Source organism: Lepidochelys kempii, chromosome 5, assembly GCF_965140265.1.
Source record: "Lepidochelys kempii isolate rLepKem1 chromosome 5, rLepKem1.hap2, whole genome shotgun sequence".
Lineage (NCBI taxonomy): Eukaryota > Metazoa > Chordata > Testudines > Cheloniidae > Lepidochelys > Lepidochelys kempii.
This window is the reverse complement of record NC_133260.1, coordinates 44,473,288-44,533,226: the sequence shown is the minus strand read 5'-3', so window position 1 is coordinate 44,533,226 and position 59,939 is coordinate 44,473,288. Positions and strand designations below refer to the sequence as shown.

At 41.0% G+C, this 59,939-nt stretch overlaps 1 protein-coding gene and 1 long non-coding RNA gene across 2 annotated transcripts; both read right to left on the bottom strand.

Moving 5' to 3' along the window:
- Window positions 1-4,918: 4,918 nt before the first annotated feature.
- Window positions 4,919-6,307, bottom strand: LOC140912040 (uncharacterized). Its single transcript, XR_012159210.1, has 2 exons — window positions 6,051-6,307; window positions 4,919-5,463 (listed from the first exon to the last, which is right to left on the bottom strand). It is a non-coding gene; the product is annotated as an uncharacterized lncRNA (long non-coding RNA).
- A 2,981-nt stretch (window positions 6,308-9,288) lies between these two features.
- SLC30A5 (solute carrier family 30 member 5) lies at window positions 9,289-36,698 on the bottom strand. Its single transcript, XM_073344113.1, has 16 exons — window positions 36,398-36,698; window positions 36,063-36,185; window positions 33,995-34,061; window positions 32,370-32,455; window positions 31,015-31,102; window positions 30,048-30,135; window positions 27,185-27,261; window positions 25,964-26,134; window positions 24,962-25,250; window positions 24,359-24,567; window positions 21,626-21,783; window positions 20,681-20,810; window positions 16,848-17,079; window positions 13,775-14,001; window positions 12,072-12,200; window positions 9,289-9,717 (listed from the first exon to the last, which is right to left on the bottom strand). Exons 1-16 carry the CDS (start codon window positions 36,469-36,471, stop codon window positions 9,547-9,549), a joined length of 2,319 nt encoding a protein of 772 aa, XP_073200214.1. The 5' UTR covers window positions 36,472-36,698; the 3' UTR covers window positions 9,289-9,546.
- Window positions 36,699-59,939: the final 23,241 nt, after the last annotated feature.

The following is a 59,939-nucleotide window of genomic DNA, read 5'->3' as shown; positions in this document are numbered from 1 at the left end:
AAGTGTGGTTTCCAATTGTTGGCCTAAAACAATTGAGGAGCCCTCTTAATGCTTATTAAGATGCAGGGTAATATGTTTGAAAGTATGAAAGGTTGTAGGCTAGAGTAAGCCTAGGCTACACCACCACCACAGAACATGCTTTTAAATGTGCTAGCCTGGGTCTTAGGCCTTATCTAGGCTACAATTTAAGGTGTGATGTTAGCATGTCTAGACAAGACCTTAATATGCATTAAGAGGTCTTTTCAATTGCTGAGAACTTGAAGTATCACACCTTTTTGCCTATCAGGACATGCCATTGGCTTCCTACTCAGGTTGGTCAGTTTACAGCCACCTCAACTACCAATACTGCAACTCAAACTTGACCATGATGTGTGAAGGTGGTCCCAAACATTGTTTGAAAGACTTGTTCAACAGTTTGTCAACACATTATTCTCCTCCTCTGATAATCAGGTTTAAGTTGCCTGATAGCTGTGATCACATAAGTCTACTAGTTCCGTAGTTGGCCAGAGCCCGCCCAGAAAAAAAATGGACAATAAAAAACTCAAAGCAGAAAAAAAATCCCCTTTGCATGTTGAATTTGCAGTAGCATCTGCAAGTTAGTGGTTTTCTTTCTAGCTCACACAACCATCAATAAAATAAACGCAATCAGAACATTAGCAATTCTGTTGATGTAGTCAGATGATCATCCTGATCACACTTCCAGGGCTGTATTGGTTCTGTAGCGCTTACAGAAGTAAAAACTTATTTAAGTTGCAAACAACTGAATCCACACATGTAAGATTTGTTGAGTAAGGAAGATGCCATTTTTACAGACGGTTTTTCTGGCCACAGCTACATTTAAAAAAAAAAAAAAATCAGGCCAGTTGCTGTAGAAATTATTCTAATTCAGCACTATTGGAAGAGAAGAGAATGGCATGGAACTTCCTTGTTTAACACAGACATACTGGAAATTAATACAGAAGGCAAGAAAAATTCTTATCACAAAATAAGTTGGTTTGCTAAATGATATTTTAAATATTATTGTTCAGTTTGATATGATACAGTAGTTACTATGTCATTGTATGCTAAATTCCACAAACACTAGTTCACGTCTTTCATAATTAAGATCAAAATATAAGAATTCAGGTACCTTCTCCAAACTGTATAAACAGGACAAGCTTTCTGGTGGCACCTTAAAGACTAAGGGTATGTCTACACTACGGAATAAGGTCGAATTTATAGATGTCGGTTTTTTAGAAATCGGTTTTATATATTCGAGTGTGTGTGTCCCCACAGAAAATGCTCTAAGTGCATTAAGTGCATTAACTCGGCGGAGCGCTTCCACAGTACCGAGGCTAGAGTCGACTTCCGGAGCGTTGCACTGTGGGTAGCTATCCCACAGTTCCCGCAGTCTCCGCTGCCCATTGGAATTCTGGGTTGAGATCCCAATGCCTGATGGGGCTAAAACATTGTCGCGGGTGGTTCTGGGTACATATCGTCAGGCCCCCGTTCCCTCCCTCCCTCCGTGAAAGCAAGGGCAGACAATCGTTTTGCGCCTTTTTTCCTGAGTTACCTGTGCAGACGCCATACCACGGCAAGCATGGAGCCCGCTCAGGTAACCGTCACCCTATGTCTCCTGGGTGCTGGCAGACGCAGTACGGCATTGCTACACAGTAGCAGCAACCCCTTGCCTTGTGGTAGCAGACGGTACAGTACGACTGGTAGCCGTCATCGTCATGTCCGAGGTGCTCCTGGCCACGTCAGCTGGGAGCGCCTGGGCAGACATGGGTGCAGGGACTAAATTTGGAGTGACTTGACCAGGTCATTCTCTTTAGTCCTGCAGTCAGTCCTATTGAACCGTCTTATGGTGAGCGGGCAGGCGATACGGACTGCTAGCAGTCATACTGTACCATCTTCTGCCGAGCAGCCATGAGATGTGGATGGCATGCAGTCCTTCTGCACCGTCTGCTGCCAGCCAAAGATGTAAAAGATAGATGGAGTGGATCAAAACAAGAAATAGACCAGATTTGTTTTGTACTCATTTGCTTACCCCCCTCCCCGTCTAGGGGACTCATTCTTCTAGGTCACACTGCAGTCACTCACAGAGAAGGTGCAGCGAGGTAAATCTAGCCATGTATCAATCAGAGGCCAGGCTAACCTTCTTGTTCCAATAAGAACGATAACTTAGGTGCACCATTTCTTATTGGAACCCTCCGTGAAGTCCTGCCTGAAATACTCCTTGATGTAGAGACACCCCCTTTGTTGATTTTAGCTCCCTGAAGCCAACCCTGTAAGCCGTGTCCTCAGTCACCCCTCCCTCCGTCAGAGCAACGGCAAACAATCGGGCATCTGAGAGTGCTGTCCAGAGCAGTCACAATGGAGCACTCTGATGGGGCTAAAACATTGTCGCGGTTGGTTCTGGGTACGTATCGTCAGGCCCCCGTTCCCTCCCTCCCTCCGTGAAAGCAAGGGCAGACAATCATTTCGTGCCTTTTTTCGTGAGTTACCTGTGCAGACGCCATACCACGGCAAGCATGGAGCCCGCTCAGGTAACCGTCACCCTATGTCTCCTGGGTGCTGGCAGACGCGGTACGGCTTTGCTACACAGAAGCAGCAACCCATTGCCTTCTGGCAGCAGACGGTGCAATACGACTGGTAGTCGTCCTCGTCGTGTCCGAGGTGCTCCTGGCCACGTCGGCTGGGAGCGCCTGGGCAGACATGGGCGCAGGGACTAAATTTGGAGTGACTTGACCAGGTCATTCTCTTTAGTCCTGCAGTCAGCCCTATTGAACCGTCTTATGGTGAGCGGGCAGGCGATACGGACTGCTAGCAGTCATACTGTACCATCTTCTGCCAGGCAGGCAAGAGATGAGGATTGCTAGTAGTCGTATTGTACCATCTTCTGCCAGGCAGGCAAGAGATGAGGATGGCTAGCAGTCGTCCTGTACCATCTTCTGCTGAGCAGCCATGAGATGTGGATGGCATGCAGTCCTTCTGCACCGTCTGCTGCCAGCCAAAGATGTAAAAGATAGATGGAGTGGGTCAAAACAAGAAATAGACCAGATTTGTTTTGTACTCATTTGCCTCCTCCCCTGTCTAGGGGACTCATTCCTCTAGGTCACACTGCAGTCACTCACAGAGAAGGTGCAGCGAGGTAAATCTAGCCATGTATCAATCAGAGGCCAGGCTAACCTCCTTGTTCCAATAAGAACGATAACTTAGGTGCACCATTTCTTATTGGAACCCTCCGTGAAGTCCTGCCTGAAATACTCCTTGATGTAAAGACACCCCCTTTGTTGATTTTAGCTCCCTGAAGCCAACCCTGTAAGCCGTGTCGTCAGTCGCCCCTCCCTCCGTCAGAGCAACGGCAGACAATCGTTCCGCGCCTTTTTTCTGTGCGGACGCCATACCAAGGCAAGCATGGAGGCCGCTCAGCTCACTTTGGCAATTAGGAGCACATTAACCACCACACGCATTATCCAGCAGTATATGCAGCACCAGAACCTGGCAAAGCGATACCGGGCGAGGAGGCGACGTCAGCGCGGTCCCGTGAGTGATCAGGACATGGACACAGATTTCTCTGAAAGCATGGGCCCTGCCAATGCATGCATCATGGTGCTAATGGGGCAGGTTCATGCTGTGGAACGCCGATTCTGGGCTCGGGAAACAAGCACAGACTGGTGGGACCGCATAGTGTTGCAGGTCTGGGACGATTCCCAGTGGCTGCGAAACTTTCGCATGCGTAAGGGCACTTTCATGGAACTTTGTGACTTGCTTTCCCCTGCCCTGAGGCGCATGAATACCAAGATGAGAGCAGCCCTCACAGTTGAGAAGCGAGTGGCGATAGCCCTGTGGAAGCTTGCAAAGCCAGACAGCTACCGGTCAGTTGGGAATCAATTTGGAGTGGGCAAATCTACTGTGGGGGCTGCTGTGATGCAAGTAGCCCACGCAATCAAAGATCTGCTGATATCAAGGGTAGTGACCCTGGGAAATGTGCAGGTCATAGTGGATGGCTTTGCTGCAATGAGATTCCCTAACTGTGGTGGGGCCATAGACGGAACCCATATCCCTATCTTGGCACCGGAGCACCAAGCCGCCGAGTACATAAACCACAAGGGGTACTTTTCGATAGTGCTGCAAGCTCTGGTGGATCACAAGGGACGTTTCACCAACATCAACGTGGGATGGCCGGGAAAGGTGCATGATGCTCGCATCTTCAGGAACTCTGGTCTGTTTCAAAAGCTGCAGGAAGGGACTTTATTCCCAGACCAGAAAATAACTGTTGGGGATGTTGAAATGCCTATATGTATCCTTGGGGACGTAGCCTACCCCTTAATGCCATGGCTCATGAAGCCGTACACAGGCAGCCTGGACAGTAGTCAGGAGCTGTTCAACTACAGGCTGAGCAAGTGCAGAATGGTGGTAGAATGTGCATTTGGACGTTTAAAGCCGCGCTGGCGCAGTTTACTGACTCGCTTAGACCTCAGCGAAACCAATATTCCCACTGTTATTACTGCTTGCTGTGTGCTCCACAATATCTGTGAGAGTAAGGGGGAGACGTTTATGGCGGGGTGGGAGGTTGAGGCAAATCGCCTGGCTGCTGGTTACGCGCAGCCAGACACCAGGGCGGTTAGAAGAGCACAGGAGGGCGCGGTACGCATCAGAGAAGCTTTGAAAACCAGTTTCATGACTGGCCAGGCTACGGTGTGAAAGTTGTTTGTTTCTCCTTGATGAAACCCCCCGCCCCTTGGTTCACTCTACTTCCCTGTAAGCTAACCACCCGCTCCTCCTCCCTTCAATCACCGCTTGCAGAGGCAATAAAGTCATTGTTGCTTCACATTCATGCATTCTTTATTCATTCATCACACAAATAGGGGGATGACTACCAAGGTAGCCTAGGAGGGGTGGTGGAGGAGGGAAGGAAAATGCCACACAGCACTTTAAGCATAGCACTTTAAAAGTTTACAACTTTAAAATTTATTGAATGACAGCCTTCTTTTTTTTGGGCAATCCTCTGTGGTGGAGTGGCTGGTTGGCCGGAGGCCCCCCCACCGCGTTCTTGGGCGTCTGGGTGTGGAGGCTATGGAACTTGGGGAGGAGGGCGGTTGGTTACAGAGGGGCAGCAGTGGCAGTCTGTGCTCCAGCTGCCTTTGCTGCAGCTCAACCATACACTAGAGCATACTGGTTTGGTCCTGCAGCAGCCTCAGCATTGAATCCTGCCTCCTCTCATCACGCTGCCGCCACATTTGAGCTTCAGCCCGCCACTTACTCTCTTCAGCCCGCCACCTCTCCTCCCGGTCATTTTGTGCTTTCCTGCACTCTGACATTATTTGCCTCCACGCATTCGTCTGTGCTCTGTCAGTGTGGGAGGACAGCATGAGCTCGGAGAACATTTCATCGCGAGTGCGTTTTTTTTTTTTTTCTTTCTAAGCTTCACTAGCCTCTGGGAAGGAGAAGATCCTGTGATCATTGAAACACATGCAGCTGGTGGAGAAAAAAAAAGGGACAGCGGTATTTAAAAAGACACATTTTATAAAACAGTCGCTACACTCTTTCAGGGTAAACCTTGCTGTTAACATTACATACATAGCACATGTGCTTTCGTTACAAGGTCGCATTTTGCCTCCTCCCACCGCGTGACTACCCCCTCAACCTTCCCCCCTCCCTGTGGCTAACAGCGGGGAACATTTCTGTTTAGCCACAGGCAAACAGCCCAGCAGGAATGGGCTATAGTGAGTGTCCCTGAAGAAAAGCACTCTATTTCAACCAGGTGACCATGAATTATATCTCACTCTCCTGAGGATAACACAGAGAGATAAAGAACGGATGTTGATTGAATGCCAGCAAACATACACTGCAATGCTTTGTTCTACAATGATTCCCGAGTATGTGTTACTGGCCTGGAGTGGTAAAGTGTCCTACCATGAAAGACGCAATAAGGCTGCCCTCCCCAGAAACCTTTTGCAAAGGCTTTAGGACTACATCTAGGAGAACCGCAAATGCCAGGGCAAAGTAATCCTTTCACATGCTTGCTTTTAAACCATGTATAGTATTTTAAAAGGTACACTCACCAGAGGTCCCTTCTCCGCCTGCTGGGTCCAGGAGGCAGCCTTGGGTGTGTTCGGGGGATACTCGCTCCAGGTCTAGGGTGAGAAACAGTTCCTGGCTGTCGGGAAAACTGGTTTCTCCGCTTGCTTGCTGTGAGCTATCTACAACCTCCTCCTCCTCCTCATCTTCTTCGTCCCCAAAACCTGCTTCCGTATTGCCTCCATCTCCATTGAAGGAGTCAAACAACACGGCTGGGGTAGTGGTGGCTGAACCCCCTAAAATGGCATGCAGCTCATCATAGAAGCGGCATGTTTGGGGCTCTGACCCAGAGCGGCTGTTCGCCTCTCTGGTTTTCTGGTAGGCTTGCCTCAGCTCCTTCAGTTTCACGCGGCACTGCTTCGGGTCCCTGTTATGGCCTCTGTCCTTCATGCCCTGGGAGATTTTGACAAAGGTTTTGGCATTTCGAAAACTGGAACGGAGTTCTGATAGCACGGATTCCTCTCCCCAAACAGCGATCAGATCCCGTACCTCCCGTTCAGTCCATGCTGGAGCTCTTTTGCGATTCTGGGACTCCATCATGGTCACCTGTGCTGATGAGCTCTGCATGGTCACCTGCAGCTTGCCACGCTGGCCAAACAGGAAATGAGATTCAAAAGTTCGCGGTTCTTTTCCTGTCTACCTGGCCAGTGCATCTGAGTTGAGAGTGCTGTCCAGAGTGGTCATAATGGAGCATTCTGGGATAGCTCCCGGAGGCCAATACCATCGAATTGTGTCCACAGTACCCCAAATTCGAGCCGGCAACGTCGATTTAAGCGCTAATCCACTTGTCAGGGGTGGAGTAAGGAAATCGATTTTAAGAGCCCTTTAAGTCGAAATAAAGGGCTTCATTGCGTGGACCGGTGCAGGTTTACATCGATTTAACGCTGCTAAATTCGACCTAAAGTCCTAGTGTAGACCAGGGCTAACAGATTTAATTGGGCATAAGATTTCGTGAGTAAAACGTCACTTCTTCAGATGCATGGAGTGAAAATTACAGATGCAGGCATTATATGATGACACATGAAGGGAAGGGAGTTACCTCACAAGTGGAAAACCAGTGTTGGCAGGGCCAATTCCATCAGGGTGGATGTAGTCCACTCCAATAATAGATGAGGCGGTGTCAATTCCAGGAGAGGCAAAGCTGCTTTTGTAATGAGCCAGCCACTCCCAGTCCCTATTCAAGCCCAAATTAATGGTGTTAAATTTGCAAATGAATTTTAGTTCTGTTGTTTCTTTGAAATCTTTTTTTGTCCAAGTATAGCTACTTTTAAATCTTCTATAGAATGACCAGGAAGATTGAAGTGTTCTCCTACTGGCTTTTGTATGTTACCATTCCTGATGTCCGATTTGTGTCCTCACTAACAGACAGCCCCCCAAGCTGAAGCAAATACTCACCAGCAACTACACACCACACCACAGACACACTAACCCAGGAACCAATCCCTGTAGCAAACCTCGTTGCCTACTCTGTCCCCATATCTACTCTAGTGATACTATCAGAGGACCCAACCACATCAGCCACGCCATCAGAGGCTCATTCACCTGCATGTCTACCAATGTTATATATGCCATCATGTGCCAGCAATGCCCCTCTGCCGTGTACATTGGCCAAACCAGACAGTCCCTACAGAAAAGAATAAATGGACACACATTGGACATCAGGAATGTTTCTGTGGATATAGACTAACATGGCTACCCCCTGATACAGAACAAGCTTTGTGTCACAATAAAAATATTGAGCAAATATGTGGACTAAATGATGAAAGAACTACTCAGTTACATTAAGTTAACCATTGCATTATGTGATTGCTGATTTTGAAGGACACATGTAAGTGTTTTTAATAAAGGAAAAGGAAAAGCATGGCACAGGGAAATAAATTAATAACTTTAAGGAAGTCTGTCTCCAACACACACAGTAAGAAACAGATGCCCTCTTAACTACTGTGGATTATTTTATTACCAGGCTTCTGCTAAGAGAACAGTGAGTAAGGCTTTTCTTCTGTTATGTATATATTGGCTAAAGTAAATATTTTTCACTTAAATGTACACATTTTGCCTTATCTTGCAAAGCCCCAGACTGTTAATATGGATTACAGGGACATTTTCCTTAGTACTGTGCTGCACAATGGTAAATCCGTTATGACAAGAGACATAATATACTACATCTAGTCTATGGGTAAGTTTTTTGAACTAGATGACAGATTTAGGGTAGGCTCCATTACCTAGCCACAATAGAAAGCCATGCTTTTTTGTCTAGACATGTTACGTTTTAAGTTGATGGAAAGATACTGTTCAGCTGCTCCTGAACAACATTGTGAGCTTCTTCACACCTAATCCAAAGAGTCTTCATGATAAACAAGGCACTGAAGAGTTCATTACCAGCTCATTCAGCTGCTCCTCCTCCCGCCTTTTCAATTGACTATGAAATGGCTCTTTGCACAATGCTGAGATATTCCACAATTTTCTATTCAATGCCACAGAACTTACATATATCAATTGCATGAAATTCCATAATTAGTTACCCTGCTAAGGAGAAAGGAATCTAGGCATCTAAAAATGACTGGATTATACCGTTTTAACAGGAAGAGAATGGCTAGAGAAGAGAGCTGGTTAAGATGTTCAGGGATGAAACTTCAAACAATAATATTTCACTTGCAATTATTATAAAAAAGTACAAAATGTTTATTTTACAAAGTGGTTCAAATTGATTTTTCAGCCTCCCCAGTAAACACCACCACAAAATAGTGCAAGGGCAAAACTTGCAATTCTGTTCTTCCCTACATCCACACTGCTAGCATGAGTACTGGTTGTGTGGTGTTTTTTTTTTTTTTTTTTTTTTTTCACAAAAAAAGTTCTCTTGATATAAATGTAAAATGATAGCATCTATCTGCCTTGGTGTAGTAAAATTATGGTTAGAAATCAGTTTTATACAGAGTGAATAAATATAAAACTGTATATTCCTTTTTTTATCTAATGAACTCTGCAAAAAGCCTTTACTTCATATGCAATTTAAGTTTTATTCTTCATAATAAATATGTAAAAACACACACTCACACTCTTCAAAATCATTTTGAAGGAAATAAAAGTATTTTTGGAGGCAATTTTGTTTCTCTTGCAAAGTGTTTTCCTTTCCCCTTAATTTTGACATGAACATGATTCTTGATTTGACATTTCATACTTTAGGGAAGGTATGGAATATATTTGTGCTCATCCACACACATGTAGCAAGATTTCTGTTTAATAAACATCAAGTACAGTATTTCAGATTTACATTATTTCCACATATACAGCAAATGTTCTAGTCCATCTTATTTCCTTTATAAAAAGCACCCTGATCCAGTCTTAACACATTACGCTTTTTTAAAAAATTCAAATATATACTATATTTGTTTCTGTACATTTATGTGCAAGTTCTCCTGACAAAATAATACAAATATTGAATACTACAGCTTATATCCCAGTGGCGAATGTATCTTCACATCACATGATGTAAGTGCCATCTTTGTAGTATTTCATGGATTCCATTTGTTGTGTCATAGAAATGACTTCATGGAATCCTGTACTGAGGCCAGACATATGTTGAAAATAGGCTTCTTTCTCCACCTGGACAGTTAAATTGTTCACTCCAACATCTTTCAGAACTGCTGTTACCTGAGCATAACAGAAATTCAATATTAAATCTCTGTAATTTGTGATTATACTCAGACACGAGAACGGTAGTTACAAACACGAGCAAAAGGTCACTTCAATTTCTAGATACAACATTTATTATGGCCCTGAGAAGAGCCAGTCAGAAAATTAAAATGACTTAATTTTTAGCTAGAATTTCTGGGGAGAAAAAGTCAAGCACTCAAAAGTTAGGAATCGCACAAGCAACCTTAATGCTTAATTGAGGGGGCTGGATTATGATATATCCTAATATGACTCCATATTTATTCCCTCAGGAATTCTGCATCATTCAGTGCAAGAATGGACATTATGTTTTATCCTCACAGTTCAATGTGTGTCCTCAAGCCTTATTTATTGCACCCTATTCAAATCCTGCTCTGAATAAAGAATTATTAATTTCCTCACAGGTTTTATTATGGTACCCATCGCTATGGTATCCGAGCGTTTCACAAACAAACAAACTATCTTTATAACACCCCTATTTTACAGATGGGGATCTCAGGCACAGAGATTAAGGTAAAAAGTATCCAATAATTTTGGGTGCCCAATTTAAGATGCCTAGGATCGGATTTTTTTTCAGGGTACTTAGCATTGTATAGGACTTTATATGCACCCATTGACTTCCATTGCACCGTGAGTGCTCAGGACTTCTGCAAATCAGACCCCAGGGTCTCAATGCAAGTGGCACCCAGAAAATGAGGAACACACAATTAATAGTGACTATGAAAGTTTGGTTTAAATCAGTGGTTTTCAACCTTTTTTCATTTGTGGACCCCTAACAAAATTTCAAATGGCGGTTTGGACCCCTTTGGAAATCTAAGCCATAGCATGTGGACCTCAAGCCCAGCCTCAAACCCCAGCTCCTGCTCACTTTCAGTCTTGCTCCCATGTCCTTCCCACACACCATTTTTTTCCTGGCTCCCAGTTTCCTTGCACGGTTTATCCAGTCAAAAGCCCCACACCCAAGATCACTCCCAGTCCTCCTCCCGGCCCTCTAATCTACTTCCATTATCCACACTTGTCCCTCCTGAATTAGGCTGCTCCCTCTTCCATGCTGCCTGGGTGCCAGAAAAGGAAGCATCAAGAACACCCCTGCTCTCAATTCCTAAGCCTAGTGCAACAGCAACTCCTGGCAGCTACGGGCACGAGTTGCAGGGAAAGTACAGGGAAGGGGATGGAGCATGCTCAGGACAGACAGAATCTTTGGAGAATTTACTTGCCAAATTAAGAAGTCTCTACTTAGCATGTATGAACTAGATTTTATTTCCCAAAGGCTTATGAACTGGGTATTTTTTCATAGCAACAATAAGCAGCATATCCCTGATAAAAGACCACCTCTCTACCAAATCTAAAGCCCTTGCTTTAAACCTGGAAGTGCTAAAACTTCAATAAAACAGATGTAAGATGTTTTGTTTTTAAAACAAGGGCAAACCACGGTAAATCATTTTTGCTGAAACTTAATTTTTATTGAAGTTGGAGGAAAACATCTAGCCTGGAAAGTTTCAGCCCTAATCGTTAAAGTTTGGTAAAGTGACTAAAAACAGGGTCTTTATAATGAGAAGTGTCTGACAACCTTAACTATAGGCAGAGCTGGTAGCAATGCCTAGAACATAAAGAGGGCCTGAAAAGGTTCTCTCATTTTTTAAAAAACATTATTAATTCAGGTCTCATCTAACTTGGAACAGTTTACAATGAGAAGAGAACCAGTGAAACTATTTACAAGAGTAAAAAACTGAGTTGTTGAAGTAAGGGATTTTTATTCAGACTGTTTAAAACCTTTGTTAGTACTTATTTAACTGGACTGATTAATGAACATTTTGGAGAGAATGTCGTAAAAAACACATCACTCTTGCCTCTTCATTTAAGGTGAGAGTTCCTAAAATACATCTCTGATCCCCAGGAAGTCCTCCAGCAAAACAAAGGAAAAATAGGCTTAACGCTTCTGATATTTTTAAGATTAAAAACAAGCAGAAACCCCGCCCCCCCTTTTTTTTTGAGGAATTCATTTAGGCTTTTGTTATACCATGAAAAAAAAATACAAAACTAGTTCCCCCCCCCCCCCCCAAATCCTTTTGCAGGTCACCTTTAAAGCAAGACAAAAGAAACTGGCTGATCTGTTTTCAAATGTCAAAAGCCTCCAAACTTTTTATAGGATAACAGCAGGAGGAGGAGCAGAGCAATACTGACAAGGCCTGTCCTGGAACATCAGCTACTAGCTAGAGAAATCATTAAAACAGCAGCTTCAAACTTAAGCCTATGATTGAAATATTCAGGGTTAATCTACAGGGGGTAAAATATGAAGAGCCAAAAGATTTCTGAAAGTGTTATACAGTTACCTGCTGTATAATTCTCTGTTCCATGACATCTGACATCACCTGTACATGTATAGTACCTGCCACAACACTAGCAGAGTGACACCAAAAATGAGGATCTCTGTAGGATATTAAACCATCTATTTTCTGGATCTGTAAAAAATTGCATTAACAGTAAGAATTACTTTTGCACTATTCTACTTTATGCCTTCCTGCATACTTAGATAGCTACCAATGGCAATTATTTCATGCAGTAGATACTATTATACAGCAAAATAAACTGCCATCATTTAATATTATATATAGAAATTTTGTTATATAGAGAAATCTGTGGAATTGGGACAGTTTCCATCATTGCCAAAAATAGAAGGCAAAATGAAAAATTAGAGGGTAGGGGCTAAAAAGGAGGGACAAAGACACTGGAGTCCCCAACTGGTGGCCAGACTATAGTAGCATCAAAGGAGAGACTGGCTTTGGGCACCCAAGCATTTCTAAGGACCGATCCCCATGATAACCAAGATAAACAGGTACTTCAATATTCTAGTTGGACTTAATATGTAACCTTATTAAGTTATTTATTGTAATATTTCTTTATGAAGTTTCATACTGGTTATTTTTTTTTCTCCCCACTCCTAGCATTTTGATTATTTTCTGGTTTTGTTTCTTGTTTTTATTTATCCCACCTCAAGGTCACTCACACTTCAATTCCCTCTTCTGCATCTCCCTTTCACTAAATCATGTAAGTCCACAATCCTCACCTTCCTCCCTCTTCTTCCTCTCCATGGATCTCCCTCACCCAATTTAATTCCATCCTCTCATTCCCTGGTGGCTAGAATCTATTATCCCCGTTCCCTGGTGATAGGCAGTGTTGAATATCCTTGTTGCTGGAGTCCCCCTTCTACTCTTGTTGCTGGAGTCCTGAAAGTTCCCACACCAGTTTCCCGATTTACAAAGCTCTCCATATACTTCAGGACTATGCCCATGGGGGTTCTGAGCAGGGCACTCAGAAGAGTCAACACTGGGAGCAACAGTTAGTGGATAAGAGTTAATAATGGGAGTAGAGTGCTGCCACAGACTACAGGCCTTGACTGATTTAGTAGGAGTAGAAAGCAGTCTAGACTGAAGGGGAAGAAAAAAAAAATCAGCAATAGAGACTGCAAATGGGAAGAAGAGAACTAGCTTCAGTTTTGCAGCCCCATTTGCTATAAGCCAACCTGTCCCACAGTAGACTGGAAAACTGTCAAAACTGCAACTGCATGCCCAGGAAAGAATACTGCAGTCAAATGAAATCTGGTCATGCTAGGGTTAAAAAAGACCTCTCCAGCTTTTATGAAAGTTATTGGGTTTAATAATTAAAACTAAGTATTAAATAGTTTTCCCTCATTCTGCTGGATAGATTTACAGAGTTACCAAGTTAGTCTAGGGTTATGAACTGCCCATAAAAGCAAAAGCAACATATGGCTGCCACTGTTATTTAAACAGTTGATTCCACAAAATTCATGGATTTTTAAAATTGCAAATGATAAACTAATAAAACCAAAAAAGACTCAAGTATCTCTATAAAACTGATGAACTTAGACAAGAAATTTGGGACGCCCAAGAGTCTTAGACAAAGATAATGGCACAATGAGGAATGACTGCATGTAAAAGTTAATAAATGCAGTTCTCAAACTCACTATAAATCTAGACTGTATATAAACAAACAAAATACAAGTTTAAGTTCCGACCTTTTCTAGCGCAATGTGCAGATCTTTCTCACATTCTGGTGGTAGCCTCAGCAAAAGTACTTGACAGGCATCTTTTATCAGTGGGATAACACTGAGAAAAATTAATGTAGCAATAAAGAGAGAGCACAGGGGATCAGCTATCAGCCATCCAAACTGTTGGATAAATATCGTAGATATGATCACACCAACACTACCCAGGGTGTCTGCCAACACATGTAAAAACACACCTGAAACAAAATAAGACTTTGAATGATTGAGTACCTGCATTTAGTTGCCATCAGCACATGGACTATATAGCATGAGTATTAAAATAAAATTTCTCAGTACAGGGATCAAAATTCTCTCTTGGATCCCTGGTCTTGGACCTATGGTAGAAAACTTTACTGATATGCTAAATAGTTTCTAATGCTGGCAAGTATTAAGTTAGAATAAAAACACAAAATGATAATGTTCTAATTCTGCTGTGATTTACATCTCTCAAACTGCTGCTGCTGCTAGGATTAAAGTTTTATATCATTTGAACTCTAGTACTCTGTTTGCATTTAGAAGGTACAAAACAATCTTTAACACTAATAGTTCGTGAGATTAATCCTGGTACTTCATCTCCCACTAAAGAATATGCAAGTAGTGAGAAGCTGAGCACACTTTACAAAAAATAAAAAAATTCAGATGGGTAGAATAGTCATCTCAGCTATTTGGTTGCATTCAGCGCCTCAATTAAAATAATATAGCATTGTGATAGTTAAATGCTTGAAACAATACATCTTACGCACTAAAATTTCTTATAGTAGACAATGTGACAAATATTTGGTAGATGTGCTATATATTGTATTTTTTCCATACTATCAGGAAGATTCCAGCAAGTAACCACACTTATAATATACTTGCTGATAGTATGTGTATATGTATGTGTATCATATATTATATATAGATATAAAATAATGCTGCCAGCTTTGTGTTTTAGGTTAGTCTGGTCTTTAACAGAACTGACGAGAAGTATTATTTTATATTATGAATCAGTGACAAACACGGTTTACAAAAATAAAGTTTTGTAGAAATTGTGTTGCATGTTGGCTCGTAAAGGCAAACTATGAAAACTATGTCAGCCTCAATGTCCCATTGGTCTACTTCGCTCACAACCATCTCTATGACTTTGTTCAGACTACTACCAGTGTTACCAACAAAGAGAATGACTTCCTAGTCCTGGTCCACCCAGTTACTACTCTCTTCCCTCAAATCCTCTCAAAATTCGCTTCTTCCTCATGGATCATAAGTAGCAAGTTAATTATTTTTAAAAATCCAACACTTTAGCTGAACCAGAAGTTCAAGCCTATAGATGCTACCCCAGTGTGACAATCCATACTATTATGGTAACCACTTTTCATACAATTATGATAACACTTGTACAAAGTATGCCTTGTGAGGTGCAATTTTAAAATTTATAATCTGCTGAACAGCATTGTCCTGTTGGTGTGTATAGCAACAGCGTGTATGAAGTTATAAGATTCTATTGTATGATTGTGACTAATATGCTATACTTCTGGGTAATGTCCACAAATCAGTTTTTCAGAGTAAAAGGCACTCTGGCTCCAGCCAGGTGTGAAGAGCAATCATCGGCTTAAGCAGCTGTTCTTCAGCAACAGGAATTGTAAAGAAGAAATTTACAATTCACCTGAGGGACAGCTGGCAGAGCATGTATGCAATAGAACTTCTGACCCCAGGACCCAGGAAGGACTTTTCCAGTAAAAAGGGTCAGGATATAAGAAGGGGGCAAAAAGGCCTCTGACCACCTCTCCTCCCCCATCTCTACTCACTGCAGCAAGAGTGTTTGAAAGACAAAAAATCATCATTGAACTGGGGGGAGAGTGGTCCTAACTGGAACGCTTTCCAGTTAGCATGGACTGCTGAAAGTTTTGGGTGAGAAACCCTTCTGCTTTCAAATCTTATTTAGCTTGATAAAGTTTAGGATTTAGCTTGGTAAGGTTTCCGTGTTTATCTTTTATTTCCCTTGTAACCAATACTGACTTTTATGCCTTTACCACTTATAATCACTTAATCTCTCTTTAGTTAATAAACTTGTTTAATTCTTTTTGTCTAAACCAGTGTGTTTTAACGGAAGTGCTTGAGGATTGCTACTCAAGTTAACAAAGGCTGGTGCATAATCATTCCCTTTGATAGAATGATGGACTTTTAATGAGCTTACACAGTTTGGGGAGAAGGGGAGGGAGTCCAAAGCAGTGCAAGACACATTTCTGGAGTCCAGTGCTGAGATTGGGGGATTTGCGGGTGTCACCCCTATATATAGTTCATGTGTGGCTGGGAGAGCATTCATATTTTCAGCTGGTTTGATTTTGCATGCTGAAGGCTGCATGTGCAGGGCAGAAGTGGCTGTTCTGATGGCAAATCAGAGTAAAAGGCACCCCAGGCTGGAGAGTTAAGGGGACACAGTGGCTCCCCAGTCCAGACTGTACCCCAGGGGATGTCACACCATAAGTGACAAGTTAATTATTTTTAAAAAACCTAACACTTTAACTGAACCAGAAGTTCAGGCCTACAGATGCTACCCCAGTACAAATAATTAAATAGGTGAATGTGTCTAAAGAGAGTAACTGTTTAAGTGTATTGCTGTTAACCTTGGTTCTTCTACTCCCCATCCCTTTCCTAGTTATTTTAAATCAACCAGCTGTCATATACTATCTAAAATTAGATGCAGGAACTCTGGAGTTCTATTTGGTCTTTAAGATATGTAGTACACTTTGGGTACTGTAAAAATATTATGGATCAAATAATAATGAAAAGAAATCAACATTGAAGAGCCTCTAGGACCCATACCATCACAAATCTGAGAACATTAAGTGTGAGGTAAGAAGCTAGTGGAATATCTCAAATTATGTTTATTCTTTAAAACATTTTAGCTAGAAAAAGCTTTTCCAAAAAGCTCTATCTGTGCTATGTAAAAAGACTGCCAGAAAACAAGTTTTAGAGAGATTAAGAAAAGTGGACAAGGGATACTTTGATGTAAAAGGTTTCTCGAAGGCTAGGTTACTTTTAAAATTAAACAATTTGTACTTACCTCTCATGTTGGCATTCATGCCTCCTCCTGAAAACCCATGAGAGTGTCCATGACTGTGATTGTGTCCGTGGTCACTGTGGGAATGGCCATGACTGTGTCCATGTCCATGACCATGGTGTGAATGGTTGTGATCATGTGAGTGACAGCCTCCACGAGAAGCCCCATGAGAGTGGGCATGGCTAAAGGCACAGATACCAACAAGGTTTACTATCAGCCCTCCAACTGAGACTGGCTATGAGAGGGAGAAAAGAGAAAAAACAAAACAAAAAAACCCAACCTTTAAATCCAATTTGATTTCTTCCTAAACACTCAGATTAACAGAAAAAATATACTGTTCTAGCAAACAAGTTAACAGCATCTAACATACTTCCGTAGCACATCCAATTTGCTGCATTTAACAATGACAATAGCAGGAGGATTCCCTTGCCGCTGAATGCTCACAAGTGAAACTTCTCTTCATATGAAGGATTTCTCTTTTCCTCTTAAAAATCTAGTATCAGCAGGTACAGACATAAACAACTTTGCTTTAAGTGAGACTGAGTTTGTCTACTTCTCCCACAAGAAACAAAGCTCTGAGGATAGAGCGAAAGTTCTCTCTTAACTCCCCAGAATCACTTATTGAGTAGAACATACAGGAACAGTTAAAAAGGACCTGCACGCTTCATCTTAAATTGTAAATGTTTTGGGGTAGGGACCATGTCGCCTTCTGGGTTTGAGCAGTACATTGTGGGTGCTACCACAATACAAATAACTCTCCACCACTCTTGCATGAAGAGACTGGAAAACTAACAGAAAAATGCTAGCTAGGAAGGAGACAGAAAGAACCCTCACCTACTAGCAGAGGGTACAGGAATAGGAAGCTTTCCTTTGGAGAATGTGGCCACAGAACTCATCCTGAAAGCTGTATGAGAGATAGGCCTTAACTCCAGATGATTGTCTCTTTTAAATTACACTATTAAAATTTAGTATTTAAGTGTCTATATAAGCACTAAGAAAAGGAGTACTTGTGGCACCTTAGAGACTAACAAATTTGAGCATAAGCTTTCATAAGCTACAGCTCACTTCATCGGATGCATTCAGTAGCTCACGAAAGCTTATGCTCAAATACATTGGTTAGTCTCTAAGGTGCCACAAGTACTCCTTTGCGAATACAGACTAACACGGCTGCTACTCTGAAACCTGTCATTATATAAGCACTGAAGTTCAATGCCTTCAATGGGAGGAAAGAGGTAACTTCACACTTGTTCAAAAAACAAAATAAAAGTAAAATTTATTTTTGTTCAGGAAGTGAAGGCTTAAACTGAGGGGAAAAAAAAGCAAAAATTGTGAAAAGACTGGATCTACAGTTTTGATTCCATGATCCAGCTGTACCCATACATACATCAATGACGGTTTTAAGACTACTTGCAGTAATCAGAACCAGTGTTCCCTCGATTTTTTTATGTCCATATGCAGAATGAATTTTGTTATATGCCCCAATATGGGGCAGAAGGTTGGGGGGGAGGGGAAGAGAGACTCTGGCTAGGGGTGCAGGCTCTGGGGTGGGGCTGGGGATGAGGGGTTCGGGAAGGGGGCTCAGGGCTGGAGCAGAGGGTTGGCGGGGAGGGCTCTGGCTGGTGGTGCAGGCTTGGGGGTGGGGCCAGGAATGAGGAGCTTGGGGGTGCAGGCTTCCACACTGCTACAGTGGGGAGAGAGAGGACTCCCCCCAGCCCTCTCTCGCCGCAGCAGCTCAGGGGGGGATGCCTCTCCCTGCCGCAGCAGGTCCATGCTGGGGACAGTGGGGAGGGGTGCCTCTCCCCGCTGTAGCCCTGAGTCCCTGTGTGGGGCTTAATAGGCAGCTGTGTGGCCACGCAGCTTAAAGGGAACTTAGATCAGCACCTGTTTGAACAGTAAGCTAATATGAAATCTGATCTATGGCTCCTTCACATCTTTGCTGAAGCCTTGAGATTTGTTCCATCCAATTTGAGCCTTGCTTTTCTTATAGGAAAGGCACAAGGTCGAAAGATTGAAGTAATCAGTGCTACTCTTTCTGCCCAAAAGATTGTTACTGAACATACTGCACTTTTCTCTCCAGGAACTGAACTAATACTTCTTTAATCACCCCAGATCTTACTGGACTGGGGATCAAGAGGCTGGAATCTGAAATTGCGAGTTAATTCAATTTCAGTGAAGGGTAGTTAAAGTTACTGACACTAAAGGTTTTACTGACTAAAGATTCTAACACACAAATCAGAGAAACAGCCAATTACACTAACGCAATTATATGGTTTGATGTTTTTGCAAGTGACTATGAAATTACTATTTCTCCAGAGTTCAAAACCCTTATCTTGTTTTAAAAAAAATCTGGTATCCAGTAGTATAATATACTGTATGCAGTAGTAAAATAGAGCAAGGATAAGATACGTTATTATAGCAATACAATTACACATGACAGTTACCAAGTATGATATATTTAGATGCTTCTATTGACCAACTCCAATGACCTGCTTTGACTGATTTAAAATGCATGTTAACTACTTATGGCTCCATCATGGTTTTAACTAGAGGCACACCTACCATACTGTATCTTAGCTGACTTTAGAGGTAACTCCTCACTTAAAATCGTCCCAGTTAACGTTCTTTCATTGTTATGTTGCTGATCAGTTAGAGAACATGCTCGTGTAAAGTTGCGCAATGCTCCCTTATAACATTGTTTGGCAGCCGCCTGCTTTGTCCACTGCCTGCAGAAAGAGCAGCCCATTGGAGCTAGCTGGTGGGGGCTTGGAACCACGGTGGACTGGCATGTCCCCCCCCCCCCACACACACATCAGCTCCCTGCTCCCCTAAGTTCCCTGTGAGGCAGCCGCCCAGCAGGATATCAATTGCCAGGCAGTTCAGCTGTCCCTCCCCTTACTGCTCTGTGCTGCTCCTGCCCACTGCCTTATAGCTGCTCCCAGAAGCCTCCTGCTTGCTGTGCAGAAGGGGGTGGGAGGAAGAAGGGTGCTAATGTCAGGGTGCCCCCCTGCCCCCTACTCCTAAACCTTACCTCCACAGAGCGTGGGGGGTGACATGACAGGGCTCAGAATGGAGGGAGCTTGCTGGCAGCAGCTGCTGTCTCAACTTGCTGATCTACTTAAAAATGCAATGTACTTAGAGTGGGGTCAGCATACTTAAAAGGGCAATGCGTATCTCTCTCTCTCACACACACACCGTGTGTGTCTCTCTCTCTCTGCCATGCTGTCTCCCCTTCTTCCATTCCTCCATATATAAAAAAAAATAGCCTTTTGTCTGGCGAAAAAAATTTCCCTGAAATCTAACCCCTATTTACATTAATTCTTATGGGGAAATTGGATTTGCTTAAAGTAGCCTTTTTCAGGAACATAACATTAATCAAGGAGTTACTGTACTCAATAGTTTATTTTGTAGATAAATGGAACTTCCTTCCATGTAATAGGAGGATCAAATAACTAAAGCCAATGACACTATCCCCCTTTCCAACCCACAAATGCCATTCATTATAAAACTAAGATGGTAATATAAGGAATTACTTCTGTAATTTACCTATTTTTGAATAGGTTGAGATATTTTTATTTTTAAACAGGAGAAGATAACATATTTAGAAGCAGGCAATATAACAAAGTTTTTATCTTTAGACATATTGACTTTTAATTCTGTTAGTCACTATATAATAGAAAGCAAAGAAACATTTTGAAGTCACACTGAAAGCAAATGCTTGACATTATATAATTTGAGTCCTCACTACACAGATAAGTGGATCTTAATTTTAAATTAAGGAATAAATATTCAACAGGAGTAACAAACTGTTTTTAACAGAAGAAAATGACAAAACTTACAGTTAACATATTTGTGTCTATGTCTGGAGGATCTACTAGTCTGGCCACAGACTCCATGAATACAAAGAAAGCTATTACCATTAGAAAAAGGCCATTAATAAATCCAGAGAGAATTTCTACACGGCCATACCTGAAAGTGAACAAGTGTAATGTACATTTTAGAAAGATTGAGCAATAGCTAGATTTAGCATATTTGAAAATATTTTTTGGCTTATTCATGCATTTAATACAGTATTTTCTTTTCAAGTCAGTTTGATTTTTCACTATGTTAGAACAAAGTACCATAACAAATATGTTACACAATTATTTTCAGTTCTGTCCTGTGGTAGCATCACAATGTGGTAGGTGCTTTCTCAACACAGCACAATCTCTACCCCAAAAAGCTTACAATCAAAGACAAAATAAAGATATGGTAGGTAGACAAAAGGGATAAAAGATAGCCATGAGATAATTGGCCTTGTCCTCAAAATACAAAGTGTTAGTGATACAATTAAAAAAAGTTAACTATACTACACACATTACGGCTGATAGTTGTCAAGCTGGCTAGCAGAATTGTGTGGCTAAATTCCCTAATTTCATTGGGAGTTACATGGCTAAATACCCCATTAAATTCTGAATATCTCAACGTGTACACACACAATTCCAAATCCCTTCCTGCAATCATGCTGATATAACTGCTTGTATTTTTCACATGTAATATCTCATTTTCTTTTTGAAAAAGTGACTGATCTAGACTAGCACAGTGGGTTTATAACACTGGCAGACATTTTTGAGGGGCAGGGAGAAAGAGGAGGTATAATAAAGTGTTGAAATATTAAGTGCCATGAAAACATTTCATATTAGGAACATACCCCTAGTCCCCTGTGTTTAACAGGAAAAAATGAGGACCTATAACTAACTAGCAGAATCTCTTCAAAATAATTATGTAAAAGTCAGTGTACATACCCATATGAAAATATGCGGGTTGCTTTCCATCTTGTCATTAGAGCTGCTAAAAGTCCCATAACTAAAGCAGAACAATCAAAAAGCATATGAAATCCGTCTGAGATTAGACCAAGGCTATTGGTCCACACTCCATAGAAGAGTTCCACAAAAGTGAAAGCCTAAAACGAAAGAAAAATTTTGATTTTTTTCTTGTAACACGTTATGAAATTGTGCTTTTATTTTGCATATGCAGTTGGCATGAAGCTCTGCCATAAGAGCACTACTAATTTTAGAAGGTTTAAATATTTCTGCACCAGTTTTACTCTAGTCTACAAAACAATGGATTGTAATATTAAGTTTTGTATTAAAAGTCAATGTAAATGCAGACATTTTAAAATTCCCCCTCTCTTCTGCACAAACAAATGTAATTTCTATAAAGCGAGAGCATCTTATGGGAAACTAGAATTCTTTATTTACAAACACATCAATATAAACAGCACTGAGCAGGGAGTTTCATACACACTGCCATGCCAATGTAACACAACTCTGATCTGATCTCTTGGGCTGAAAGGACAATAATATCGGCAAACCAATCTAGTCTACAGAGTGCCTATCAAAGCAGTCAACATGGGAAACAGTTCTCATTAATTATGATGGTAATTAAGTGGACATCTGGAAGCCAGACAGTTTACCGATTCATTTGGTGGGTGCTTTTTTAAGATCACGACTTGTCCATCCTGGAGGATTATGAATATCTGAAAATTGGACAGCTGCTGTTCATAAATTACTTGTATCAAAGCTAGAGCACTCCTTAAGTGGTTAGCGAATACCTCAGACACCTGGTATGACCAACCAGCATATATTGGCTACATTAAACTCCTGCAGAAGAAAGTACTCCTCTTAAAAAGTCTGAACACAAGCCCTCTTACTCAGTAACAAATGTCCCGAACACTGATTTTGAATTCCTCCCAAGCAAGCATTATTTGTAACAAATCAAAAGGCTGCCTACCCAAAGACTGTCACCTAATGGATGGTTTGTTATCCACTGAGCAGGCTTCAAAAAACCATTGCATTAAGATGTAGTTTAACAGAAGTGTTTTTCAGTCACTACAAATTTTATTTATGGAGGTTGCTTTATAGAAATTATGTCAATTTTCTTTGCTAACTAATGGCTTTATGTAGTTTAGGAATTAGTCTTGAGGAGAGCAAGATGGTACTTACCTCATATATCTCCTTCTGCATGACCCATTGTTATCTTTAAATCTGTGTCTCTATAAAACCAAGCTATCTTCCTAATCCTTCTCCAGTTCCTTCTTTCTCCATTAAATTCCCCATCCTCTACATTCATACCTTTGAAGTCATCTTTGGATATGTCTACACTGCAATTAAAAACCTGCAGCTGTCCCATGACAGCAGACACAGGCTTGCAGGGCCTTTAGTTGCTGGGTTGTTTTATTGCAGTGTCCAGTTCCAGGCTTCTCCTGCCTGAGCTTTGGAACCCTCCCTCCTCGCAGGATCCAAGAGCCCATGCTGCAGCCCATGCCCAGAAGTCTACACTGCAATTAAACAGCCCCTCAGCCAGAGTCTGATGAGCCTGAGTCAGCCATGGCTGTCTAACTGCAGTATCAACATACCCTTTGACAATTTACTCCCCTCACATCCAAACTTTCACAATCCTGGAAAATTACTAGAATCTTATTTGCGAACATTTTTGTGCATTCTTTGATCTCACACCTCAATTATTATAATCTTAGTCCATGCAGCTTCCCCATTTCCCATCTCTATTCCCGTCTATTCCAAAATGACACTCTAAACTGATCTCCCTCTACTGCTGTTGTCATCCCCCTTTGAATGCCTTCAACTAACTTCCCACTTTCTATCTTATCTGCAGGCACTCAAGCTCATTGCTCATATTTCTAGGTCTTATGTGATCTCCCCTGTTTCCTCACTACATTTTTGATTTTGTTCCTACTGCCAATTACTCATTTTGTTTCTCAGTCATCTTTCATCTCCATTATCACACCATCATCCTGTCCCACACATCTGGAATTTTTTCCCAATTCTTGTCCACCAATCACCCTCTCCACTTCTTCAAGTCGATTTCAGAAATCCTTCATACCTTAATCTCTGTCTTTCAACACTCGTTCCTGAATTACTATGGAGTGTCTTATGTGTATTGGATTGTAAGGTCTTCAGGGCAGGAAACAGGAGCCAGTCTTTGTAAATGCATTCAATGCTTTGTCAGGGTATATTTATATTGCAGTAGGGCCCAGAAGAGTCAATGATGAGTGAAGCCACTTTTGCTAGTTGCTATACAAATACATACAAGGTGGCATGACTATTCATATTAACCTGACAAGTACAACTGTAAGTCAAACTATCCTGTCTTTCACAGAAGATCCAGCAAATATGTATCCTATCTCGGTTAAATTAACTATGCCAAAACTAATTAAGTTTTGGAAAAAAACTTCCCGTCAGAGTGGCTAAGCACGGGAATAAATTGCCTAGGAAGGTGGAGGAATCTCCATCATTGGGGATTTTTAAGAGCAGGTTGGACAAACACCTGTCAGGGATGGTCTAGATAATACTTAGTCCTGCCTTGAGTGCAGGAGACTGGACTGGATGACCTCTCGAGGTGCCTTCAGGTTCTATGATTCTATGTTAAAGCTCATATTAAAAGTTGCCAGTAAATTTTAAAAAGAGTGACCCTTTTTCTACAATGATTTGTCATTAGAGTTAAAAGAGTGCACTTACCAGATTTAGGCACAAGAAGTAGAAAATCTGTCTAGAGTCATACTCCTCAAGGATTTGTTTCAGTGACTCTTTAATAAACCGGGGTAACGACTGAGAACTATGCTGCAAAGCATCACCCATAAAATTATATAGAGGAATGCCTTCAGGAGAATAGCCAACAAGAGTGCCTTTCTGTCCTTTCCTGGAGGGGGAGGACAGAATATTGGCAGCTGCAAAGAGAGGTAGATGTTTTTGTTGTTGTTTCTAACCTTTATGGTGGATTGATAATGCAAGTGTTTTATCAGTGATTAAAAACTTCCACAAGCATATCAAGGTGGTGAAAGTCACCAGCTTCATTTTCAAGACTAACACTATATTTTATTGTTATACTAGATTGGATCATCATTTCCACAAGCAGACAGATTTACTGTATCCTTTTTTGTAGACAATGAATTATGAATGTAGCTATAGGTTTACAATACTGTGCTGTTCCCCCTCACCCATGGAACCCACCGAAGCAACTGTGGTGGAATTCTACAGAGAAATAGTTTTGGTGATCTTCCAGTAATATATAATTATTTTTAACTGGTTTATCATTTAAAGGGGAAAAAAAGGAATACGTACATAAAATGAAGAAAATGGCACTCACTACCACTCCTCCAGAGAGAACATGCTCTGTGATTTCATGGTGTGCTGGCTTGTTCATAGCTCGAAGTTGATCCGTTATCGGATGTGTCCAGAAGCTGCCAAAGAGCAGCGCACTAATCAAAATGAGCAGCGATCCATAACGGGCACACTTTGATGCTTCCATCTTGACAGAACATATGGACTCCACATAAAAATCCAAGATCACGACGAAAAAGATAACAGTTACGAAAGGCATGATGAGAGAGGACCAGGATTCTACTTTACTCTGTGATAAAAATGAACAAATTCTGAGTAATATTGATCACAAGTTGGTAGATGTGTCACCTATATATAGTACCAGTTTACGTATCTAGTATTTAGTCTATTGCATGTTTGCTATACATTAGACACTTTAAATAAACAGGTATTCACAGATTCATAGATTTTAAGGCCATCGTGATTATCTAGTCTGACCTCCTGTATAACACAGATCACAGAACTAATTACTGCTTCAAGCCCAATAGCTGTGGTTGAACTAGAACAAATCCTCTAGAAAAAACATCTAGTTAGGAAATTAATGAAGTTGATTTGCTATAAAAATGTTTTCTATTGATTTAATTATCCCTACATAGAAAGATAGTGGTGTAAAAGCCTCAAATTTAGAACATGTATTCCCCAAGAGAAACAGTATCTTCATCATCACTGTCTCTGTAAGGTTAGTAGAGAAACCAAACTACTGCACACAGTTCAACATATCCTCTTCTTAGGAGTCTTTAGAGAGCAACACCCCCCCTCCCCCCCCAACAAATCACACAGACGAATGTATCAAACACTGTGCATATAGAAACCAATCTATTTTTCCAAGTAAAAATCTCAAGAAAAGTAGTTTCAATAATGTAAAATAAAATTCTTGTAAAGGAAAGGTATATGTTGCAGTTTACAAATGCAGTTGTTAGAATATCAGTCACTTTTGCTGATGAACACTTGCTATGCTGTTACCTCAGTTGTCAGAGATAGGACGATGACCCATGGGCACAACAGAAGGACGGAAACAAGATGAGACAAAGCTTGAAGACGCTTGGCTCCACCTACATCTACAGAGAGCTTTCGGGAAGCCATATGAAAACCAACCTTGCAACACAATGCCAGTACCAGCAACAGCACTCCACCCTGGAACACAGATAGATCCTATTAGCAGTACTTAAGAGTCAACTACCTCACTCCAATATAAGTAGTATTTACATGACAGAATATTCTTTTCCTTATTTCCTTTTTACTGATTAACATAAGACACAGACAAGGTATTCCCCCTTTTCCCCAAAGATAAGCTTTATTTGCTAACAGTAACGTTCTATGACTTAGTTTGCAACTCCCAGTATTTCTAACTGGAACTCCATCTTCAATTTCTCTCTGGCCATTCTCCCTTCTTCCACCCACAAAGTAGCACATTGGAAATGTTTGGAAATAAAATGGAATCATCTTATATCACCCACACTCTTTGTATTTATTTATCTTCATTCAAGCCCTGTGTCATTTCTCCCCAACCTTTTCTTTAGAAATTGTTCCCTAATCTTTACAAAATATATTTATGTATACAAAATTAGCTTCTCGTATTTCTTGGATCTAATCTACCCTGTGCTGGGCTAACAAATTTCACTTAACTCATCTGTCTGATTTATTTTTAAATAAGACCATGTTTTCTAGCGGTGTCATAAATTCAGTATTTTCTTTTTGGCTTCTCATTTGCAGGGCAGCAGTTCCAGCAACAAGACTAACTAGCTGGACAGTTCCAATCAAATACAGCAATAAGCCTCATACAGCATGATTGTAATACTTTACTCAATAAAAAGCCCCACTAATTAAAATAGGACTACAGAGAAAACTGGGGTACCACCCAACTCAAGCAAGGATATCAGAATCTGGCTCTTAGGCTCCAAGTAGCATGGGAAAGAGATAGATACACAAGACAATGACTGATAACACTATGGAACAGAGGACTTGTCTATTAAGGATCATGCATATCTAAGTCACAATTGAAATAAAACTTCAAGTAAAAAAGGAACAAATTTAATAGATACGTTCAGATTATGTATTAAAGCAAAATGCTGTTAAGTAAATAGTTGATAGGACATTTTGAATTAATGCAGTTCTCTTCACAGAATTTTTATGAATACATCATTCAATAATTCAGCATCTAGATTACAAAAGAAAGCAATTTACCTTGTGATCAGCAACTCCTAGGAAAGCAATGATTGTATGAAGAACATGGGTAAGAGCACTGTCATGATGTCCCTCAGCTAAACAAATTAAGTTAAGGAAGATTCTCCAAATGAACCCTCTTCCAGCTGCCTAATCACATCTCAACAGACTTAATAGGACCTCATTCTCATAAGGATCACAAGTGATTTACTGAGGTTATTTAAAAAAAAATGAAAACACAGCTACAGGCATACCAGAGGAACAGAAACTGTAAATACCATAGGAGATCAGTAGAGGAAACAATATACATTTAAAGAAAGTAATATCTGAATCAATTTAAGCTTTGAAGTATTGATAATTCTAAAGTTTTAAACTACAGAAGTCCGTAAGTCTGTTGCTTCCGTAGGGAAAATATTAAAAATGGTGTTACCCGATGACAGAACTTGAAATGTTTCACATAAGCTAGTCTTAATACTAATGTTAAATCTGGCGATTATTTGGACTAAGGAGGATGAACTGGATACCAGAAATAAACTTAGATGAATTTTCACTGGAAGCATTACAGTATTTCTTTATCAATGAAATGTCTTAAGTATGAAACAGTCTTTAATAACTTTTGAAGAGTTTTCGAACAAAAATTTAAACTTGAGAAAATTTATGAAATTGACAAATAAAAAGAGGTGCAATCAAGATAAAATATTTTAAAAAAATATTTCTTTTGAATAGGCAAAATTTATGTTTTAACTTAGAAGCACGTGAAACTGGTCTAACAGAAAACGAAGGAAGACAATTGGTAAGCTTGGGTGTGGATGAGAGACCGTGCAGAATAAATATGAAAATAAAGAATTAGAGTTATCTTAAGTTTGGTAAAGAAAGACCATTACTAGCAAGTAGAAGGAAGTGCGTGAAAATAATGAGTTATAAGGCTAGAAGGAATGGAGCAGGGGATGTTGAGATAAGGAAAAGTTTCTTAAAAGAAGGTTGTAAATAAGACAAAAAGAATTTGTCTTAAAAGGAGCCAACATGGACCCTCCCAACCCACATCCCAGTGGTATCTTAAAAGCAAAGCCTATGTGAACCTAGGTGTAATGTAAAAGCTGTTGGTCAGCAGGAAGGAGGGGAAGAAATAAGGAGGAAAGAGGTTATAACTCTTATCTGGATGAAAATTGAAAATCAGTGAGAACTGTCTCAGATTAGTTGTTAGCTAAAGTGGTAATTGGCTATTAGATCATTTGTTTGTTGAAGGGTATAAAGAGTTATGAATCTGAGGGTTCTTTGTCTAACTGTGCTGGAGCACATCAGGATGAGACAGTTTCCCTTAGGTCTGGCCTAATTTGTAAGTACTGTATACTGATCACATGCTTATGAATACTTTGTTACTGTATTGGGTGTAGTAACTGCTTATTTTTAGACTGTTAGGCATGTTTAGAGCAATTGCATAAAATACTATTCAGCCTTTGGACTTAAAGGAATTTATGGTCAAATTAGTGTCTAGTTGTCTCCACATTAATATTAATACTTTACAATATAGTTAATAATTCCAACAGACCAGCTACATGAAGTTCAATGCAGATAAGACTGAAGTGATGAAGGTTTGGGGCAAGTCAACTAGAAGGAATGGTGGCAGTGATATTTATCCACTGTGTTACTATTTTCCAGGAATCTTGTCTGTTACCTTTATCACCCAACAATGAATGCAATCTGCTCCAAACTGGGTTATATTTGAAGACTCTGAGGAAAGCTTAGTTAGTGAAGGACATCCCACCAAGAGGTGTTTCACACAGGAAGCATATATCAACTTCCAACTGTAATTCAGAGCGCTGATCTTAACCTATCAAGCTCTTTACAGTTGGTTTCTTGAGCATTTTATAGGCCATCACTCTTCAAATTTTATCTTGGGAGTTGAGATCACCCGAGACATTCAAGCAAACTCATTTTCTTCTCCCACGTCTGAAAGGGCCCAAGATAGTTGATCTTCTGAGCATGCTGCAAGACCCAAGTAGATACTCAGGTCAAAATTTTTAACAGAGGATGTCTAAAATTAGGCATTCCTACATATAGACACCAAAGCAGTGTGATTTTCTGATGGTATGTTTACACTGCACAGTTAGCCTGGGCTGTTACCTTGGTTTTAACTTCCGTATTATCCACATAGAAAAACCTTTGACTCAGATTTGGAGGTGCTTTAAGCATGGTCTATCTTACCTAGCTGAGTGTGTAGGTTAGAACCCAGGCTCCTCTTTAACTTGGGCTGAAACCTGCCAACTTGGCAGCGAGGAAGCATGCTAAATCACTCGAGTACCAATAGACCTCTAATGCCCTTCCCACAATTCCTCCCAAAGGACAGACAAGCTCTCCTGCATCTAACAGAATGACTGAAAAAGAATCTTTGAGCACCTCAGCACAAGAAATCATGGGACGTACCGCAGACACACATGCGATTGCAGAAACAGTATGGATACAGCTTTGCAGTGGGGAGATTCACACCAGGCTAGGCTAACCCAGGAGCCAATCCACGCAGGTTAACTGCACCGTATAGACATACTATGAGGTGCTGAGCATCCACAACTTCACGGACATAGGCCTCAAACTTTCTCTGAGAGGGAAAACTGAACCGAGAGGCTTCTATAGTTGAATGGGCCTTGCAATTAAATTGGGATTTTTCTGTCATTATGTCATTTAGATTGTAATTATTTATAGCAAATTTATAGCTGATGCTGTTATCTCTAAAGTAACTAATGACTGTGCATTTGACTGGATTAGTTGCTCAGAATGACTATTTCCTTTTCTTTTCAGTCAGAAGTACAATGCTCTGGAGAGGAAAATGCAGTTGAAACAAGGCTAACTTACACTTTTACTCCAAACACATCGTAAGAAAGGATACGATGTTCTGCAATTTTAGCCATGAGATCATCATTATCAAAAAGCAATAAGCAGATCACAGCAATGATGAAAAATGCAGCACCTCTTGTCTGGAAAGACAACAAAAGGGAATCAATATAAAATGGTTTATTTGGATGACAAACATTAAAAGTTGCAAAAAAAATGCAAAGGGTGTGTGCGTGTAAGTGTAAACACGAGAAAAACAAAGTCAAAACAAAATCCTTAAAGCAAAAATTACATTTAGTGAAACAGATAGAGAGATCTTGGTTATATATATAAAAAAAACAGCCCACCTATATTCAGCTTTTATGAGACTTGTTAGGTGATTTTGGGCAAGTCACTGCAGTTCTGGGCCTCATTCCTCCCCCTCCCCCCCAAAAAATCTGTAAAATAGGGATAATCATATTTGCTTCATTTGTAAAGCACATTGAGATCTATAGATGAAACGTATTATAAGAATTATTTGTCTTGATAATATGGCTATGGTCACTGTATGTGACCTTGGGAACATTAGGTAATCTCTCTGTACTTCAGTTGAAACATCCATAAGATGGGGATAATATTTCCTTGTCTCTCTGCTCACAGAGCTATGAAGCTTAATTTACTAGTATTGTAAATCACTTTGAAGTCCTTGGTTGGAAAGTGATATAGAAGTGCAAAATACTATATTTTAAGTTTCTTCTGCATACAAATGATAAACTTGCATCTCTTCATCATCATGAATCTCAAACACCTTTTCATGTTGTTACTCCTTGTATATGCACCCGTTGCATATTTATTTCATTAAAAAGGAAGTACAGATTGTAGTTTCTCCTACATTTAAAATTAAAATATACATAATTTACCTACCCCTTTTATGAATTTGAGTCTGAAACAATTAGATTTACCTCTACTGTATTCCTGAATACCTGTTACATTTAGAACTTTATAATGTATAACTTTATTTTCTGCAAAAAATATTTAAATACCTTTGTTGGTCCTCCTCCTGAACTCGTGAACAATACACTAAGCAGTGACACAACAACTATATCACTGTGCTCAAACAGCAACAATGTCCTACAAAACAAAAGACACCCCAATTTTTATCAGGTCCATTTCAATATTATGCACTAGCTTGATATACCTGGTTTCAACTAAAATTAAATGGAAGAGAGGTCAAGGATTTATTCTATGGCTTCAACAGGAACGTTGTACAATTCAAAAGGATGGTAGGGAACCTGAAGTCTCAACAGCTGGATCCCTGAACTATAGACTCTACCATGATGACAAATCACATAAAAACACCTATTTTCTAGCTCAAACAATAGATCATGTACAGTAATTGAGTAGCAGAAACTACCTAAACACTTTTTAAACAGTAACATGCTTTATTAGAGCACCAAGAATCAAACTGCTCAAGATGGAATTAATATTCATATTACAATAATGTCTGATAAATCTTAAGTTCCCTGTTCTCTGGCTGGGAAAAGGACCTTTTCTTTTCCTGTTAACTTCTGATTACTGAGGAGTTGATTTCCACTACTCTCCCTTCTCATACAATCTCCTCAATGCTGACAACGTATAGTTCTCACTTTTGGATCCTCATCCCCCATTCATAACTCCAGTGACTTCATCTACTGCTGGTAGCTTTCCCAAGCAGCAGAAGTCTGAAAGTGACAGTTTGTCAGTTTTACAGATGTCCATAGTTTTCTTAATAGCAGCAGTAAAAGTGACTACAAGACATCATTTTTACCGCTTCTGCTTGGGAAGACTTCTAGCATTCACAAAGGCACTGGAACTTTCAGCTGACCTGAGAACAGGGCAGTAAATTGATTCACATTTGGACATCTTAAGAGCTAAAAACCAATTTTTAAGGCAAACAAAGCTTAACCTTTGCAAAATTTGATAGCTTTAAGCCCTATCTCCATACACTATTCAGAGAGAGGCTTTCCCGAAGCTCTTCACCTCTGAAAGTCCCACTTTGTCATCTTTTTTCTGATCCTTTCTGAATCAGTCAAGATTGCCACTTAATGAACTAAAGGGACCACAACTGAATAATGCAAGGAACTTTTTCTATACACAGACCTAGGAGTATTACCATCACCACATTACGCTCAGCCCCTGCACGCTAAAAGAGTGAACTAGGATGTCCTGCAGCAAACCAGGAACTGAATAATGGCTGCTCATCTGAGGATTTATTTTTATAAACAAACAGAAGTACATTTCTCTCAAACACATTTCATTTAAAAAGAAATTAAGTGTACAGAATTGATATTTCAAATAACTATAAAACAAATTAAGCTAGCATACTTTATTTGTATAAACTTTCAGGCATGTACATTACCTGAGAGGTCCACAAAGAGTGAGGCCAAAAAACCACAAAAGTGAAATGATACAGCCAACAACAGCATGTTTAACTATTTTGATCCACTATAAAAGAAAAACATTTTATTAACATTTTCTGCCTGCTTTCCAAACAAACATCTTGCATTCAATTCACATACCAACCACTACATTAAAGGAACATTAAAATGTATGCTGTTGAGCATCTTCAGAAATTAAAACAGTCTGACTTGTCTTGACTACTTCACAATGCCCCATTATGTTTACTTTTCGAAAGACATTTTATGGCTGAAATTCTTTACTTTTATCATTTTCTATCACAGCAGCAAGTTCTTTCGATGTAGTTTTAGTACCCTTTTAAAAAAAATCCATGGGTTACAGTAGTTAGGCTGAAGTCAAATTTACTTAGTGGTCAAAAAAATGCTGACATTCAGTGTATTACACAATAAAATACATCTGACAAACATGTACAGTGCTAGATAAAGTTGTTCAACGTTACAAAACTAAGGCCTTGACCCTACAAATATTTACATATATACTTAGTTTTATCCCAAGGAGTAGTTCTATTGAAGTCAACTGGGACTACTTACGTGCTTCCAATTAAGCATGCACCTAAGATTTGAATGATTAAGATTTTAAAAGTCTTAATCAGGAGATGCAGCTCATTTTTATTAAAATAAAACTACTTAGGATGTATTTTAGTGAGACAAGGTGGGTGAGAAGGTTGGTCCAATAAAAGATATTACCTCACCCACCAGATCTCTCTAATATCCTGGGACCAACAGGGCTACAACAACACTGCAAACAATAGATGTATTTTCTAGTTTTAAACCAGACAAACAACTAGATAAAGTTGGATGCGATTTTTATTTTTTAAATAATCCACTCAAGTTATTCATACGCCAAAAATCCAATATTTGAGTTAAGACCAAATTAAAACCTTTAGCAGACAGAAAGATAGATTTTTCCTGATGTATGACAAAGCCAAAAAATTTGGTCCCCCTCTCACTTTCTTTTAAATTCTGTCATGAGCTTTCTCAAACCAAATTTACCCTTAGGACATTTCCTGATACAATGGTTCAGATCCTCTATACTAAATACATTCCAAATTACTATGTAGTGGCACAATCAATTATTTTATTTATTTCATATAAAGATGAATGTGGGGAGAGGGAAGGGGTGACGACAAAAGTTCTTCCTCTCCATATTTCAAGCTCCATTCCGACAACTGCTTGGATTCCTCTGCATTGTGGGATCAGCACAAAGGGGCTGAAAAGCTGATGGCCCAGACCCTCCCGCACCATACAATCCTCTGGGCCACCCTCCTCCTCCTGGTCCCTGGTACAGGAGGCATTCCGCAGGGTGCAGCTCAGGACTGATCTTTTCATATTTACAGCTATTTGCATGTTAGTTGGTAAAGCACAGGGTGCTCATGCAGGGTGTAATTTTCCATGGGACTAGCGCTCCTAAGTCACTTAGGTCATTTTGAAAATCCCAGCCACGTTTTCCAGATGAAACCAGAAACATCCCTTTCACTTTCAGTAAGCAACTAAATATTTTATTAGAGTCATTATTCATATTGTCCCAGAGTATCTAAAAGTGAATGTTAAGTATAAGTCAACTCACCTGGCGCTTGGTCACAGTTTTTCCAGAAGAAAATGGCTTTTGAAACAAAACCATAAAAAATGCAGACCTGTTAGGGGAAATATTCTCCATCAGCGTACTAGTTCAAGTGCACTTTCAGACAAAGGTCAAATATAGCTATTTTATTATTCAGACTAGTTCTAGGAAATTGTTTCAACCCTTGTACAAGTAATTATTCTACAGCTCCACTTGTGTTTTAAATGAATGCTACCTAGTTTTTGCCAGAGGGAAAAAACAATAGTGACTCAATCTGGTTCTGTTCCCTGTAGCCAGGGGTGAAAGTAAGGCGGTACGGGCCGGTATGGCGTACCAGTAAAAAGTAGCCACCAGTACCGGCCTGTACCACTGACTTTAAAGCACTGCTGCGGCAGCGCTTTAACGTCGCTGCCCCTTTTGCCCCCCCGCCTACCAATTGGGGGTGGGGGCAAAAGTAGCAGCTGCCCTGAGGCCACGATTTAAAAGGGCCCGGGACTCCGGCAGCAGTGGCTGGAGCCCCAGGCAGTGCGGGTCAGGCAGCGCAGACAGGCTGGCTGGGGAAATTGACCCCAGCCCCACCCCTTCCCAGGGGCCCAGAGCCGGCCCTGTATTGGTAAGAGCTCAGTTTTACTTTCACCCCTGCCCATAGCCCATTTCAGCTATTCAAGTAGCCATAAGGTTCAGTAAACTTTTTGTAGCAGATGAATTTTAGTCCTGCCTACTTTGCCACCCACACAAGTCTGGCAGAGGACAGCCAAATGGTTGTTAATTCAGACTTAGTATGGATCAAAATAAGTGAATGTGTAGAAAAGAAGAGAGTTTTGAAGGGGAGCATGATTATATACTACTACTGTTACATTTTCATTTCTAAGGTGTCCCTACCTTGCATAAAAACTAAATAAAACCACTCACCCACACACCTCTACTAGAACTGGCCTGAAACATTATACCCAATATCCTACCTTCCCAACAATCATAAAAAATAAACTAAAAGAAAAAAAGATTATGTTGATCAGGAATAGTCAAGTGAAAAACCCAAAAGTGGAAATAAAATGGGAATAAAGCTAACTGATTATTAGTCAATATTGTCAAGTTAGAGTACAGCTTTCACAACTCATTATGAGCCAAGCTTAGATTAGTGTTGGTCCAGCTACCAGCAAAGATATTAATGATGACAACAGATGCAGGAAGTAAGATTCTAGAGCGGAGGGCAGCTTAGCTTCCTTCCAAAGAAAAGGATAGCACAAGGAGAGACCACACTGATTTTACTTGTAATTTTTACTTAAATGAAAAATTCTAGATACAGATTTATTCTCTTTACTCAGTATTTGTCATTACATCATCTGTTTAAAAGTAACAACTACGAGCACTTTAATGAATGAATTAAAAAAATCCCCTTCTTCCCTATAGTTTCTCAAACTACAGTAAGTATGCTTAAAATATTAGGATTTAGAGAGTATTGATTCCAATGAGGTATTCTTCATCTTAAGTACAGAGACTATTACTAGAACTGGCAATGATCATTTTAAATACATCTACCATTATATTTCTATTATCAATTAAATGGTTAGCTTTGTAGCATCATACAGCTGTCCATCACAACACAAATCCTTTCATCACCCACGACAAGAGTATGCTTAGATTACCCTTTATCTAAGAAGAAAGTCAAAAGCACGACAGCTACGCTCTAGACATCTCTACATCAGTACCTATAGATTCCACACTGAAAATGAAAACCTAAAAAGGGGTGAAGGAAAAGCAGGCCCAGTAGCTGGATAGGACAACACAGCATCTCAGCTTTTTTTCCTACACAACTATCTGTCAGGAGCTGTTATGCTGTGTCTAAATGTACATTCCACCAGAAACAAGGAAGGTTTTGCCCCTTTAACAACCTGTCATGCAGCACACAAAAGGCACAAACTCCCTTGACTTCTTATGAAAAACTTTTTCTTTCAGAATGAATCTTTTCCAAACCCAATGGGAAGAAACCCAGGCATTCATTGCCAAAAAAACGATTCTCAAAAGGAAGACGCTGCAGCAGTGTTATAAAAGGCTGACACAGCAGCACACTTACCCCAGCTGTACTATAAAGATAAACTGGACAAGGTGGACCACTTTCAGCAGATCATAGGATTCAAAAAGCCCCAGAGCCTTTAGAAACTTGGTGAAACACAGCAGCACAATGTATCTAGTCAGCCTGCAAAAGAACAAATGATCACAGGCGTGTCCTAAGCGCGGGGGGGCAACACGGACCGAGACCCACTCGGGGACGCAGGCTGGCTCAGAGGCCCCCAGCCCGCCCTGGCACTGGGTGAAATACAGCCTGACCGGGCAGCGCAGGGGCTCCCCTGCTGGCCGTTCCCAGTCCCCCCACCCCCGACCCTTCCCCGCGCTGGGAGCGGCAGTTACCGGGCGCTGGGCACATCCACGGGCCCCAGCCCCCCGCCTCCGGCCAGGGCCTCGCCGCTGTAGGTCGGCTCCATGCCGGGTCTCAGGAGCCGCGGAGGCCGCCTCCCCCGCCGCGGGGCCTCCTCATCCTCCGCGTGCTGCGAGCTTGGGCCGGGCGCGCTGACACGCCGAGCTCCGGAGGGAGGCAAGGCCCGTAGGCCGCGGCCGGCAGCGGGACTTGCGGAAGCTGAGCCGGGCCAGCCACGTCCTCAGCGGCCGGAACCCCTCACTACAGCGCGGCGCGCGGGGGAGCGCCCGCGCCCTCCCCCTCCCCGGCCCAATGGACCCGCCCGGCTAGGGACAGGGCCCAGCTCGCGGCAGCGCCACCTGACGGCCTGGAGCGGAGGCTGAGCGCACCAGCGACCCTCCCTCTGAGGAGCGAGGGGGAAGTGCAGGGAACGGGTCACTGGCACTGCCCGATGCGGGGCGGGCAGTGAGCCGGGCCTCCCCTGACCTGCCTTCCCCTCTCCCTCCCGCTCGCCCCTGTCCCACTGACCCCCCTTGCCCCGCCCCTGCCCCTTCCTGCTCCTCCTCCTCCCCCCCCCTCACTGCCCCCTTTGCCCCTGTCCCACCTTTAGAAGTCTAACACCTAACTGGAACAACACTAACATACAGGTGAGCTGGTCTAGTTTCCAGCTATGAATTTGTCAGTGCTCAGCGGATGCCTTGGCAAGAGCTGGCACCTGGTCTACCACTGTCACAGGTCTCTTCTGCCCTGCACCCTTCTCACCCGTGCAGCCTGAGCCTTCCCCTGCCCCGTGCCCCTCTCCATGCAGCCTCGGCCTCCACTTGCCCCTGTGTCCCCTCTTCCCCGTGCAGCCTGGGCCTCCTGCTGCCCTTGTACCTTCTCTGCCCTGTGAGACTGAACCTCCCCTGCCCTGTGTCCCCTCCTCTCCATGCAGCCTGGACTTCCTCCATGCACTCTAAGGCCTGGGCTTCCCACTTTCCCAACAGCAGCCTGCCTTATGCCCCCCCCCCCCCCCCCGAGGAACAGCCTAGCCTCTCCCTCCCCCTATCTGCCCCCCACGTCAGCCTGGCCTCCCCCTCCCATCTGCCCGCCAGTGGCAACCCAGGCTGTCCATCTCCCCATGGGGATCTCCCTATCAGTCAGTCCTCTTTCAGCTTTTCCTAGCAGCCTCTATCTCTCCTCCATTTCCCTGTGGGTCTGGCCTTCCTGGCATGGCTGTCACAGAGGATGCATGTGTAATTCGCAGCAGTTTGGTGCTCAGACCAAGGCACTACCAGGCTCAAGTTGAGCACCAAGGGCTCTTTCCTACACACGTGGGCCAGGTGTGCTCACAGGGCTTATTTACATTGTGCAGCATTACCACCATCAGACACAGTTGTGGAGGTTTGAGTGAGCTGACACAATGCTGACCATGTCAGCGTAGGCCAGGGCAAAGAGTGTGCAACATGGTATCAACTAGTCCTAGTTAAAACCTGGTCCCAGGGAACTCAGACATGTTGGGGGAGGGATGTGTATGTGGGACAAAGCTGCACTGAACAGGTGGTGGGCTGGCCGATGTACGATTATGTCTTGGCCTTACACATGCTATGGAGCACTTGCTTGAGCAAGGGTTGACTACTCTTCTGATTATGTTTGGATTTAGGACCTGATTCAGTGAGGTGATTAATTCTAATGCCAGTTCAAATGTCTTTGTAATTTGACATTACATTACATCACAAATCAAAGAAATCAGCATATAGTTTTCTCATGTAGGGATGATACTTTAACGTCTGAGCGTTCAAAATCATAGTCCACAAGCATTAAATTTTTCTGTCTTTATAAATAAGGTTACAGTTTTCAAAAATTAATAGAAAGGAAAAGCTGTGGGGTCAAAAACTCCATTAATCTTTTTTCAATTAAGATGGAAAAAAATATCTAATTACACAGAGACTTATATTTGGATAACCTGGTAGCACAGAAAAATCTTGTGTTACATTAGGCCCTTTTACCTTTTCAGATGGGTGTTTGTTCTTTACTTTCATTTACTGCTTATTATATAGATCTATTTCCGTTGATTTTTGTCTGTGCAGGCGCTTATTTCTCAAGGCTGCCCATTGATGCTCCGTATCAGACATGCTGTTAGACTCCCAATCCAGAGACTTGAAATAACTGCCAGGAATGTGGCAACATCCACTTGTTTGTGGGAAAAGGAGGTGTACTGGTACATTTTACCAAACTTTTAATTAGTGCCACCTTCAGTTTGGCACCCATTGCCATATTTTGCAAAGATCACTTTCCCTTACAGCCTACTGCCTGCATGCTGATGTACAGTGGTCCTGTGTCCAACTGTCTTAGACTAGTATGAGAGCTTTGCTTGCACTGACTGATTCTTTCTCTTTCAGCCAGTAAGCACAGGACTAGCCAGAATAGTGATTTTTCTCAGTGTCCTGATTGATGTCACCCTGCTTCTTGTGAGCTTCTCAACTACTGTAAATGAGCAGCTTTTCCAATGGTTTTGATACCATTCTTCATGTTTATTTATACCATGCTACCACTAACTATGCCCACTGCAGCCTATGCACATGGGATAGGACTGTAAGTTGATCAATGGTACAGTGCAGCAAGAGCAACCCTCCTGTAGTGTAGCTTTGTGCATGTCTTTTCCTTTGCATTTTTGTGGGGCACTTTTATTTTATTTAAAAGGAATGATCTGGCCCTGTATTTGTCTCTGTCCTCTTGTCTCCCAGAATGAATAGAAATTGACACGAATCACATAAATAAGGCACTGGAGATAGCACTTCAGATAAATTGATTCTAGTCATTTTCCATTGCTGCAGCCACTTCACCTCATCTAATGCTACTCAGAAACAATCAACCTGCATGCGGAACAGGCTGGAAGGAAAAAAATCACTTGAGATATTGGGGCTAGTGTGTCTCTTTTGTGTTTTTTAAAAGGATATAACAACACTGAAGGGGAAGCTTCCAAGAAGCACTTATAAAGCATCTATGCATGTTTAATCAGAAGGCAGTTGACCTGATAAACTTGTAGATAAGTGAAACTAATGCATTTATTATGCATCAGATTATAAATTCTCCTTTCCTACAAGATTATTTCAAGTAAATGTATTGCGAATTAGGATACCTCATAATTGGGCTTTGCAGAATTTGATATTTAAAAATAATTTTGACCTATAATATTGATATTTATTTTAAAGCACTTTTAAATATTTGTATCTTAAAATTTTTACAGTTGCACAAAATTATGGTGTTTATGCATTTTTTATTTTTATTAATTTAAATTTTCACAATGGCAGGAAAATTTTGGAGGGGAAGGGGGAAGTCAGTCAATTATTTAATGACAGCAGACACAGATTCAAAAAGTTAAAGCTTTATAACTGTTAAAACACAAACTGTCGACATCACATGTCAAAATTTAAAAAAGAAATAGCTTTAAATCAACAAATCATACCTGTTATTACTGTTCATTTACTCGTAGTCCATCTGTAATAAGCCTAATTCAAAAGTCTAAATCACTGGATTTTGACTCTAATAAGTTCTCAGGCAGCATTTTTCTTTCATTGCCTATCTGTAAATTTTGATGATTATTGATAGAAATATTTTTATTGGTTTGTGTGCATCCAGTGACATCAACATTTAGTGATAAAAATCAAAACCTTCCAAGCCTACTAATAATATAAACATCTCATTTTCATGAGGCTTCCCAAAGGGGTGGTGAAATATAGTCTGTTGCCAGCATTACAATACAAATGATATCAGGCAGGACACTAGGGTTGCTAAGTGTCCAGTTTTCAACTGGAAATTCTGATCTAAAAGGGGATCTGGCAGCGTCCAGTCAGATGTGCTGATCGGACACCAAAAGTCCGGTTACCGCAGTGCTGGGGTAGGCACCAGGTCATTAACCTGTCCCAGCCCCGGAGCGGAGGAGCCCAGCTGGGGGACAGTGGAGATGATCCAGCAAGCAAGGGGGGACTCTTGCGGGGAGAGATGGGGTCTTGGGTGTCCGGTTACCAGCAACTGGAAAAGTGGCAACCCTACAGGACACCCAGTCTAAAATAGCAGACGACATTGAATTGTCACATTTACAATCATAATGGCGAATACTTATGCAAATCTTAGGGCAGTAAAAGGAGTAGACTGTAAGCGCTTCATTGTTTTTGTGTATAGTGCTTAGACCCTGATTGGGGCTTCCTAAGTGCTACTGCAATGTTAATTAACCACAACAATAATTAATAATGCGTTTTTGCAGCACCATATTATCTTGTTTGGATCATGACAAATTGTACCACAGTGCCAGCTCTTAGAGAAATTGCAGCTTACAGGTCAAAAACATCAGCCCTTGTCTCTTAACCCTTCAAGCTTTAGAAAATCTGAGATTTTCAACATCGGAACTTGCTTGGTGTTAAAAAGAAACATCAAAGTTTCCAGCTGTACTGTTTTCTGATATGTGACTTTTTCATTCAGTGAATTGCACTTTTAAAACTTTTTATTGTTCCTGGCGCTTTATACACAGCACCATTCACCAGAGGATTTAAGTCACAAGCTGCTGTTGTCGCAAAACTAAGAGTGAAACTGTATTTTAAAAACGGTAAAAATATGCAGCATTTAGGACAAAAAAATTTTTACAGAATTTTTTTATGCTTTCACTACTTCTTAATTAGATCTTCTGTTCTTGCTTTTGAGTATAAACTTATTTGTCTTTAAACTTGAACATGATACATACAGCTTTCCTTATCAAGTTTTAAAGCATTTTGTGATGTGGTCTAAATTACAAGTCCCCCCAGTGCTCAGCTGGCTTTAGATTTTTTCATGTATTAAACAAGACTAGAATTTCGTGCACCCTATGAGACTGGAGGGATTTTCTGTCTGTTTCTGTGGTGTATCTGTTGCCTGTCTCTCACGCACACATCTCCATCAAACAGCCAGCCAGCCCCCAGATTTGCATTCAGCCTCCAGTCAACTGTCTCCACCCACACTGCTCAGATTCCTGGCATGTGACTTGTGATATGAGTAGTGGTATTTATTTTTTCAACTATCTTGTTACTTAAAGGAGTTTTATTGTTATTTACATTTATCCTGAATGAAGCACAGCTGTTATTCCCACCAGCTTTACCAAGTTTTTACTCCCAGCGTAACAATAAAATCTTCTCACAGGGAGTACTTCATCCACTAATGAAAAGTAGCTACATCTTGCATAAGAAACAAAGTATTTATTAGTTTCAGAGTAACAGCCGTGTTAGTCTGTATTTGCAAAAAGAAAAGGAGTACTTGTGGCACCTTAGAGACTAACCAATTTATTTGAGCATGAGCTTTCGTGAGCTACAGCTCACTTCATCGGATGCATACCGTGGAAACTGCAGCAGACTTTATATACACACAGAGAATATGAAACAATACCTCCTCCCACCCCACTCTCCTGCTGGTAATAGCTTATCTAAAGTGATCATCAAGTTGGGCCATTTCCAGCACAAATCCAGGTTTTCTCACCCTCCACCCCCCCACACAAATTCACTCGCCTGCTGGTGATAGCCCATCCAAAGTGACAACTCTCCACACAATGTGCATGACAATCAAGTTGGGCCATTTCCTGCACAAATCCAGGTTCTCTCACCCCCTCAACCCCCTCCCAAAAACCACACACACAAACTCACTATCCTGCTGGTAATAGCTCATCCAAAGTGACCACTCTCCCTACAATGTGCATGATAATCAAGGTGGGCCATTTCCAGCACAAATCCAGGTTTTCTCACCCCCCCACTCCCATACACACACAAACTCACTCTCCTGCTGGTAATAGCTCATCCAAACTGACCACTCTCCAAGTTTAAATCCAAGTTAAACCAGAACATCTGGGGGGGGGGGGTAGGAAAAAACAAGGGGAAATAGGCTACCTTGCATAATGACTTAGCCACTCCCAGTCTCTATTTAAGCCTAAATTAATAGTATCCAATTTGCAAATGAATTCCAATTGAGCAGTTTCTCGCTGGAGTCTGGATTTGAAGTTTTTTTGTTTTAAGATAGCGACCTTCATGTCTGTGATTGCGTGACCAGAGAGATTGAAGTGTTCTCCGACTGGTTTATGAATGTTATAATTCTTGACATCTGATTTGTGTCCATTTATTCTCACGAAAGCTCATGCTCAAATAAATTGGTTAGTCTCTAAGGTGCCACAAGTACTCCTTTTCTTTTTGTAAAGTATTTATTAGTTTACAGCAATGGTGGTTCTCAACCTATTTACCATTGTGGGCCGCATCCAATACTACATCTATGGCCCTGAGGATGTCACATGGGCTGCAGCTCTGTGCTGATTGGGCTGCAAGTGGCCCACGGGCTGCAGGTTGAGAGCCACTGGTTTACAGCAACACTACAGAAGACTTTAGGACAAGAAGTGAAGATTACAATAACCAAATGAAACTTCAGGGGGAATTCAGTGAGTAGGATGTAATTATCCAAACTGGATTTGGGCTAACGCCCTGCATTAACAACGCTAACTCTTGCAAAAAGTGCTGTGGAATTTTTAATTTTTAACGATCACAAGAGGTGAGGATCTTGGTTTTAGCTCATCCATATGGCATCTCCAGCCGCGTGGGACCTTCTAACACCATTATGAGGCATTGGGTCAGTACTTACTCTGGGAAAAGCATCCAAGTATAAATTTCAGATCAATTGATAAATGAACTGGGAGAGGGGCAATAGTATGGACATTGATTAAGTATCTCTCAGGACCCTTCAACAGGTGCGGTGTGTGGAAAGGTCAGAAAAAGAGAGATTCCAGTCTGCATTTGTTTATCTTACCCACCCTTAATTCTATTCCTATGAGTACCACCTACTGAATCACACTCAGCAGAGTCCAGTTGTTTCTTGAAGGTCTTCTACCCAAGCATCAACCCAGCACAATACTGTTTAGCTTATGAGGCATGATGAAGGTATCAGAGTACATAGCAGTATGGCTGCTGGAAAATGAAAGCATTATAGAAGTGCTTATGCTTTACAGAAATAATAGCAATAGAACCCGATCATCTTGTTGCATTCATAAACAGGGACGTTATTAAAAGGTTTATTTACTTATGCAAGGTGGAGTTGACATGTCATGAGTCCTATGTCCAGAAGGGGGAGATGTTAACAAACAGCACAAAGTTTAGGTGGAGAATTATAAATTAGACAGTTGGAAGACAGCAGCTGGAGAGTTGAAAAAGTTGGTGAATGTCTGGGAGTTGAAGAGAGACATACAGTGGCTGTGGAAAGGTGGGGGAAATGGGAAAAAGGAAGAACAAACATCCTGTTTCAAGAAAGTGAAAATGGGGAAAGGAAATTGGAAGGAAGTAGATAGGTACTGGGCATATTTTAAAAGGACCAAAAAACAGGAGAAAAATCCATACCAGCAATAAAGACAGAAATATTGAAATAAAAGCTTTTAAAACAGTGAAACAACAACATTATAAAGACAATGGAATACAGGAATTCTTTCACAACATTGCATAAGGATTATAATAGATGGGTATGTATTCCACATATAAGTTGTTCAGTCAATGCAATCATTAAGTATTTTGTTCAGAAAATACCTTTATAGCTTTGTGTTTATTGACTAAAGGCAATTTGGACATCTGTTCCACAAAAAACTTGTTGGGATTAACTAAATAACCAGAGTGGCAGAGGATGTCTGTGTCTCTCTTCCCTCTGATTCAGAATAAGGGGACACAGAGTTTGCTGTGACTTCACTTCTTATTCTTCTTCCCATTCTAATGCAACCTCCCACACTTGCCTTTTTCAGGTATGAAAGCACACTAAGCCACTGCAGAGAAGCATGCAAAGGACTACATTCCAGGGACCTTGGCTCAGTTCTTATTGCCTGCATCCAGTAATGAGATCTACAGCAAGTGGTGGAGAATTCCAAGATTGGCATCTGTTCTAGGGGGGAGGAGGGGAAGGGGGGGCTGTTTTCAAAAAAGGATTATAATGACTTTGTTTACTGTGCATCTGATTCACCTCTCACACTGTTTTAAATCAGGGGTAACTCTGTTGAAGCTGTTGGAGTTATACTGCTATAAGTGAGAGAAAAATCAGTCCCTATATATTTAATTTGTTTAGATAAAGGAACCCATTTAATAAGAAAGCTTTACTGTTACTTTAAAATCTGACATTTTCTGGTTTATAAAGCTCCAGTATTGACTCAGAAACAATAGCAGATTGAGAAGGCAAAAGATTTGATGCAAAATCAGGAAAGCTCCTGAAAATCAGTCACTTGAGAGGATTTTGCGATTTCCTGTAATGTGACATAACCCATTTATTGTGGTTTTACTGGGAAATTATCAGTTGAGGTCAATGTAGCAGAAAATAAAACAGTAGAGAAAACATGCTCAGACTTGCTGAGATGGTGTGTGAGCTCTGTTCCTTATCAAATCAGTAGCAGATTATAGTGCCAGATCAAATTTACCTAAAGCAAATCCTGCAGCATCTATCATCCCACATTTTAAATGTGTGTTATTTCCTGTCAGTTTAATTTCATATTATCAGAAAACTTTTGTTTAACAATAAACCAATCTTGGTACTTGATTTTATAAATACAGGAATATACCACTGATTTTCCTTTCTATCCTGCCTGCTCATATACAGCGTGATATCAGCAGTACTAAGCAACTACAACAGTCTTTGGCCCAAATCCTGCCTTCCTTGCCTGAGTTCTGATACTGAGTGGGCCTAGCGGAAGGCACAGAGAAGATCCTCACCTACTCTGCAGCCTGGACCTGCTGCCTGCCGGAAGGGGGGGCAGATTACCTCTCTGCCCCTCCACCTACCTTTTGAGGATCCTGCTGCTCTATCTGGTACAAAGGAGCCAACAGACTCCTGGGGTTGCATGAACCCTTGCAGTGCAGCCTCCACAGGGAAGGCAGAGGGATGAGGAGGGGCTCAGATACAGCACCCCCCTCCAAAACTGGTATCTGTGAGTGGGGATTTGGTGGTCCCTAGAGGCTCTGATGCTCTCCCTTGTAATTGTAGTGTCCTGCAAAAGTGGGTTCCCTTAATTTCAAAATCTCCAGGCTGACAGCTCTGGTTTGGAGCTGCCAGATGGCTTTGCTGGCAAAGGACAGCAGTATTTTCCTGGTTCATAGGCATTTGGAGAGAGCCTGAACCCTATGCAGAGCCATCAGAAGAGGTACTGCCTCTCTGTTAATTCACTCCTTAGCAACCTCCATGGATGTATAGGACAGTGGGGGTGGAGTTACAGACTCAGAGGGGTGGGACTGGACAGCTTTGAATCAGCTTTGCTGCTGCGGAAACCTGCCCTCTCAGGATGGAAACTTGCAGACATGCAGGGCCCTGGCCACCAGCCTGCACACCTGATCAGCAACTGCTTCTGAATTTGGCTACTGATGTTAATGTGAGATGTAGGAGCTCAGCATCTCTCACGATCAAGTGCTCAGTTTATTAAGAAAACATTAATAATTGTCTTTAGCCAAGGCAGGGACTCATGAGCTTGTGCCAATAAAACACAGAGCAATTAAGTGACTTTCCAGAGGTCACATGGAAATCTATGGCTGAGTTTGCAATTGAATCCAAACCCGAGTCTCAGTCCAGTGCCTTAGCCATGAGACCAACTTTTCACTATGTACCAGTTTTTGATTTGATGTATAAACTGAAATAAATAATTGAAATCACCTCAAGTATTTCTGTAACTTTGCACTGTAAACTAACTAGGCGCTGAGACCAAAACTTCTACTCCTTTTCTGTCTGAGTACACCTGAACCATTAGAAATGTTTTACTTCTTCCCTTAGAATTGACAAGATACATGTTTGATAATACCCCTTTTTGCTGACAGAGCTGAGTTCTGCTCTAGGAAACCTGTGAAGCAAGATCAGTGTCAGCAGAGACAAATGACACTAACTCTGAGTATTAAGGCTGTAGCTTTGATCTGGTTGTATCTTACATCATCTCTCCATTGTGATATTTATAATTTCAAAATAATGAGGAGCCACATGCTGTCTAGAAACTGAGCCTCATGAACCTGTCTGCACTAACTTTTTACTTCAAATTTCCCACACTTCCAGTATCACTGGCTGTAGCAATGGTGGGGAAATTAGAGTAGGAAAGCCACTGGCATTGTACACAGCAACTTCTCTAGACTCTGAGCTGCGTTCGATGACTTGGTAGTTAAAATGCCAGGGGTCAGTCTACACTAGTTCTCCCACAGTTACTACCCCGGGTTGCACTGCACTGGTGGGAAATTTGAAGAAAACTAACAGGGTAGACATAGTCACACGGAGTCTATTGTCAGGACACAGATATAAATGAAAGCTGTAGAAAAGAGATAGAAAGCAGAGCTCAGACAACAATCTATTTATGATATTCCTGTTCATATTTTATTTCCAATTATTTTAATATTAAGCCATAAAATGAAGTCAGAATCCATGTTACACATTATTCTCCCCTTCCGCAGACCTCAAGAGGATCAATGCTGCTTTATCATGATACAGAGAGAATAGACGACCATTATCCATCATATGCACTCTCTCTCTGTGTATATATATGAATGAGCTTGGGTCCAGATCCTCAAAGGTATGTAAGTGCCTAGTTTCCACTGATTTCAGTGGAAGTTAGGCCACCTAAATGCCTTTGAGGATCTCAACCTTGATTCCCATTGGAAGCAGGACATATACTGAGGTCACACTTCTTGTCCCTGGCAGAACATGTTATTGGCCTTCGGAAATATCTTCATGAAAGCACTTAAGGTGAGAAGAAGGAGAAGCAAGGAGAGAAATATTGAGGCATTGAGAATAAGGGAACATTTTAATATCAAAGAAATAAATAATTATTAATAATACTTTGGATGTCGAGAATGACTTTGAGATCCTCAAAGTCTTTCCAAGCATTAATTAATCAACCAATTAATTAAGCCCACAAGCCTGTGAGGAATGCAAGAGATATAGGGATCACTTTACCTGCCACTGAAATGTAGCCCCCTCTGTGGTAGAATATGGTAGCTGTTTAATAGTAAATATCAGCACTTCACAACAGAGTAGGATGTGAGCTGCATACAACTGAAACTGCCAGGCAGATTATAAGGACCAGAACTGGATCCTGAGAAGGACATCCCAGCTCTTCTAAAAAGTGCCATGGGATCAAAGTGGTCAGGACATGGGTTACATCTCATTTAAAAATTATACCTCCAGCAACCGTGTGCTCCCTAATACCATTTTGGGACTTTGGTTTGGTTCTGACTCAGAAGGGAAAGTGATTCATAAGAACACACCAGCACCACTTCCTCCAGTTCCTTGGAGGTCTCCCATCTCATTGCTGAGGCCAACCATACTGAGCTTGTGAGATTTAATGGGATCAAAGTAGGGTTGAAACGGAAAGATTGCTTAGGAAAACAGGGAGAATTGCTTAGGAAGAAATGGGAATAAGGAAATATAGGGGTTGTTAGGAGAAGGAATTATAGGGAACTGAGGCTGTGGTTGAAGAAGGAAGTAATGGAAATGAAATCTGAGGGAAGAGATGCTGAAACATGGAAGGAAACAAGAGAGGAGAAGAAATGTTAAGGAAGACATGGATATATTGTGCTAAACTCCATCTCCTCTACCTCTCTTCCCTTCAAAGCCCGATGTCCATCTCTGATCTCATTTTATCCTACTCCTAACTGGCTCTATATGCTCCCATTTTGTCAATGGTACTGTGTTAGAGAGGTAGCATTTTCATGCTTAGGCCTTCAGAATCTAAGCCACAGACAGTGGCTGGGATTGAGTTTTCATTACATTTTGGCTTGACAGGCTCTATTTTCCCCTCAGTTCAAATCATTTGTCCTTTTGCCACCAAATATCCATCCAGACAGGTGACAGCCTCCCACTATTACATGAATGCTGCAGCAGTATCCTACAGCCAACAAGCCAGACCTTTATAAAGCATAGCTTCTCACTCAAATTTGCTAATAGGATGAGTGTGGGAATGACCAGAAGCAATTCCTTTGTTATATGACAAAAAAAGCCCTAGCAAAACTTCCTTGAATTTATGTGTGTAGGTGCGTGTGTGTGTGTGTGTAAAGTGCCAGTGTCCATTTTGCATAACTATCTAAGGTTTTGTATTTGTTACATACTGTAAAAACTAGACAGGACATAGCCAGCAAGATGATGCTCCAGATAATTGTACAAATGTGTTAAATCATATGTTCCTGTGAAACAGTTTGTTTCTTTATGCTAGTGGTCAGGAAATTTATCATAACGACTCTAAATTGTCTCAGCGTGCTATGATACTAAACATGGTGAGCGTCTCGCCTTGAAGCGGCTTTTCTTGCTTGCAGGAGGTGAATTTAAAAAAAAAGGAATTAGTCAAGGATATTAGAGCAGTCTAAAAATCACTGAGCTCAGAAGCAGCACATACACTACTAGGTAGATAGTTACTTTTTACAGAACTCATGTGCAATGAGACAATTACAGTCTAGGTGCCAGAGACGTTTGTTTTTAAGAGCGCTAACAGTGAAAGGCAAATTTCACCACTGGCATAAGCATGTTCAACTCCTTTGAAGTTTGATAGAATTTACCTGTTTATGCCAGGGCTGAATTTGTCCCAATATGTTAAGAAAGATGGGAATGGGAGAGAAGGGGGTTGACAGAATTTAGAAAATGCCTGCAAGCTGCAAAGAAACTATTTTAAAACACCATAATTGAGGTTTAAACTAAATCTACACCCCAAATTAAAAAACAACGACAGTAAGAGGACCAAAAATGCTACGATGGCTAAACAACAGAGTAAAAGAGGCAGTTAGAGACAAAAAGGCATCGTTTAAAAATTGGAACTTGAATCTTACTGAGGAAAATAGAAAGGTACATAAACTCTGGCAAGTCAAATATACAAGTATAATTAGGCAGGCCAAAAAAAAAAATAAAAAAAAAAATTGAAGAACAAGTAGCAAAAGACACAAAAACTAACAGCCCATTTTTTAAAGTACATCTTAAGCAGGAAGCCTGCCAAATATTCAGTGGGGCCACTGGATGATCAAGGTGCTAAAGAAGCACTCAAGGAAGACAAGGGAATTGTGGAGAAGCCAAATGAATTCTTTGCATCAGTCTTCACTGCAGAGGATGTGAGGGAGATTCCCACATCTAAGCCATTTTTTTTTTACAAAAATTACAAATCTGAGGAACTGTTCTAGACTGAGGTGTCAATACAATACATTTTGGAACAAATTGATACATTTAACAATAATAAGTTACCAGGATCAAATGCTATTCACCGAAGAGTTCTGTAGAAACTCAAATATGAAATTGCAGAACTATTAACTGTGCTATGTAACCTATCACTTAAATTAGCCTCTGTACCAGATGGCTGGAGGATAGTTAATGTAATGCCATTTTTAAAAAAATGCTCCAGAGGTGATCCCGGTAATTACAAGCCAGTAAGCCTAACTTCAGTACTAGGCAAATTGGTTGAAACTATAGTAAAGAAGAGAATTATCAGACACATAGATGAATGCAATTTGTTGGGGAAGAATCAGCAAGGTTCTTGCAAAGGGAAATAATTTCTCAACAATCTGTTAGAATTCTTTGAGGGTTTTTCAAACATGTGGACAAGGGTGATCCGTTGATATAGTGTAGTTGGACATTCAGAAAGCGTGGGACAAGATCCCATACTAAAGGCTCTTAAGGAAAGTAAGAAGTCATGGGATAAGAGGGAAGGTCCTCTTATGGGTCAGTAACTGGTTAAAAGATAGGAAACAAAGAGTAGGAATAAATGGTCAGTTTTCTCAGTGGAGAGAGGTAAATACCTGGGTCCCCCAGGGGTCTGTACTGGAACCAGTGCTGTTCAACATATTCATAAATGATCTGGAAAGAGGGGTAAAGAGTGAGATGGCAAGGTCTGCAGATTCTACAAAATTACTCAAAATAGTTAAGTTCAAAGCTGACTGCAAAGAGTTACAAAGGGATCTCACTAAACTAGGTGACTGGGCAACAAAATGACAGATGAAATTCAATGTTGATAAGCGCAAAGTAATGCACATTGGAAAACATAGTCCCATCTATATACATACAAAATAATGGGGTCTAAATTAGCTGTTACCATTCAAGAAATATCATGGAATCACTGTGGATAGTTCTCTGAAAACATCTTCTCAATGTGCAGCAGCAGTCAAAAAAGATAACAGATTGGTAGGAACCATTAGGAAAGGGATAAATAAAACAGAAAAAAGCACATCTACACCTGGATACTGAATGCAGTTCTGGTCGTTCCATCTCAAAAAAGATGTTAGAATAGGAAAAAGTACAGGGAAGGGCAACAAAACTGATCTGGGGTCTGGAACAGCTTCCGTGTAAGGAGAGATTAAAAAGACTGGGACTGTTCAGCTTAGAGAAGAGATGAATAAAGGGCAATATGATAGAGGTCTATAAAATCATGAATAATGTGGAGAAAATGCATAATACAAGAACCAGGGATAACCCAATCAAATTAATAGGCAGGAAGTTTAAAACAAACCTAAGGGAGTACTTATTCATCCAACACACAGCCAACTTGTGAAACACTTTGACAGGGGATTTTGTGAAGACCAAATGCATAAAAGAATTAAAAAAATAATTAGATAAGTTCATGGAGGACAGGTCCATCAATGGCTGTTAGCCAAGATAGTCCACGGCACAACCCCATGCTTTTATGTTCTTAAATGCATTGAGAATAAAACTAGCTTTTCCAAACCTCAGATAATCAATTTGTTCCCTGACTCCTGAGGCAGTTATAAGCAATCACTCTGATATCAGAGTATTTTTTATGGAGAGATGTGTTGTGTCTCATAGATTCATAGATTCCCAGGCCAAAAGGGACCATTGTTGATCATTTAGTCTGACCTGCTGTATAACATAGGCAACAGGGCTTCTCCAATATAATACCTAGAGTAGATCTTTTAGAAAAAAACATCCAATCTTGATTTAGAAATTGTCAGCGATGGAGAATCCACTACAACCCTTGGTAAATTGTTTCAATGGTTAATTACTCTCACCGTTAAAAATTACACCTTATTTCCAGCCTGAATTTGTCTAGCTTCCACTTCCAGCCATTGGATCATGTTATACTTTTGTCTGCTATATTGAAGAGCCCATTTGTTCCCCATGTAGATACTTATAGGCTGTAATCAAGTCAATCTTTAATCTCTGCATTAAGCTAAATAGATTGAACGTTTTGTATCTACCACTCTAAGACATATTTCCTAATCCTTTAATCATTTTTTTGACCCTTCTCTGAACCCCTTCCAGCTTATCAAGATCCTTCTTGGATTGTGGGTACTAGAACTGGACACAGTCTTCCAACAGCAGTTTTACCAGTACTAAATATAGAGGTAGAATAACCTCTCTACTCCTACTTGAGATTCCCCTGTTTATGCATCCCAGGATTGCATTAGCTCTTTTGGCCACAGCATTACACATTTTGAGACTTATCCGTTAGCCAGCTTTTATCCATTTTGTCTCAGTAGTTCTGGTTGAGCCTGTCATGAGGCTTATTTTCTCACATCTCTAACTTTTGGATACAAACCTGAAACCACTTGACATCCACAATGCCACATCTTAACATAACATAGTTTGATTCTTATGTCCACTAAGTCTGCTTTCTGCCATCCCCTGTGCAAAGCAGTCAGAAGCTTGGCATACCCAACTCCTTGAGCATTCTTCTGGTGTAGGGGAATCTTTGGGTGGTCTAGTCCTACATCTCCCCCTGTCTACATGGGAGTGGGGGGCATAGCCAAGACATTCCTGTGCTCCACTGATCCCTGGATGTAGGAAGAGCCCCTGGGAGCTAGGACAGCTGGGCACAAAGTAACCTGTAGAGTAATAGATGAGATGGGCAAAGTGAGACAGTGAAACATTCAAAGTCAGTGTAATTGGTTGTACTGCAGAGATGGGGAACATTTCAACTAGGAAGACAATTACAGTGCCATAGGAAAGCTCCGTGATGAAGGGTGTGCTCTGGTGCAGGGAGGAGCATGGAGAGCCAGGTGTGCTTATAATAAAGGGTAGTACTCTGGGCCTCATGCTGCCATTCTTACACTCAATTGCACCTTACTAGGTGAATAGCCCCCTTGAAATTGAGAAGGTCTTGTTCTTCTCATTCCCACTCCAAAAGCTTTAATGGCATATTGCTACCCCATTGCACATTGCCCTAGTATTTGCTACTGCATCCTACACACAGATAAGCCCTTTAGCTGGATGTTTCTGCTAAAAGGATCAGAAGTGAAATATTGTCATAGCTGGGCTTCAGAGTTAAAACCCCAGGGCTATATTTGAAGCAGTTCAGACCTCTCTTACAGCTATTATTTGAAGCTGTCTGAAGAATCAGGAAGACAGCAGTGCACAGGTTTGCAGAGAATTCCTGTTAGGAAGGTTAGATCTGCCACAACATTGAATAGAAACCATATATTTTTTAAATGAAAGCTTAGACTCTGGAGCATAATTATGTGGCAAGTGATAGATTCTGCAGCCAAGGAATCACGGAACACATGGGGTCTTGGATACTGGTGTTTGGCAACCACTGTTCTAAAATGTAGGGTCAGAGTCTCTGTTCTGATCTGACCCCTTTATCATAGACAGCACAAACAGGATGGGTTCTGGCTGTAAAAAACTAGCAGAAAATTCCTCTGGCAAGGGGAATTCCCTACTGGCACAAAGCCAGCAGAACCACCTCCTAATGCTTACTGTCCCATCTCCCTCTAGGCATAGGGATATAGGTGGGTGGGTTTTGGGAATGGAGAGAGGGAGTCATAGCTGATCTCAGCTCTGCTAATCCCCCACTATCCACGATTCCAAGATATAACTCAGAGCAGTCCCACAGCTGCTTTACATCATGCTGGCACTAGGCCAATATAGAATCAGGAAACTATATAAGCAGCTCAATGCACGTCATCCTCTCCTCCGTGTGCTGAGCAGAGGTCAGAGATGTTCTAAAGATGAAGTAGGTTTTGCTTTCTAAAAAACATCACCCCAGACTTGGTATCGTTCTACTGACAGGCTTCATCCTTCAGGGACTCTCCTATAAAACACAGTTCACTGAAGGGCATCATCACATTTACGTGTGTTGACACTGTTATATAGCATCATTTTTTATTTACACTATTCAGAGTTTTATTGTGTTACAGAGTCTAAGGTTTCAGGGCATAGGGAAGGGGTAGGAGTTAGAAAAACAAGCAGTATCACAGTGCAAGTCACGTTTCTTTACTGTAAACACAAAAATTCTTTGCTAACAACACAATATGGTAAAAGCAAACTTTGATAAAACCAGAACTCAGGGATGGCTGATCCACTGCAGATAAAATAAAAGCTATGCTGAATCTTCAAGCCATACTCAAACCAGACAAAACCCAGAGCTTTCTTGGCTGTACTGCGGGGATCAAGTACATTGCAACCATGAAGGCAATTATATCTTCCTATTTTTTTGAGCTGTGAAAAAGATTTGGTTAGCATTTCTTTTTCACTTTTGTATCCCTGTGCACTTCCTCATTTCAGACATTACCAAAGTGGAACAAAAGTTCCATGAGAAAGACTGTTATTGTGGTATTTCCAGCATAGCTGAAACACGGAAGTGATGGAAAACTCCTGAGCAAATCTGATCATGTGAGGGTCTCAGTCTCATTTCCAAATGAGGTCTGGATAAGTTCAACAATGTTTTAAATCTTTTCCCAAGTTAATGGAAGCTCCATGAATACAAACACTGAATCTTCTGTACTAGAGTATTGAGTTAATAGGATTATTGAATGTATCTACATTACATGTGTTTCTAAATAGCGGTGATTAAAATCCTATGGTCTTATTTACATGAAGGCCCCTTTATATCACTCTAGCAGTGTAAACACGTTCTTAAAGTGGGAGTAGATCACATTTATATAAGGGCTAAACATTATTACAAACAGATCAGTGTGGTAAATGCAATATTTCTGTTTTACAAATGATAATCAAAATATAAATTTTTAATTTCCTAGTGAAGTCAATGGAAGTTTTGGGTGTGCAAATAATGCAGGATCAGGCTCTTCTTTTGTGGTATTTATATTGTAAATTCAGGTTCAGCTGGTACCTAAGGACCAAATTCTGATTACATGGAAGTCAATGGTAGTTTTCTCATTTACTTCGGTGCAACAAGGACTTGGCTCTCAATTTCAATATGCACTGTGTCTTTAATAGTTTTGTTTCTTGCATATCTTTAAATTACCAGAGATCATAAGATAGGCATGGGGAGAGGGAAAACATAATAGGGACGGTTTAATTTATTTCTGGGTCTACCAAACATTTGTGTTGATAGTATTTTTATGTTCTTAGTTTTCATTATAAAATAAACAATAACACTGATGGGAGATTTCCTAATTTCCTGTTAATAGAGTTTAAATTGAAATGCATTTTTCAATGGGAATGCTGCCCATTTAAATTATAGATGGCAATTTTGTCGCTTTTTTTTTTTTAGTTCTTCTCTTCTGGCTGGAGATCCTTGAATCATGAGGCATTTATAGCTTCTGTAACAATATATAGCAACGATAGGGCTGCCATTTTTGCATCATATTGTATATATGTATAAAGATGTTAACAGCACATTGCGATTATAACAAAATAACTCTGCAGCAGTGCAGAGTAGGCAGTGCAACACACTTCATGGAGAGCTGTGTCTACAATGCAAAACGCAACTCTGAAAGGGAAATCCTAGCCCCACTGAAGTCAATGGCAAAACGCCTATTGACTTCAACAGGGGCAGGAACTCTCCCAGTAGGAAAAAACAAGGAGAAGGAACTGACTTGAAAGGAGAAAACCTGATGACCAATGTCCAGAAGAAAGAAAACAGGAAAAGTACATGACAGCTTAATGAGGCTTTAGTTTAACAACACATTTTATTCTGTTCAGGTTTGATGTAGTGTGGCAGTGATTTTTCAAGTCTGAATTTATTTGCTCGTATTGGTTTTGCGTCAGTGTCATAATTTTATTGATTTTTTAAAAAAAGTAGTATCATTAAAGGCTGGGCAGGATTGAACCTGGGATCTCTGGAGCTTAGTGCATGAGCCTCTATTGCATGAGCTAAAAACCAACTGGCTATTAGTTAAGGCTGTAGAGCAAACTCATTTTATCTCTCTCTTTAACTGGTCTCAGTGCCACTAGATGGGACAGAACACCACACCCACCAGGTGTGTGGGTTACACTATGAAGCTTGCTGCAACTTAATAAATGTTCAGCACCCTATAGGTGACTGAAAATGGGATAATCTGGGTATTCCTTTATTGGTTCATTTTTGGTATAAAGGATCCCTCTGATTACCGATGCATTATAATTATCGATAATGTGTCCTAATTGTTCATATGAAGGTTGATATATAGTAAATTACCAAACTTGTTAGGGTGCCATTAATCAACAAATCATTGACAAGGTAAATACTAATGTCTCCTCTTGTGCCTTTGGATATGAAGGAAAAACGATGAATGTTACAGAACTGTTATAGGGGGAATAAACAAGCATTACTGATTTCCTGGGGAGTTTGTATATTTTATTTGTGATGGGGCCACATTTTCTTTAATATCTTTGCCCATCAAATTTAATAGGCACGTATCAGAGAACGTTTTGCTGGCTGCATACCAATTGCCAAAGCAATTCACAAGATGCACATTCAAGATTTTATGGAAAGGAAAAGAAAAATTGTTTGGGGCAGTTTGGGTGGATCCTGGGTTTGGATTGTAAATGGAATCCTAAGCTTGCTTGGAGAGCAGACTTAAAGGCTCAATCTTCCCTCCTAGGACAGGAGTAGCAGCTATGCGGCACATTTGACTGTTGAGAATGGAAGATGTGTTAAGCCTTCATAACCTCAAGACAAAACCTGGGGTAAGAGAAACCTATTTTATCATTTGACATAGGGATATGGTTATCATTTATAATACAACATACTTGTAATTTGGCATTCTAATACAGTATTCACTGAAGTGTTGGCTGTTTTAGTGATTTTCTTAGTTACATTTTCAAGTTCGGTTCAATCTTCCTTTCCTATAGGGGTATTTAGCCTTTTGCTAGAGTTAGAGACTTTTAAATAAATGTTCTCTTTCTATATATTTTCTCCCACTTTGTGAGACTATTTTGTTTGAGCTAATAGAAGCAGTAGACCAAAAAGGGGTAGGGGGCAGGAGAGAAAAATGAAGCTGATGATCACATTTGAAGCATGCTACTCAATATTATAGAGTGATGCAGTGAAATGTGCTTAGCCCTGGTAAATTTAAACACTGACTCAGGGACAAAGCCTTAGCTGCAATATATTGGTTCAGCTCCACGTACTTCAAATTTACACGACTAGAAAATTTTACCCTAAAATCTGCTCATCCCTGGTGAACTTCAAGCAATCACCTGGGCAGCATAGCCCAAATCCTTTTGTCTCTATTACCTTACCCTGATACCAGAGCCACTCATATTCAGTGTCCACTGGCTCACAACAACACACAGTGCAATACGGTAGAGGCTCAAAGGCCCTTAGGCACAAAAGTTAGGGGCACTAAAGCTCTTTATCCTACTGCCACTCATGTACGTGCTCTAACTTTAAAGGTGACGGACTAGTCCCATTGATATTAATGATTATGCAAGGGCTTACAGGTAAGGAAATGAATAAATGTTTGGAAGACTATGGCCTAAAAACCTCACAGTATTGGCCCTGAAATGAGAAGGAAAAGGCATCGCAAGCTGTATTTTATTCTTTTGACAGATGTATTTTCGTTTTAATTATTTATAACATTTCAGAGGTTATTAGTACACATGCTAGGAGCTGCATAAAGGCAGAGTAAAATATTCCTGCCCCAAAAGACCTGCAGTCTAACTGGGCAGGTAATCGTAAAATAATATTTTATCACCCCTGTTTTACAGCTGGGGAACTGTAGCACAGTGGCTACTTACTGCTAGGCACACTCTCATGACCAGGTGTGATGTTACCGCTCTCTTACTGGGCTAGCGGCCCCTGACAATGGTACCTCCTGCACGGTGGCAGTTTCTCTGCCTGGTAACTCCACCCTCTGGTAGGTCATCAACTTTAGTCCACCTCTTCTGGGGTCATAATTGTACCAATTAAAAATCCAAAAATGCCTTAACAGAAACAAAAGAATCTTTCTGCCCTCTCTGGGGCTCTTTCCTAGCCAGTCTTCAGCTCAGCCTGCTGCCCCCTTGCAGGACTTGACAGCCCTGACAATGGGTATGTATGCCCCCTTCCATGGGGCTGGTAGGGGAACCAGTCTCATTCCCCAGCCCAGGGCCCTGTATCAAAGAGCTAGGTTTGCTCCTTTATCCTTGGCTGTGATTTTCCCTGGGCCACTTCCTACATCTCTTCTCAAATTCTCTGGGTCTCCCAGTCACTTCCCTGGTTTGTCAGAATCTCCCTCAGTGCTCTCAGACTAGAGAGCTTTCCCCCCTCACTCTCTTCCATGCAGCTTCCTTTCTTGCTCTGAGCTTTCTCCCCTGTGGGCTCAGGGCTCTGCAGGAGCCTTCTTGCTCCCTCCAGTCTCTATAGACACCTCTGCAGTCTCTTTATACAGAAATCACCTGACCCCTCACAGGTGGGGCTCCCCCTGTAATCAGGATTGGCTTAGGCTCAGGCGCTCCAGCCCACAGGGCAAGCTACCCTGTTACAGGAACCAAGGCACAGAGAAATGAAATGACAAGGCCATTGTCAGTTACAGGACTAAATGGTGATGCAGTACAGCTGTACCATAGTGATGCAGTACAGCAGTTCTTGTGTTCTAACTGAGCCCAGCTCAGTCCAGTGCTTTAACCACAAAACCATCCTTCCTTCTGGCTTCAGTTAAGTTCAGTGGAGTTACTCTAATTCACACCAGCGCAAATGAGAGCAGACTCAGGCCCTTTGTAGCTGGCCCCACTCTGTATTACAGGCGGCTTCAACACTGGGGATCCAAATTGCCCTAATCTTTAGGAAAAGTCAGATTCAGAACCAGACCTGGCTATGAATTTTGGCCTGTCGTCCTGTCTTTAATGTGCCCCAAGAAAACAGGCATTTTGAAGTCATGATGGGGGCTTGCTATGTCATTCGATAATAAATTGCTACATATTTCTTCTCTCTATGCTGCCTAGCAGATGGAAACAAACAGCTATCTGTGGCTATTGCAGTGGCAGTGAAGTTGAAAGTCAGCATTGATTGTCGTCTACCAGCAAGATTTTAAAAGGGGTCTTATTAATGAGTTAGGGTTCCCCATCAGCTGGAAAAATTTCATTGCTACCACATTTGGTACATATCTGGGGGGTCATCACCAGGGTGATGTAGATGCCAGAAGTGGTACAGTTTTTCTGTATCACGTAAACATTACCGAGCACCTAATCTGAGTTTTTTTTAAAAATCACAAAAAGGGCCATAACTTGAAGAAAATAGGCTAATTGTGACCAAAATTGGCAGATCGGTTCTAAATATAATTGATAATACAACTATGTACTCAAAATAGGACTGTTTTAGAAAGTTTTGGAAATATTTAGCTTCAGAAGATATATTTTATGCATTTTCCCATACTTTTTTGCCTTTATTTAAAGCAACAGTCAATAGCCACATGACAGTAAGAACTTGTTTGTACCATGTAACACATGAAAATATTTGTTGTTATTTGTAGAATGGACTGATTTGAGAAAAGGTTTTCTGTCTACTATTTTTACAAAATTATGCAGATTAAAAGATCCCCTGCCCCCTAATTATAAAATTATAAAATGGCAGACTTTCTGAGCCAATCACTCCACCAGCTCATGGTCATTTATGTTACCCAAGGAAAAAGCTGTTCAGATACATAATCTTCCCAGAACAGAAATGTAACGGATTTCTCCCAACTACCCATGGATCACATAGTGGCAAAGAGAGACAATAACAAGTCCCTAGAGCTTGAGACATTTGCAAACATGATTTCACTAGATTTCTAGGGTGCTCATGTGAATTGTGCTAGATGGAGTCATATAAATGTAGCAGAAGCCAGACTTCTGGAAGAGGAGAAGCCAGATATATATCAGACCCTAGATGATAGTCAGGGAGCAGTGCATCAGAATGCCAGGCCCTTCAGTGGTGTATGGCATGATATGGTCATCAAGCAATCTCTCATCAAGGACTGTGGGAAGCATCAGCACCTTTGCACAAAAGATAAGGCTCTGACCAAGTATTACCTGACTGCACACATTAAGGCAGCTATAACAGCTATGACAAAACAAATGTGTGGAATGCTGCTTTCAGTAACACTCTCCGCAAAGAAGCTACTGCCAAGTGTATAGCTGCAGAAGGTATGATAAAAGTTGTGACTGAAAGAATAACAAAACATTTTAGCATCAAACCTGGAACAAGCCCAGACAACAGACAGCCACGTGTACACATTGCAACATCTGTTGTGGCCCCACCTGAAGCTGTAGAAAGTTTGTGCATGATAAGAATGACACACAGAAGTTTGTAACCAGTAAGCTACAAAGGGGTGAAATACAATTTTCCCCCTGGAATTTCAGTTTGTGGGAAATTTAGAATTGTTTTTGGTTTCATTCTGTCCCCAAATGGAAGAAAATCTGAAATTGTGAAACTCCTCCAGAACA

Bases quoted from the DNA above. Each gene is read 5' to 3' on its own strand.
- SLC30A5 (XM_073344113.1), bottom strand. From the start codon at position 36,471: ATGGAGCCGACCTACAGCGGCGAGGCCCTGGCCGGAGGCGGGGGGCTG. The intron at 32,456-33,994 runs GTGAGTTGACTT...TTTCTTTTATAG, and splicing joins AAACTGTGACCAAGCGCCAG to TGGATCAAAATAGTTAAACA. The intron at 12,201-13,774 runs GTCGGAACTTAA...AATTTTTTACAG, and splicing joins TGCACATTGCGCTAGAAAAG to ATCCAGAAAATAGATGGTTT.